This window comes from Tachyglossus aculeatus, chromosome 2 (genome assembly GCF_015852505.1).
Source record: "Tachyglossus aculeatus isolate mTacAcu1 chromosome 2, mTacAcu1.pri, whole genome shotgun sequence".
Classification (NCBI taxonomy): domain Eukaryota; kingdom Metazoa; phylum Chordata; class Mammalia; order Monotremata; family Tachyglossidae; genus Tachyglossus; species Tachyglossus aculeatus.
The window spans coordinates 138,550,355-138,612,975 of NC_052067.1; the positions used below are offsets into that span (position 1 = coordinate 138,550,355).

Sequence of the window (62,621 nt, forward strand, 5' to 3'; positions counted from 1 at the left end):
TCGTGCGGCTCCATGCCTTGTGAATCCGCGGCGGACACGTCGATGATGTTGCTGAGCAGCGGGGTGGGGGGGCGGGGAAGGGGGGACAGAGGTCAGTTCCGGAGCTGAAGGGTCCCTGGTTCAAGGTGGGGGCCAATTTGTGCTTCCCAAGTGCTTAGTACAGTGCTCTGCACATAGTAAGCGCTCAATAAATACAATTGATGATGATGATGATGATGAACAACCCCGTGCCGGCGGCATCAGCATCGGCACCCGGAGGATTACGGGAGACCCGGGCTCCAGCCTCTACCGCCTGTCTCCCCGCATCCTCTGGGTCGCCCGTAGCTCAGAAACGTGCCCCATGCCCATCTCCTCCCATATGCCCGGTGCAACTGGCATAAAGGCCAGGTCTTCAGCCAGTTGGGCAGAGCGCATACCCAGGGCCCCACCTCTGCCTCGCAGGTGGCTGAGCCTCTGGGGGCCAACCCCGGGACCCAAGGAGGGGAGCGACTGCTGGCAATCCACCGCCCGCTGGACCCGAAGCCGAGGGCGACGGGGGCCGGTGGGCGGACGCCGGGGGCCCGAGGGGGCACCTCACCTGGCGGTCTTGGCCAGGATGGAGGAGAGGAGGGCCTGCTCATCCGTGCGGGCGGAGGGCAGGCTGTGGTAGTTGGGCTCGGTGCCGTTCAGGGCCTTGGTCGGGGGGCTGCTGGGGTCCAGCAGTAACTTCCGCTCTTCACGCTCCTGGAGGGGGTGGGGAGGAAGGGTCAGCTGCACCCCGCTCACCCTGCGTGGAAACCTCCCCAGAGCCCTAGTAGACCCCACCGCACCGCCCCCCACTTCCTCCACAGCCGGGGACTCTCAGGCGCCTTGAGGCCACACTCGGCTCTCGTCTGAGTCCTGACTCTGAGACCAGTCGCTGCGCCTGGCCCGAGCCCTCCCCTCCGGTGGGAATGGACCACCGTGGGGGGCCAGGGGCTCGGGGCCTCCGTGAGCAGACAGGCCCAGCAGGCGGGTCCAGGTGGGACGGAAAGATCCAGTGCGGCCGGGAGGGAGACAGACCTGACAGTGGAGTGGAGTGAGGGTTTGGGATTATCTGGTAGGGGCGGGAGAGGGTCTTTAAGTGTAGCTGTATGTATGTGTGTGTTTGTGCGTTGGCGGAGGGGGGGCTGTGCGCTACGAGAACTCCAAAGTGGGATTCTCTGTGCCTCCGTTATCTCATCTGTAAAATGGGGATTAAGTCTGAGCCCTACGTGGGACAACCTGATCACCCTGTATCCTCCCCAGTGCTTAGAACAGCGCTTTCCACATGGTAAGCGCTTAACAAATGCCATCATTATTATTATTATTTGGAGGATGGGAACCTGGTCTGAAGGATTTTTCTTTGTCGCGGCCACTCAAGAGAGGTCCCCACGCTCCTGATACCTCGTGGCCACACGAGTCTGCACAGAGGGGTCTCGGTGGAGATGCCAGGGCTCCAGGTACCAATCCCGCCATTCTGGGGAACCCCCTGCCCCATCCTGGGGGAAAGGAATGCCAACAAAGATGCCCCGACAGCCACCCCCAAGACCGGCAGCAGTCTTAGTCGCCTCTCCCGCTGGAGCCAGGGGGAGGGGACTGGGACGCCAGAGCCAGGCTGGAGAGGGAGAGGTGGGAGGGAAAGGGAAGTGGGAAGCCCGAGTGGCTGCCGCTACTGCCCTCTCCTCCACCCAAGAAGCAGTGTGGCCTAGCGGACAGAGCACGGGCCCGGGAATCAGAAGGACTCTAATCCCGGCTCCACCAACGGTCAACTGTGTGACTTGGGGCCAGTCACTTCACCGGGCCTCATTTACCTCATCTGTAAAATGGGGGTTAAGACTGTGAGCCCCATAAGGGACAGGGATTTGCTTGTATTCATTCAATCGTATTTACTGAGTGCTTACTGCGTGCAGAGCACTGTACTAAGCGCTTGGGAAGTACAAGTTGGCAACAAGTTGGCTCAGTGGAACGAGCCTGGGCTTTGGAGTCAGAGGTCAGGGGTTCAAATCCCGGCTCCGCCACATGTCAGCTGTGTGACTTTGGGGAAGTCACTTAACTTCTCTGGGCCTCAGTTCCCTCATCTGGAAAATGGGGATTAAGACTGTGAGCCCCATGTGGGACAACCTGATTACCTTGTACCTACCCCAGCGCTTAGAACAGTGCTTGGCACATAGTAAGCGCTTAACAAATACCAACATTATTATTATTATTATTCTATAGAGACGGTCCCTACCCAACAAGTGGGCTCACGCCTGTATCCATCCCGGCGCTTAGCACAGTGCCTGGCGCATAGTAAGCGCTTAACAAATACCACTATTATTATTACTATTATTAAGAGCAGGGACGGGGGCTGGGTTTGGAGAGGGGAGAGATCTCACAAGGCTCCTCACCCCGCCCGGCCCCAGATCCCTGAAAATAGCCACGGCCCGTCAGCTGAGAGCTGCCGCCGCCCACCCCCTCCCCGCCGGATCCCCGGCCTCTGCCTGGTCATTTCTGTGGCTTCTTCCTCTTCCTCTTCTGCTGTCACCAGCTCCATCCCCCCTCCTTGCCCCATGTCCTGCTAGCCTTCAACAAGAACCCCCCGCCCCGCCCTCACCCCAGCTCCTGCCACCCCCAGTATATTTTTTATTAGTAGTAGTAATAATAATAATAATGATTTTTGTTAAGCCTTTACTATGTGCCAGGCGCCATATTAAGCACTGGGGTGGATACGAGCAAATCGGGTTGGACACAGTCCCTGTCCCACGTGGGGCTCACGGTTTCAATCCCCATTTTGCAGATGAGGGAGCTGAGGCACAGAGAAGTGACTTGGCCAGGGTCACACAGCAGACCAGAGGCAGAGCTGGGATGGGAAGCCTTGACCTTCAGATTCCCCGGCCTGCGCTCCATCCACTACGCCACGTTGGATCTCTAATCCAGAGGCCCGGGCAACTCTTCCCGGACTCAGTGGGATTCGGCCGTCAGGCTCCAGAGACGGGATGGTGTCCCAGGATGGCAGCCAAACCCTCTCCCCGCCTTTCTCTTAGTAGAGTTAGTCCTGTCCTCCAGGAGACTCGGCCACCTCAACTGCAGGAAGCCACTTTCCTACACCAAACCCTTCTCCCCATCTAGGCTATAAGCTCGTTTAAGGTTGGGTATCATGTCTATCAGCTCTGTTGTACTGTACTCTCCCGGGCGCTTAATACAATACTTAGAGCTTGAGCCCCCTCCTTCCTCTCCCCCTCATCCCCCTCTCCATCTCCCCATCTTACCTCCTTCCCTTCCCCACAGCACCTGTATGTATGTTTGCACATATTTATTACTCTATTTATCTTACTTGTACATATCTATTCTATTTATTTTGTCAATACGTTTGGTTTTGTTCTCTGTCTCCCCCTTCTAGACTGTGAGCCCACTGTTGGGTAGGGACTGTCTCTGTACGTTGCCAACTTGGGCTTCCCAAGCGCTCAGTACAGTGCTCTGCACGCAGTAAGCGCTCAATAAATACGATCGATTGATTGATTAGTACGGACTGGCCCAACCTCTCCGGCACCAACGCCAGAGTCCCCCCAGCCGGCTCCTCCAGGGTCAGGAAGCCAAGAGTTGGGTTCTTTCCCACGGAAGGAGCCATCAGAATGGCTCGGCCCCGCCCCACAGCCTCCCGCTTCCTTCTGGATTTTGTCCAGCGTCGCGTCCAGGTCCAGATGTCCAGCCCAGCCCCTGGGGCCCCTCCGAACTCTGGGCCCCGCCGAGGACCGCCTGCCCTCCGCAGCCCAGACGAAGGCCGAATCGAAGCTCCGTTGGCAACTTCAACAGTCGAAGAGCAAGAAATTCCCGCTCCCGGCACCGTCCCTGCCTCAGACCCACCGGTCGAAGCTCCCGGCCCGGGGATCTCGGAGCCGAGGGATGCGGCGAACGGTACTTTTGACCACCCAGGGCCTCCCGGACCTCCCCCTGGGTGTTTCACTAGCCCCAGCGTTTGCCAGGACCCGCTCCCCCTTTTACAGATGTACTACAGTCCTGTCCTCCTCCTCCTCCTCACCCCCAAGGAAGCCGCTTTCCTACACCAGGCCCTTCTATAATAATAATAATAATAATGGTATTTGTTAAGTGCTTACTACGTGCAAAGCACTGTTCTAAGCGCTGGGAGGGGATACAAGGCGATGAGGTTGTCCCATGTCGGGCTCACAGTCTTAATCCCCATTTTACAGATGGGGTAACTGAGGCTCAGAGAAGTTAAGTGACTCGCCCAAGGTCACACAGCGGACATGTGGCGGAGCCGGGATTCCAACCCATGACCTCTGACTCCAAAGCCCGGGCTCTTTCCACGGAGCCACGCTGCTTCCCTAAAGGTGATCAGGTTGTCCCACGTGGGGCTCACAACCTTAATCCCCATTTTACAGATGAGGTAACTGAGGCTCAGAGAAGTTAAGTGACTCGCCCAAGGTCACACAGCGGACATGTGGCGGAGCCGGGATTCCAACCCATGACCTCTGACTCCAAAGCCCGGGCTCTTTCCACCGAGCCACGCTGCTTCCCTAAAGGTCATCAGGTTGTCCCACGTGGGGCTCACAACCTTAACCCCCATTTTACAGATGAGGTAACAGGCACAGAGAAGTGAAGTGACTTGCCCAAAGTCACACAGCCGCCAAGTGGCAGAGCAGGGATTAGAACCCATGACCTCTGAATCCCAAGCCCACGCTCTTTCCACTGAGCCACGCTGCTTCTCTAAACACTCCTCTAAGCGCTGGGGGGGATACAAGGGGGTCAGGTTGCCCACTTGGGGCTCACCGTCTTAATCCCCATTTTACAGAGGAGGTAACTGAGGCACAGGGAAAAGAAGTGGCTTGCCCAAGGTCACACAGCTAAGTGGTGGGGCCAGGATTCGAACCCATGACCTCTGACTCCCAAGCCCACGCTCTTTCCCCTGAGCCACGCCGCTTCTCCCCCTCTACACTCTAAGCTCGTTTAAGGGCAGGGAGCGTGGAGAAGCGGCGTGGCTCAGGGGAAAGAGCCCGGGCTTCGGAGTCAGAGGCCGTGGGTTCGAATCCCGGCTCTGCCGCTTGTCAGCTGGGTGACTTTGGGTAAGTCGCTGCACCGGGCCTCAGTGACCTCATCTGCAATATGGGGATTACAACTGTGAGCCCCACGTGGGACAACCTGATTACCTCGTATCTCTCCCAGCACTTAGAACAGTGCTTGGCACATAATAAGCCCTTAACAAATACCATTATTATTATTACTGATTCTGCTGTACTGTCCTCTCCCAAGCGCTTAGTACAGAGCTCCGCACAGCTGTATTTACTAAGTAGTTACTGTGTGCAGAGCACTGTACTGAGCGCTTGGAAAGTACAATGCAGCAAATAAAGAGAGACCACCAATAATCTTTTAGACCGTGAGCCCACTGTTGGGCAGGGACTGTCTCTATGTGATGCCAATTTGTACTTCCCAAGCGCTTAGTACAGTGCTCTGCACACAGTAAGCGCTCAATAAATACGATTGATTGATTGATTGATTGCTCGGGGCCAAGGGTCGTCCCTGCTTTGCCCCTCACTTATCTAGAGAAGCAGCATGGCATAGTGGAAAGAGCCCGGGCATAGAGAGTCAAAGGACTTGGCTCTGCCGCTTGATTGCTGTGTGAACTTGGGCAAGCCACTTAACTTCTCTGGGCCTCAGTTCCCTCATCTGTCAAATGGGCATGAAGGCTACTATTATTATTATTATTATTATAACAAGGCTCCAATGAATGGCTCCCTGCATACAAACAGGCCCTGCCCTCCCCTCCCAGCACCCCTGCATATCCACGCTGAGAAGGAGCGTAGCTCAGTGGTAAGAGCCCGGGCTTGGCGGTCAGAGGTCATGGGTTCAAATCCCAGCTCTCCTGCTTGTCAGCTGGGTGACTCTGGGCAAGTCATTTCACTGCTCTGTGCCTCTGTTACCTCATCTGTCAAATGGGGATGAAGACCGTGAGCCCCCCGTGGGACCACCTGATCACCTTGTAACCTCCCCAGCGCCTAGAACAGTGCTTGGCACACGGTAAGCGCTTAACGAACACCATCATTATTAGTACTCTCTGGGCCTCAGTTCCCTCATCTGTCAAATGGGGATGAAGACCGGGAGCCCCCCGTGGGACCACTTGATCACCTTGTAACCTCCCCAGTGCTTAGAACAGTGCTTGGCACACGGTAAGCGCTTAACAAACACCATCATTATTATTACTCTCTGGGCCTCAGTTGCCCCATCCGTCAAATGGGGATGAAGACCGTGAGCCCCCCGTGGGACAACCTGATGACGTTGCAAACCCACCTCCCCCGCCCCCAGCGCTTGGAACAGTGTTTGAGAAGCAACGTGGCTCAGTGGAAAGAGCCCGGGCTTGGGAGTCAGAGGTCATGGGTTCGAATCCCGGCTCCGCCAATTGTCAGCTGGGTGACTTTGGGCGAGTCACTTCACTTCTCTGGGCCTCAGTTACTTCATCTGTAAATGGGGATTAAGATTGTGAGGCCCCCGCCATGGGACAACCTGATCACCCTGTAACCTCCCCAGCGCTTAGAGCAGTGCTTTGCACGTAGTAAGCGCTTCATAAATGCCATTATTATTATTATTATTATTATTATTATTATTATTATTATTATTTGGCACCCAGTAAGGCTCCCACAGCAGGCAGGCTGGCAGGCTCCCGCCCCGGCCCGGCCCGGCCCGTCCCGTCGCACCTGGTCGGAGTCCTCATTGTCGCTGCTGTAGCAGCAGCCCATGGCCGGGGCTGCTCCGGGAGCCCAGGGCGGCCGAGGGGGGCACGGGGGGCCACGGGGGCCACGGGCGAGGGGTGGGGGTGGGGGTGGGGGCACGGACACTTCCGCTCACGTGACCCGGGGAGGGGCGCGGGGGGGCCGGACCCACTTCCGGGGGCCGGGACCGCCTCCCGACACGTGACGGGGGCCGGGCCAATCGGAGGTCTGGGGCTCTGCGGAGGGCAGGGGCGGCCCGCAGCACGTGACCGGACCGGGCCAAGGGGAGGCCTGGAGCCGCGCGGGGCGGCCCGCCCCGCCACGTGACCCTCCCCCGACACGTGACTAGACCGGACCAATGGGAGGTCTGAGGGCTGCGCGGGGCGCGCCTGAGGGAGCAGGCGCACTGCGCACGTGACCCGGCCGTCCCGGCACGTGACCCTCCCCCCTCCAGACACGTGACCGGACAGGGCCAATGGGAGGCCTGGAGCTGCCTGGGGGCCCACCCTGGCTCGTGACCCTCCCCCGACACGTGACCGGACCGGACCAATGGGCGGTCCGAGGGATGCGGGGGGGGGGGGAGGAGGAGGAAGAGCGGCCCTCGCACGTGACCCAGGGCCGCCCCGCCACGTGGTCCCTCCCCTCGCCATGTGACCGGACCGGGCCAATGGGAGGCCTGGGGCTGCGCGGGGCGCGCGTGAGGCGGGGGCGGCCCTCGCACGTGACCAGGAGCCGCCCCGCCACGTGACCCCTGCCCTCCCACGTGACCGGACCGGGCCAATGGGGGGGCCCGCAGCTGCGCTGGGCGCGCGTGAGGTGGGCGGGGGGAGGGGCGGTGCCCCGCGCGCTCCCGAGACTCCCCTCCCCCCGGGGAGGGAACTGAGGCACAGAGAATAATAATAATAATAATGATAATAATAATGGCATTTATTAAGCGCTTACTATGTGCAAAGCACTGTTCTAAGCGATGGGGGGGTTACAAGGCGATCAGGTTGTCGCACGGGGGGCTCACAGTCTTCAGCCCCATTTGACAGATGAGGTAACTGAGGCCCAGAGAAGTGAAGTGACTTGCTCAAAGTCACACAGCTGACAATTGGCAGAGCCGGAATTTGAACCCACGACTTCTGACTCCAAAGCCCGGGCTCTTTCCACTGAGCCATGCTGCTTCCACAGTCTTTATCCCCATTTGACAGTTGAGGGATCTGAGGCCAAGAGAAGTGAAGTAACAATAATAATAACAATGGCATTTATTAAGCGCTTACTATGTGCAAAGCACTGTTCTAAGCGCTGGGGAGGTTACAAGGTGATCGGGTTGTCCCACGGGGGGGGGGGGCTCACAGTCTTCATCCCCATTTGACAGATGAGGGAACTGAGGCCCAGAGAAGTGAAGTGACTTGCCCCAAAGTCACCCAGCTGACAATTGGCAGAGCCGGAATTCGAACCCATGACCTCTGACTCCAAAGCCCTGGCTCTTTCCACTGAGCCACGCTAAATTGATTGGCCCAAGATCACACAGCAGACAAGTGGTGCAGCTGGGATTAGAACCCACAACCTCTGGCTCCCAAGCCCGGGCTCTTGCCACTGAGCGACGCTGCTTCTCTAATAATTGTAACAATAATAATAATTGTGGTATTTGTATCTGTCCTGCACTTAGAACGGTGCTGATTACATGGTAAGAGCTTAACAAGTACCATAATCATCATTGTCATCATTAGCCTCCAACAACACTAACTTCAGCGCTTAGAATAGTGCTTGGCACATAGTATACCTTCTAGACTGTGAGCCCACTGTTGGGTAGGGACAGTCTCTCTATGTTGCCAACTTGTACTTCCCAAGCGCTTAGTACAGTGCTCTGCACACAGTAAGCGCTCAATAAATACGATTGAATGAATGAATGAATGAACAAATACTATTATTATTTATTTATTTACATTGTACTGCTTTCAGGAGTTCATTCAATCGTATTTATTGAGCGCTTACTGTGTGCAGAGCAGTGTACTAAGCGCTTCGGAAGTACAAGTCGGCAACATATAGAGACGGTCCCTACCCAACAACGGGCTCACAGTCTGGAAGGGGGAGACGGACAACAAGACAAAACATGTAGACGGGTTTCAAAACCATCAGAACAAATAGAATTAAAGCTAGATGCACATCATTAACAAAATAAATAGAATAGTAAATATAATAATAATGGCATTCATGAAGAACTTACTCTGTGCAAAGCACTGTTCTAAGCGCTGGGGGGGATACAAGGTGATCAGGTTGTCCCACGGGGGGGCTCACAGTCTTAATCCCCATTTTCCAGATGAGGGAACTGAGGCCCAGAGAAGTGAAGTGACTTGCCCAAAGTCACACAGCTGACAGTTGGCAGGGCTGGGATTTGAACCCATGACCACTAACGGGGGCAGTGTAGCCCTTCTTTTTGTAATGGCATTTGTTAAGCGCCTACTTTGTGCCAGGCACTGAACTAAGCACTGGGGTAGATACAAATGAATCAGGCTATACACAGTCCATGTCATTCATTCACTCATTCACTCAATCGTATTTATTGAGCACTTACTGTGTGCAGAGCACTGTACTAAGCACTTGGGAAGTACAAGTTGGTAACATATAGAGACTATCCCTACCCAATAGCGGGCTCACAGTCTAGAAGGGATGTCCCACACGGAGACTTAACCTCCAGTCTTAATCTCCATTTTATGGATGAGGTAACTGAGGCCCAGAGAAGTGACTTGCCCAAGGTCACACAGCAGGCAAGGTGGTGGAGCAGGGATCCGAACCCAGGTTCGGCCTCCCAAGCCCCCTGCTCTATCCACTAGGCAACACTGCATCTATTCACCCAAGAAAGCCCCTTAGCCCTTCAAGGCCCTACTGAGAGCTCACCTCCTCCAGGAGGCCTTCCCAGACTGACCTGTATATATGTATATATGGTTGTACATATTTATTACTCTATTTATTTATTTATTTATTTATTTTACTTGTACATTTCTATCCTACTTATTTTATTTTGTTGGTATGTTTGGTTCTGTTCTCTGTCTCCCCCTTTTAGACTGTGAGCCCACTGTTGGGTAGGGACTGTCTCTATGTGATGCCAATTTGTACTTCCCAAGCGCTTAGTACAGTGCTCTGCACATAGTAAGCGCTCAATAAATACGATTGATTGATTGATTGATTCCCAGACTGAGCCCCTTCCTTCCTCTCCCCCTCGTCCCCCTCTCTATCCCCCCGTCTTACCTCCTTCCCTTCCCCACAGCACCCATATATATGTATATATGTTTGTACATATTTATCACTCTATTTATTTTACTTGTACATATCTATTCTATTTATTTTATTTTGTTAGTATGTTTGGTTTTGTTCTCTGTCTCCCCCTTCTAGCCTGTGAGCCCACTGTTGGGTAGGGACCGTCTCTATATGTTGCCAACTTGTACTTCCCAAGCGCTTAGTCCAGTGCTCTGCACACAGTAAGCGCTCAATAAATATGATTGATTGATTGATCCATATGTACAAGTAAAATAAATAGAGTAACATATCTGTACAAATACATACAAGCGCTGTGGGGAGGGGAAGGAGGTAGGGCGGCGGGGATGGGGAGGAGGAGAGGAAAAAGGGGGCTCAGTCTGGGAATTCAATAAAAACAGTCCATTGTGCTGTAAAACAGCAACTGTGTTCTTTCACTCATTCATTCAATCGTATTTATTGAGCGCTTACTGTGTGCAGAGCGCTGGACTAAGCGCTTGGGAAGTACAAGTTGGCAACACATAGAGACGGTCCCTACGCAACAGCGGGCTCACAGTCTAGAAGGGGGAGACAGACAACGAAACACCACATGTTAACAAAATAAAATAAATAGAATAAATATGTACAAGTAAAATAAATAGAATGATAAATCTGTACAAACATATATACAGGTGCTGTGGGGAGGGGAAGGACGAGGGGAGGGGGAGAGGAAGGAGGGGGCTCGGTCTGGGAAGGCCTCTTGAAAATCCGTGCCACTTGCCACCACAGTGAATCTGGACGAGCCCATTTCTTACCTCGAAAGCACGCAATACAAATCTCATAAAGAAATTCTGAGCACCGATTGCACTACTGATTGCATGAATCAATCAATCGTATTTATTGAGCGCTTATTGTGTGCGGAGCACTGTACTGAGCGCTTGGGAAGTACAAGCTGGCAACGTATAGAGACGGTCCCTACCCAACAGTGGGCTCACAGTCTAGAAGGGGGAGGCAGAGAACAGAAGCAAACATACTAACAAAATAAAATAGAATAGATAGGTACAAGTAAAATAAATAGAGTAATAAATATGTACAAACATATATACGTATATACAGGTGCTGTGGGGAGGGGAAGGAGGTAAGATGCGGGGGATGGAGAGGGGGGCGAGGGGGAGAGGAAGGAAGGAAGGAAGGAACAAACGAACCGGTCGCTGGAAGAGGAACCGCCAGAAGCCAGGATTCCCTGCTCCTGAAGATGTGAAAAACTGAGAGGGAGACACACTCCGTGGCCCACCTCTGCCTAATAATAATAATAATAATAATATTAATGTTCCTATTTGTTAAGCGTTTACTATGTGCAAAGCACTGTTCTAAGCCTAACATCTGTCTGGATTTCCCTTCCTCTGCCCTTCTCCCTCTTGGGCTATACAGCACTCAATCAATCCCACGGATCAATTCCTTGATTGTAAGTTCGATGTGTGCGGGAAATGTGCCTACTGACGCTTCATTCATTCGTTCAATCGTATTTATTGAGCGCTTGCTGTGTGCGGAGCACTGGACTAAGCCAAGTTGGCAACATCTAGAGACGGTCCCTACCCAACAACGGGCTCCCAGTCGAGAAGGGGGAGACAGACAACAGAACAAAACACGTGGACCGGTGTCAAGTCGTCGGAACAAATAGAATTAAAGCTAAATGGACATCGTTAACAAAATAAATAGAATAGTAAATATGGACAAGTAAAATAGAGGGATAAATCTGTACAAACATCTATACGGGTGCTGTGGGGAGGGGAAGGAGGGATGGGGAGGAGGAGAGGAAAAAGGGGGCTCAGTCTGGGAAGGCCTTTTCATTCAATCGTATTTATTGAGCGCTTACTGTGTGCAGAGCACTGTACTGAGCGCTTGGGAAGTACAAGTTGGCAACATATAGAGACAGTCCCTACCCAACAGTGGGCTCTCTGTTGTACTTTCCCAAGCACTTAGTACAGTGGTAAGCGCTCTGTAGACACCACTGATTGTTTAGGCCTCCCTCTATCCTCCCTGCTGCTGTTGAGTGGGCTTTGTGCTTGGCTCCTCTGAGCCCCAGGGCCCAGGGGTAATAATAATTAGTAATAATTGTGGTACTGGTTAAGCTCTCTGTGTCAGACATTGTTCTAAGCACTGGGGTGGATACAAGCAAATAATAATAATAATGGCATTTATTAAGTGCTTACTATGTGCAAAGCACTGTTCTAAGCACTGGGGAGGTTACAAGGTGATCAGGTTGTCCCACGGGGGGGCTCACAGTCTCAATCCCCATTTTACAGATGAGGTAACTGAGGCCCAGAGAAGTTAATAATAATAATGGCATTTATTAAGCGCTTACTATGTGCAAAGTACTGTTCTAAGCGCTGGGGAGGTTACAAGGTGATCAGGTTGTCCCTCGGGGGGCTCACAGTCTTCATCCCCATTTTACAGATGAGGTAACTGAGGCACAGAGAAGTGAAGTGACTTGCCCAAAGTCACACAGCTGACAATTGGCGGAGCCAGGGTTTGAACCCATGACCTTTGACTCCAAAGCCCGGGTTTTTTCCACTGAGCCAAGCTGCTTCAAAGTGAAGTGACTTGCCCATAGTCACACAGCTGACAATTGGCGGAGACGGGATTTGAACCCCTGACCTCTGACTCCAAAGCCCGGGCTCTTTCCACTGAGCCATGCTGCTTCTCTGCATATCAGGTTGGACACAGTCCCTGCCCCACATGGGGCTCACAATCTTCATCCCCGTTTTACAGATGCAGTAACTGATGGTATTTGTTAAGCACTTACCATGTGCAAAGCACTGTTCTAAGCGCTGGGGGGGTGTACAAAGTGATCAGGTTGTTCCACGGGGGGCTCACAGTCTTAATCCCCATTTTACAGATGAGGGAACTGAGGCCCAGAGAAGTGACTTGCCCGAGGTCACACAGCAGACACGTGGGAGAGCCGGGATTAGAACCCAGATCCTTCTGACTGCCAAGCCCGTGATCTATCCACTAGGCCACACTGGGCTGATCTCCCACCACAGTAGTCCCCATTTCTGGGATTACACCCAGCCCGTCTGCCCAGGGTGTCGGTTAGTCCATCAGTCAATCATATTTTTTGAATTCTTACTGTGTACAGAGTACTGTGCTACCATTTGGGAGAGTACAATATTACAATAAATAAGACATATTCCCCGCCTGCAAACAAGCTTACGGTCTGCGGGGAGACCAACATTAATATAAATCAATTACAGATACGTACAGAATTGCTGGGAGGCTGGATTCATTCATTCAATCGTATTTATTGAGCGCTTACTGTGTGCAGAGCACTGTACTAAGCGCTTGGGAAGTCCAAGTTGGCAACATATAGAGACGGTCCCTACCCTACAGTGGGCTCACAGTCTAACAGACTGTGGGGGATGAATAAAAGGAGCAAGTCCGAGTGACACAGAAGAGAGCGGGAGAAGTGGAAAGGAAGGTTTTGCCAGGGAAGGCTTCGTGGAGGAGATGGGCCTTCAACAAGGCTTTGAAGGGGAGGAGAGTGGAGGATACGGGGAGGGTGGGACATGGGCAAAGGGTGGGCAGCGAGACAGAGGAGATGGAGGTACACGGAGAAGGTTGGCATTAGAAGAGCAAAATGTCTGAGCTGGTTTGTAGTAGGAGTAATTAGGTGAAGTATTTTACAGATGAGGAAACTGAGGCCCAGAGAAACCAAGTTCTATTACTATTTGCAACCTGATTTGCTTGTATCCACCCCAGCGCTTAGAACAATGTCTGACAGAGAGTGCTTAACCGATACCACAGTTATTAGTAATTATTATTACCCCTGGACCCTGTGGCTCAGAGGAGCCAAGCACAAATTACTATTCTATTTTATTAATATGTTTTGTTGTCTGTCTCCCCCTTCTAGACTGTGAGCCCGCTGTTGGGCAGGGACCGTCTCTATATGTTTGCCAACTTGTACTTCCCAAGCGCTTAGTACAGTGTTCTGCACGCAGTAAGCGCTCAATAAATACAATTGAATGAATGAATGAATGAAGTAGGAGGGGGCAAGGCTGGTGGTGAGGGGTTTCTGTTTCTGTGCCCCCTCAGCTGCTCTCGAGTCCCCACCCTGGGGGCACCCGGCCCATGTTTGGACACTGGGGACCCTAGGGGAGGGAGGAAGTTTCAAGGTGGCGGGAGCACTCGGGGGGCCTCCCGGCCGCCCGCCTTCCTGGAGTAACTGGAGCTCTGGTCTCAGATGAAGCCATCAATAATTGAGGAGAGGGCAGGTACAACTCCGCTCTTCACCCTCCATTGTCTCCTCTCTGCCTCCCCAGCTCCCCTCTCCCTCTTCTGACCCACGCGGAGCCCCCAGACCAGACACTCAGGGGTGGCAGAGACAGCTGCAAGGGGCTCTGGAGTAGGTAAGTCTGCCCTGGGGGAGGTGTGACTGTGTCCACGTCCGGACCGTTAGCCCTGAACAGTAATAACGATGGCATTTATTAAGCGCTTACTAGGTGCAAAGCACTGTTCTAAGCGCTGGGGAGGTTACAAGGTGATCAGTTTGTCCCCCAGTCTTAATCCCCATTTTGCAGATGAGGTAACTGAGGGACAGAGAAGTGAAGTGACTTGCCCACACTAGACACCCGGAAGGGTGTCTCCTCCTCCCTCCGCGAATGCCCGGCACACCTGATACAGAGGGGCGAGAGGAAACAGAGACATCGTCTCTTCTCCGCCCCCGGCCTCCAGGGATGTCTCCCGCCATCGCCTTGGCCTTCCTGCCTTTCCTGGTGACGCTGCTGGTGCGCTACCGCCACTATTTCCGGCTGCTGGTGCGGGCGGTGGTGGTGAGGGGGCTCCGGGATCGGCTGTCGGGGCTGCGGGCCGAGGAGCGGGCCTTCCAGTATCTGCTGACCCACGCCCTGCCCGGGGACCCCCGCCACATCCTGGCCACCTTCGACCACTGGTGCCGGCACCGGGAATACCTGGCCCACCTGGGGCCCCTCAAAGGTCAGACCGGTCCGGGACAGGGTGGGGAGCACGGGAGCCGCCGCTTTGGGGAGGGGGATGTGGGCGGCCGGAGAAGGCCCCAGAGGGCCGTCGGTTACAGAGGGGGAGGACGTCGGCTCGGCTGAGCGTCCGGGTCCCCCCCGCACCCCACCAGGTCAGATCCTGTCCCGCCTGGTGCGGGAGCGGGCCCCGGCCTGCGTGCTGGAGTTGGGCACCCGCTGCGGCTACGCCACGCTGCTCATCGCCCAGGCCCTGCCCCCGGACGCCCGGCTCCTCACCGTGGAGCAGGACCCCCGCGTGGCCACCGTGGCCGAGAAGGTCATCCGCTTCGCGGGCTTCGATGAACGCACGGTCGGTGACCCCCGCCGGCCCCCGGTCCCAACTGGGCCCCCCCCACCACCGCCCCACCGCGCCAACTCCCCTCCGTCCTCCCCCCCCCGCAGGTGGAGCTGGTGGTGGGCCCCCCGGAGGAGGTGATCCCCCGGCTGCGGGCGCGCCACGGGCTGCGGCGGGCGGAGCTGGTCCTCCTGGCCCACGAGCCGCGCGGCTACCTGCGGGCCCTGCAGCTGCTGGAGGCGCAGGCCCTGCTGCCCGCGGGGGCCACCGTCCTGGCGGACCGCGTGCTGTTCCCGGGGGCGCCCCGCTTCCTGCAGTACGCCAAGGCCTGCGGGCGCTACCGCTGCCGCCTGCACCGCACGGGGCTCCAGTACTTCCCGGCCATCCGCGACGGCGTGGCTCAGCTCACCTTCTCCGGCCCCGGCTGAGGGCCACCCCCTCCGCCGCCGGGGTCCGTCCCGGCTCGGGGGCCCCGGGCCCTCTCGGATCCCATTCCCGGGGAGGGGAGCCGGGATCACCGCGGGGGAATAAAACCTCCAGATGGCACGGGCGTCCCCGGCTGCCTCTCCTTCCCTTGCCCTTCCCTGCTCTGCCTTGGGCCTGGCCCGCACGCACTGGCTCAGCCGTCCAACCTAGGCGACCCGACCTGGAACGTGCCGCACGGGAACCGTCTTGGGAAGAGATGGAGGAACACACACACACAGGACTGGGAAGGACACTCACCGTGCACACATGCAAATACAGGGCTGGGAAGGGGACACACACACACGTGCGCGCATGCAGGGGCACCCACGGGATCACGGCAACCAGAGGGAAAATGGTCAGGGCTTGGCTGGGACCCATTCCTCACTGGGACTGATCGATCGATCAATCCAACCCATCGACGGACTGCCAGATCGGCCCGGACTTCAGCGAGGAATGGATCCGGGGCCCCTGGGGCGGGGACGGTCCTGTGGTCCTTTGGGCTCGATGCCCTGGGAAGGTCTCGCCCCACCTCACGCTGTTGGGTGCCCAGGCAGCTCACCATTCCCTGCTGTCTGCCCACTCCATTCGGGCAATCCACGGTATTTAGTGAACGCTTACTCTGTGCAGAGCACCGTACTAACAGACGCTCGGGAGAGAACAATACAACAGAATTAACAGACAGGGTTCCCAGCCCACAACAAGCTCGCCCTGTTCCTCACCTCAAGGCCGACAGGGACAGACCGGGGGTTGGCTGGGCACCGGGTGTGTCCAGGGCTCGGGCCAGGCCCCTCGTGGCCATATTCCCCGTGTCTGTAGCCACTGAGCAGAGGAGCGGTGAGGTGCAGCCCCGGATCAGCTCCCCCTTACCTGGGGTGTCCTGGCGGCTTCCCGTCCTTTCCCTTCCCGCCTCCGGGACGCTTGGTCGCAGTGTCCCCCGAGGCGGACAGGCCAGGGAGAAGAGGGGAAGGCGGGGCTGAGTTCCCCACGCTCGGTTCCATCGGTAACGTGAGCCACGGCGGGAGGAGGACGGCCGGTCCCGCCGCCCTCCTGGTCGCTGACCTCGCCTCCCATCCCCAGCCTGGGCGCGAGCCGGAATCGCCTCGTCTTCCCGAGGTCACGGGGGCCAGCGGGGGCCGGCCTCCGAGCCCCGGAGGGAGCGGGACAGTCACACCGGACCGACACAGACCCACCACGTGTCTTTATTCGCGAGACCACCCCGGCGGGGGGCACCGTCCGGTGTCCGTTCCTGGTCAGGCTGCCGGGCATCCTCTGTCCAGGCCCGGCAGCCTTGGCACGACCCCAGAGCCGGGCCGGTTGGAGGTGCCAGCCGTGCCAGGGTGGTGGGGACCCATGGTGCCACCCCACCCCTCCTCGCCGGCCTCGTCTGCAACCTGCCCCCGCACCTTTTATATCATCCACTGGTCCTGGTCCTGTTCGGCTCCTTCCATATCCACCTGCAGGGAGCGGGGAGTCGTGCCCTCAGGCCTGCCCCCAATGTCCCCCTCGCTAGGGACCAGCCACCCCCACCCTCTCCCCAGACAAGAACCCATTCCCCAGCCCCCTCTCGCCACCCGCCTTCCCACCCGCCGGACCCAGGGGTGCCGGGGCAAGGGGGGGCCGCCAGGCGCCCCGCCCGCCCACCTCATTGATCTCCCCGTCGTCGGGCGACTCGTTGTAGTCGTTCATCTCGTCCATGTCCTGCATGTCCTCGTCATCCTCCGAGTCCTCCTCGCTGTCCTCGTCGTCCTCGTCGTCCTCCTCCTCCTCCTCGTCGTAGTGCTGCCGGGGACACGCCGAGATGGCAGGGGGGCTTGGAGGCTATCCCGAGCGGGCTCTGCTCTGACCGGCTCGGGGCCGGGGGCCGGGTGGGTCAGCGGTAGCCTCTGCGGGGTGGGTATCAAGCCCCGAGGGTGCCTGCCTGCGAGGGTCGTCCCATCGGGGCGCTCAGCTTTCCGCCCCAGCCCGAGGGGACTGCCCCACGGCTCCCTCAACACCCGGGCCTGGATCCTGGGGCACCACCACCCCCCGACCCGACCCGGATCGGATGGCCCCACTCACCTCGGAAGCCGGCTTGCCGATGGGCACTAGATTGTTGTCTTTCTCGGCGATACTCTGGAGCTGCGGGGCGAGCGTGAGCCGAGGGTGGGAAGGACGGCGGCGCTGGGCAGCCCCTTCCCCGCCGGCCTTCGCTCGCCACCGAAGACCCCAGAGCCCCAGGCCCGGGGGTCCTCCCCTCCGGACGGCTGCCCCTCCGGACCCCTCCCTCCACACCTGGGGACCCCGAAGGGCGGGAGAAGCTGGACCTCAGCTCCACTACCGTTGACCCACCCCACCAAGATAACGGGAATGGAGAGAACCAGTCGAAAGAGAAAGCTGGCTCAGGGCCGCCTGCGCCAGGAAGCCGTCCCTGATTAGTCCAAACTAATCGATCATATTTTTTGAGCGCCGTATGCCCCGTGCTGTACTAAGTCCTTGGGAGAATACAGTATAACAGAGTTGGTAGACAGGTTCCCTGACCACAACAAGCTTATAGTCTGGGGGGGAGGCAGATATATAAACCCACTGTTGGGTAGGGACTTAGTAAGCGCTTAGTACAGTGCTCCGCACATAGTAAGCGCTCAATAAATACGATTGATGATGATGACTGTCTCTATATGTTGCCAATTTGTACTTCCCAAGCGCTTAGTACAGTGCTCTGCGCATAGTAAGCGCTCAATAAATACGATTGATGAGGATGATGATAAACACAAAATCCCTTCCGCGTCCCCTCGACTCACTCCCTTTGCTCTTCGCCCCCCGCCCCACAGCACTTGTGTATATATATCTATAATTCTACTTATTTATATTGATGCCTGTTTAGTTGCTTTAATGTCTGTCTCCCCCCACCCCTAGGCTGTAAGCCTGTTGCGAGCTGGGACTGATTCTATTGCTGTATTATGCTTTTCAAGCACTTTGTACAGTGCTCTGCACACGGTAAGCGCTCAATAAATACGACTGAATAAGTGCCGTGGGGGTGAGGGAAGGGTGAAAAAAGGGAGCAAACCCAATTGCAAGGGCATCGCAGGAAGAAGTGGGAAGAAGAGGAAATGAGGGTTTAGTCAGGGATCATCCCCTTAACCGTCAGTTCCCAGAGGGCCGGTTCCACAGCTTTCACGTTAATTATGGGATTGTGCCCACCATCCCACTGGGTTGCCCACTTCCCTTGGCATCCCTAGGAGCTCTTGGCAGAGGCCCTCCCAGCTCTTTCCACAGCCCCTCGCACCCATGGCTAGATTTTGGCTCAACTGAGTCAGCCAGGGGAAAATCTGGAGGCAGCTGGGTGGATGGAGCCACTTAAGTTCTTCCCAAACAGAGGAAAGAACTGAAAGCCCAATGACCCCGAGGGCCACAACAGGCTTCTCCGTCTCTGCGCCTCGGTCAGCACGGCTGCCCACTCCCGTCCACCCTACTTCCGTCCCCGCCTGCCCATTTCTAGCCTGTGAGCCCGTTGTTGGGTAGGGACCGTCTCTATATGTTGCCAACTTGTACTTCCCAAGCGCTTAGTACAGTGCTCTGCACGCAGTAAGCGCTCCATAAATACGATTGAATGAATGAATCTCAGGATAGAGTCACTTCCTCCCGATTCAGATCACCCATTTCTCCACACTTTCCTCCCGCCCCCGGCTCACTCCTGCCACCATCATGGATAATAATAATAATAATGACGATGGCATTTGTTAAGCGCTTACTATGTGCAAAGCACTGTTCTAAGCCCTGGGGGGGATACAAGGTGATCAGGCTGTCCCACGAGGGGCTCAGTGTTTTAATCTCCATTTTCCAGATGAGGGAACTGAGGCCCAGAGAAGTGAAGTGACTTGCCCAGAGTCACCCAGCTGACAGGTGGCGGAGGCGGCATTAATCAATCAATCAATCAATCGTATTTATTGAGCGCTTACTGTGTGCAGAGCACTGTACTAAGCGCTTGGGAAGTCCAAGTTGGCAACACATAGAGACGGTCCCTACCCAACAGCGGGCTCACGGTCTAGAAGGGGGAGACAGACAACACAACTAAACATATTAACAAAATAAAATCAATAGAATAAATATGTACATATAAAATAGAGTAATATATACATACCAACATATGTACATATATACAGGTGCTGTGGGGAAGGGAAGGAGGTAAGGCGGGGGGGAAGGAGAGGGGGAGGAAGGAGGGGGCTCAGTCTGGAAAGGGCTCCTAAAATCAAAATTCAAACACACGGGCAGCAGCCGGAGTGGTAAGAGAAGGGGGAATAATAATAATGATAACAATAATAATAATAATAATAATGGAAGCAGGGGAACCAGCAAGGTAGGCCTGCAGCAGGGGACCCCCACCCGGCCTCTCACTCCAGGGGGGTCTGGATATTGGTGGGGGCCCAGGCCAGGCTGGGGAAGGGGCCCGGGGAGTGTCCTCAGACAAAGATATTAGAACCCATTAGAACCCATGACCACTGAATCCCAATCTCTTTCCACTGAGCCATGCTGCTTCTGGATGGTGAGAAGCAGTAAGACCTGGTGGATTGATGTTGATGATGGTACTTGTTAAGCACTTACTATGTGCCCAGACTGAGCCCCTTCTTTCCCAGACTGAGCCCCTTCCTTCCTCGCCCCCTCATCCCCCTCTCCATCCCCCCGTCTTACCTCCTTCCCTTCCCCACAACACCTGTATATATGTATATATGGTTGTACATATTTATTACTCTATTTATTTATTTATTTATTTATTTTACTTGTACATTTCTATCCTACTTATTTTATTTTGTTGGTATGTTTGGTTCTGTTCTCTGTCTCCCCCTTTTAGACTGTGAGCCCACTGTTGGGTAGGGACTGTCTCTATGTGATGCCAATTTGTACTTCCCAAGCGCTTAGTACAGTGCTCTGCACATAGTAAGCGCTCAATAAATACGATTGATTGATTGATTGATTGATGTGCCAAGCACTGGTCTAAGCGCTGGGATAGAAACAAGGTCATCGGGTTGTCCCACGTGGGGCTCGCAGTCTCCATCCCCGTAGAGCACAGGGCTGGGACCCAGCGGGACCTGGGATCTAATCCCAGCTCCACCACTTGTCTGCTGCGTGACCTTGGGCAAATTCATTTAACTTCTCTGTGCCTCAGTTACCTCATCTGTAAAATAAGGATTAAGGCTGAAAGGCCCATTTGGGACTGGATCTGTGTTCAACCTGATTTGCTCTGTTTGTACCCCAGGGCCTAGTAAAGTGCCTGCCACATAGTAAGTGCCTAACAAATAACACCATCCACTAAACCTCCCTCCTCCCCATCACCCCGCCTTACCTCCTTCCCATCCCCACAGCACCTGCATATATATATATATATATATATATATATATATATTTGTACATATTTATTACTGTATTTATTTTACTTGTACATATTTATTCTATTTATTTTATTTTGTTAATATGTTTAGTTTTGTTGTCTGTCTCCCCCTTCTAGCCTGTGAGCCCGCTGTTGGGTAGGGACCATCTCTATAAGTTGCCAACTTCTACTACCCAAGCGCTTAGTACAGTGCTCTGCACATGGTAAGCGCTCAATATATACGATTGAGTGAATGAATGAATAAACCACACTGCTTACTATTAATGTCGGTCTCCCCCTCTAGACTATGAGCTTGTTCATCAATCGTATTTATTGAGCGCTTACTGTGTGCAGAGCACTGTACTAAGCGCTTGGGAAGTAGAAGTTGTGGGCTTGTTGTGGGCAGGGATTGTCTCTATTGCTGTATTAGGCATTTCAAGCACTTAGTACAGTGCTCTGCACACAGCAAGCGCTCCATAAATACGACTGAATGAATGAATCATCCCCCTCTCCGATGGACCAGGGGCTCTTTAAGGATGGGAACCATGTCTGTCAATCGACCTATCAGCCAATCAATCAATCGTATTTATTGAGCGCTTACTGTGTGCAGAGCACTGTACTAAGCGCTTGGGAAGTTCAATCAATTTATTGAGCCCTCTGTGTGTGCTGAGTACTGTCCTAAACTGCAACAGAGCGGGCCTCTCCATCAAGAGGCCTTCCCAGAGCGAGTCCCTCATTTCCTCTTCCCTGTCACCTTCGCACTTGGATTTGCCCGCTCTATTCCCCCCTCTCTCAGCCCCACAGCACTTATGTCCATATCGGTAATTTATTTCTATTTATTTATATTAACGTCTGCCTCCCCCTCTAGACTGCAAGCTCACTGGGGGCAGGGAACGTGAGTAATAATAATAATAATGATGGCATTTGTTAAGCGATTACTGTGTGCAAAGCACTGTTCTAAGCGCTGAAGCCTGTTCTAAGCGCTGAATGCCAACTCTGTTACATTGCAGAGGGCATTATATAGCGTGGCTCAGTGGAAAAAGCATGGGCTTTGGAGTCAGAGGTCATCATCATCATCATCATCATCATCAATCATATTTATTGAGCGCTTACTATGTGCAGAGCACTGTACTAAGCGCTTGGGAAGTACAAATTGGCAACATACAGAGACAGTCCCTACCCAACAGTGGGCTCACAGTCTAAAAGGGGGGAGACAGAGAACAAAACCAAACATACTAACAAAATAAAATAAATAGAATAGATATGTACAAGTAAAATAAATAAATCGAGTAATAAATCTGTACAAACATATATACATATATACAGGTGCTGTGGGGAAGGGAAGGAGGTAAGATGGGGGGATGGAGAGGGGGACGAGGGGGAGAGGAAGGAAGGGGCTCAGTATGGGAAGGCCTCCTGGAGGAGGTGAGCTCTCAGTAGGTCATGGGTTCAAATCCCAGCTCTGCCACATGTCTGCTGTGTGACCCTGGGCAAGTCACTGAACTTCTCTGAGCCTTAGTTACCTCATCTGTAAAATGGGGGTGAAGACTGTGAGCCCCCTGTGGACAACTTGATCACCTTGTACCCCCCCAGCGCTTAGAACAGTGCTTTGCACATAGTAAGCGCTTAACAAATGCCATCATTATTATTATTATTATATATGTACTTCCCAAGCGCTTAGTACAGGGCTCTGCACACAGTAAGCGCTCAATAAATATGAATGAATGAATATATCGTATTGGGAAGGGAAAGTGTCTGTTTGTTATGTTGTATTCTTCCAGGCGTTTAGTCCAGTATTCTACACACGGTAATCTGTACTTCCCAAGTGCTTAGTACAGTGCTCTGCACATAGTAAGCGCTCAATAAATACGATTGATGATGATGATGATGATGATGCTCAATAAACATGATTGAGTGAATGTCCTCCCAAGCACTCCCCCTCCCCATCCCCCCCGCCTTACCTCCTTCCCCTCCCCACAGCACCTGTATATACGTTTGTACAGATTTATTACTCAATTTTATTTGTACATATTTATTCTATTTAGTTATTCTAAAATATTTACATATTTATTCTATTTGTTAGTATGTTTGTTAGTATGTTTGGTTTTGTTCTCTGTCTCCCCCTTCTAGACTGGGAGCCCACTGTTGGGTAGGGACCGTCTCTATACGTTGCCAACTTGTACTTCCCAGGCACTTAGTACAGTGCTCTGCACACAGTAAGCGCTCAATAAATACGACTGAATGAATGAAGCACTTAGTTCAGTGCTCTGTGCACAGTAGCGCTCAATAAATCGCCACCTTGTTTTGTTTTGTTGTCCGTCTCCCCCTTCTAGACTGTGAGCCCGTTGTTGGGTAGGGACCGTCTCTGTATGTTGCCGATTTGTACTTCCCAAGCGCTTAGTACAGCGCTCTGCACACAGTAAGCGCTCAATAAATACGATTGAATGAATGAATGAAGCACTTAGTTCAGTGCTCTGCGCACAATAAGCGCTCAATAAATTGACACCTTGTCTTGTTGTCTGCCTCCCCCTTCTAGACTGTGAGCCCGTTGTTGGATAGGGACCGTCTCTATTTGTTGCCGATTTGTACTTCCCAAGCGCTTAGTACAGTGGTCTGCACACAGTAAGCGCTCAATAAATACGATTGAATGAATGAATATAACTGGATCTTCCAGGATCTTCCAGTCGAGAGGGATCTCTCCAGCGTCCCCAATCCCGGCCTGGTGCCCCGCTTCCCGGGGACGGTCTGGGCCAGATGTGGTCCCGAGTCCAGCCCGGCCCTGGGAGTCAGAAAGAAGGTCATGGGTTCCAATCCCGCCTCTGCACTTGTCAGCTGTGTGACCCTGGGCAAGTCACTTCAATCAATCAATCGTATTTATTGAGCGCTTACTATGTGCAGAGCACTGTACTAAGCGCTTGGGAAGTACAAATTGGCAACATACAGAGACAGTCCCTACCCAGCAGTGGGCTCACAGTCTAAAAGGGGGAGACAGACAACAAAACCAAACATACTAACAAAATAAAATAAATAGGATAGATATGGACAAGTAAAATAAATAGAGTAATAAATCTGTACAAACATATATACATATATACAGGTGCTGTGGGGAAGGGAAGGAGGTAAGATGGGGGGGATGGAGAGGAGATGGGGACGAGGGGGAGAGGAAGGAAGGGGCTCAGGCTGGGAAGGCCTTCACTTCTCCGGGCCTCAGTTACCCCACCTGGAAAATGGGGATTGGGACTGTGAGCCCCAGGTGGGATAGAGAAGTAGCGTGGCTCAGTGGAAAGAAGTCACTTCACTTCTCCGGGCCTCAGTTCCCTCATCTGTAAAATGGGGATGAAGACTGTGAGCCCCACATGGGACAACCTGATCACCTTGTAACCTCCCCAGTGCTTAGAACAGTGCTCTGCACATAGTAGGCACTTAATAAATGCCATCATTAGTATTATTATTGTCATTCATTCATTCAATCGTATTTATTGAGCGCTTACTGTGTGCAGAGCGCTGTACTAAGCGCTTGGGAAGTACAAGTCGGCAACATAGAGAGACGGTCGCTACCGAACAACGGGCTCACAGTCTAGAAGGGGGAGGCAGACAACAAAACATGTAGACAGGTGTCAAAATCGTCAGAACAAACACAATTATGAATGAATGAAAAATGGGGATGAAGACTGTAAGCCCCACGTGGGACAACCTGATCATCTTATATTCTCCCCAGCGCTTAGGACAGTGCTCTGCACACAATAAGCGCTCAGTACATAGGAATGAACAGTGCTTTGCACATAGTAAGCGCTCAATAAACACGGCTGAAGGAATGAATGAACAGTGCTTCGCACATAGTAAGCCCTTAACAAATACCATCATAATTATTAACTCACTTTGCTTGTATCCACCCCAGCGCTTAGTACAGTGCTTGGCACATAGTAAGCGTTTAACAGACACCATCATTATTATTATCGTTAGAGTGCCTGCCACATAGTAAGCGTTTAACAGTGTGGCTCAGTGGCAAGAGCCCGGGCTTGGGATTCAGGGGTCATGGGTTCTAATCCCAACTCTGCCACTTGTCAGCTGGGTGACTTTGGGCAAGTCACTTCACTTCTCTGGGCCTCAGTTCCCTCATCTGGAAAATGGGGATTAAGACTGTGAGCCCCACGGGGGACAACCGGATTACCTTGTATCTCCCCCAGTGCTTAGAACAGTGCTTGGCACAAAGTAAGCACTTAATAAATGCCATTATTATTATTATTATTATAGTAAGCAAGTGCTTAACAAGTGCCATCATTATTATTACTCACAAATACCACTATTATCATTATTATTACCCATTCAGTCACTCAGTGGTGTTTATCGCATGCTTATGGTGTGCAGAACACCATAGTAGCAGCGTGGCTCAATTCATTCATTCAATTGTATTTATTGAGCGCTTACTGACCATGGAAAGAGCCCGGGTTGTGGAGTCGGAGGTCACGGGTTCAAATCCCGGCTCCGCCAACTGTCAGCTGTGTGACTTTGGGCAAGTCACTCTCTGGACCTCAGTTCCCTCATCTGTAAAATGGGGATGAAGACTGTGAGCCCCCCGAGGGACCACCTGATCACCTTGTAACCTCCCCAGCGCTTAGAACGGTGCTTGGCACATAGTAAGCGCTTAATAATAATAATGATGATGGCATTTCTTAAGCGCTTACTATGTGCCCAGCACTGTTCTAACCAGTGGGGTGGATACAAGGTGATCAGGTTGTCCCACGTGGGGCTCAGTTTTAATCCCCTAATCTTCTAGACTGTGAGCCCGCTGTTGGGTGGGGAACGTCTCTATATGTTGCCAACTTGTCCTTCCCAAGCGCTTAGTACAGGGCTCTGCACATAGTAAGCGCTCAATAAATACAATTGAATGAATCCCCATTTGACTGAGGTAACTGAGGCCCAGAGACGTGAATGACTTGCCCAAAGTCACACAGCTAAGTGGCAGAGCAGGGATTAGAACCCATGACCTCTGACTCCACAGCCCGGGCTCTTCTCAGAACCACACTGTAATAAATGCCATCATCATTATTATTACTATTATTATAGCAAGTGCTTAACAAATGCCATTATTATTATTATTATTATTAAGCACTTACTATGTGCCAAGCACTGTTCTAAGTGCTGGGGAGGTTACAAGGTGATCAGATTATCATTATTAAATACGATTGAATGAATTATTATCATTATTATTACTATTGTTATTGACAAATGCCACTATTATTATTATTCTCCATTCATTCACTCAGCGGTGTTCAGCGCTTAGAACAGTGCTTTGCACATGGTAAGTGTTGCCAACTTGTCATTCCCAAGCACTTAGTCCAGTGCTTTGGCACACAGTAAGCGCTCAATAAATACGATTGAATGAATGAACAAATGCTATTAGACAAGCAGCGTGGCTCAGTGGAAAGAGCCCGGGCTTTGGAGTTAGAGGTCATGGGTTCGAATCCCGGCTCCGCCACATGTCTGCTGTCTGACCTTGGGCAAGTCACTTAACTTCTCTGTGCCTCAGTTCCCTCTCATCGGAGAAGCAGCGTGGCTCAGTGGAAAGAGCCCGGGCTTTGGAGTCAGAGATCATGGGTTCAAATCTCGGCTCTGCCAACTGTCGGCTGTGTGACTTTGGGCAAGTCACTTCACTTCTCTGGGCCTCAGTTCCCTCATCTGTGAAATGGGGATTAAAACTGTGAGCCCCCTGTGGGACCACTTGATCACCTTGTAACCTCCCCCAGCGCTTAGAACAGTGGTTTGCACATAGTAAGCGCTTAACAATTGCCATCATCATCATCATCATCATCTGGAAAATGGGGATTAAGAGTGTGAGCCCCATGTGGGACCACTTGATCACCTTGTATTCCCCCCAAGCGCTTAGAACAGTGCTCTGCACAGAGTAAGCGCTTAACAAATGCCATTATTATTATTATTATGGCGCGCTCACTTATTTATTCTATTCATTTTATTTTGTTAATCTGTTTTGTTTTGTTCTCAGTCTCCCCCCTTCTAGACTGTGAGCCCGCTGCTGGGTAGGGACCGTCTCTATCTGTTGCCGACTTGGACTTCCCAAGCGCTTAGTGCATCATCATCAATCGTATTTATTGAGCGCTTACAGTGTGCAGAGCACTGTACTAAGCGCTTGGGAAGTACAAGTTGGCAATATATAGAGCCAGTCCCTACCCAACAGTGGGCTCACAGTCTCAAAGGGGGAGACAGAGAACAAAGCCAAACATACTAACAAAATAAAATAAATAGAATAGATAGGTACAAGTAAGATAGAGTAACACATGTGTCCAAACATATATACAGGTGCAGTGGGGAAGGGAAGGAGGTAAGATGGGGGGGTGGAGAGGGGGACAAGCGCTCAGTAAATAGGCCTGAATGAATGGCTGTAGTAAGCGGTCGGTCGGGGGAGGCGAGCAGGGCCGGCGGGTCTCACCCAGGCCTGATGCTGCTGCTCCTGCTGCTGCAGCTCGTTCTCGTCCACGCAGGGCCGGTCCAGGTTAAACCACAGGGACTCGGTGACCCGGGGGAGCAGCGACGGGAACAGCGTGCCCATGGCGACCGCGGCGGCGGCTACGGCTGCGGCGGCTACTGCTGCGACGCCCCCGGCGCCCCCGCCGCCGGGGACCGCGAGGGGGCGGTGCTAACCGAAGCGGCCCGATGGGCGGGGCCCCGCGCCGGGAGGGAGCCAATGAGCGCCGGCGTCGGGGCCGGGAGGGGGGGAAGGGGCGGGGCTAAGCGGAGCGGGCCAATGGGAGAGTCCGCGGGAAAGGGGCGGGAGCCAATGAGTGCCGGCGTCTGGGCCGGGAGGGGAAAGGGGCGTGGCCACTGCCGGATGGGCGGGGCTAAACGAAGCCGACCAATGGGCGAGTCCTCGGGAAAGGGGCGGGAGCCAATGAGCGCCGAAGCCGGGGCAGGGAGTGGGTGGGGAAAGGGGCGTGGCCACGGCCAGATGGACCAACCGAAGCGGGCCAATGGCAGAGCCCGCGGAAAAGGGCCGTGGCCTCGCGCGGGGCGGGGCCAATGAGCGCCTGGGCCGGGAGGGGGGAAAGGGGCGTGGCCACGACGAGACGAGCGGGGCTAACCGAAGCGGGCCAATGGGCGAGCCCGCGGGAAAGGGGCGTGGCCCCTGCGAGGGGCGGGAGCGATTGAGCGCCTGCGCCGGGGGAAAGGGGCGTGGCCACGGCCAGATGGGCGGGGCTAACCGAAGCGGGCCAATGGGCGAGTCCTCGGGAAAGGGGCGGGAGCCAATGAGCGCCGCGGCCGGGGCCGGGAGAAGGGGGAGGGGCGTGGCCACGGCCAGATAGGCGGGGCCAACCGAAGCGGGCCAATGGCAGAGTCCGCGGGAAAGGGGCGGGGCCCCGCGCGGGGCGGGGGCCAATGAGCGCCTGCGCCTGGGCCGGGAGGGGGGGAAAGGGGCGTGACCACGACCAGATGGGCCGGGCTGACCGAAGCGGGCCAATGGGCGAGTCCGCGGGTAAGGGGCGTGGCCCTGCGAGGGGCGGGAGCGATTGAGCGCCTGCGCCGGGGGAAAGGGGCGTGGCCACGGCCAGATGGGCGGGGCTAACCGAAGCGGGCCAATGGGCGAGTCCTCGGGAAAGGGGCGGGAGCCAATGAGCGCCGGAGCCGGGGCCGGGAGGGGGGGAAAGGGTCGTGGCCACGGCCAGATAGGCGGGGCCCACCGAAGCGGGCCAATGGTAGAGTCCGCGGGAAAGGGGCGGGGCCCCGCGCGGGGCGGGGGCCAATGAGCGACTGCGCCTGGGCCGGGAGGGGGGGAAAGGGGCGTGACCACCTCCTCAGCCCTCCCATGCTAGTTGACTGTTCGCTCCCCTCCCCAGGTATCTCTGCTCCCTGACCCCCCTTAACTGGCCCACCCTACTCCAGCTCTTAATAGTTTGTATCTGCTCTCTGTGGCATCATTGTTTGCCAATTCTATTATTGCCATAGCATATTGATTGCTCAACTACACCCTGTGATGCCATCGCCTACTTTTATCATTGCTACTGTTTTATTGCTTCTGCATCTCAATTGTTAACCCCCCACTGTACTGTCACTCGCCCTGCTGACCTCACCATGAACTTTCAGTTCCCTTGCTCCCAACTGCCATTCCCATTCCTCACCTTCCCCTTCCCCCCTCCCACCCAGCTGTTTCCCTCCCTCTCACCCACCAAGACCGCTCCCCCTCAACCCCTACCAAGGATTCCTCTGTACCAGCGCAGGTCCTCTGCTTCTCCCTCCCGACCCCCCTCCTCCCCTTCTCCCCGCCCCCACCCCATCCCAGTTCTCCTTTCCCATCGCCACCCCCCTTCCCACTCTCCCCGCCCAGGCCCCCGCCAACTCATCCCAATCCAAACCCTCCCCACCCCTCGCACCCATACCCCCCCCACCCCCCCCCACCCTCGACAGCTGATGCCAAGTGTGGCCTCTGGAACCCCCGCTCCGTTTTAAGTAAGATTCCTTTCATCCTGGACCTTTTCCTTTCCAGTTCTCTACTCCTCCTCGCCCTAACTGAAACATGGCTGTCGTCGGACGACACGGTCTCTTCTGCTGCTCTCTGCAGTGCAGGCCTCTTCTTCTCCCACTCCCCCAGACTCACTGGAAAAGGAGGAGGTGTCGGTTTCCTTCTCGCCCCCCAATGTCGCTTTCGCACTATCCCTCCTCCCCCTTCCCTTTCCCTCCCCTCCTTTGAAGCCCACATTATTCGCCTCTACCACCCCCTCCAGATTCTTGTAGCCGTCATCTACCGCCCTCCGGGCCCCACTTCCAACTTCTTTAACGACTTTGACCCCTTCCTCACATTCCTTCTCTCCTTCTCCATGCCCACTCTGATCCTTGGAGACTTCAATATCCACATGGATATCCCTAACGACTCCTCTGCCGCCCGCCTTCTATCTCTCCTTGACGCTGCCAACCTCTTCCTCCACCCCACCTCACCCACTCACCAACTTGGTCATACCCTCGACCTCATCATCTCCTACCGCTGCACTGTGTCCACCCTCACCAACTCTGTGATCCCTCTCTCTGATCATAATCTTCTCACCTGCCTCCTCACTCACACTCCTTTCCCCTGTAAATCCGTATTACTCCCTCACAGAGATCTCCGCTCTCTGGACCCCACCCATCTTTCGGAACGCCTCACACCCCACCTCGCCGCCCTCTCCTCTCTACCCAGTCTTGATGATCAGATTACTGCTCTCAACTCTACCCTTTCTACTCAGCTAGACTCGCTCGCTCCCCTTTCCCTTCGCCGCTCTCGCACCACTAACCCACAGCCCTGGATCACTGCCACTGTCCGCCTCCTTCGCTCTTATGCTCGAGCTGCCGAACGCTGCTGGCGAAAGTCTAAACACCATGCCAACCTCGTTCACTTCAAGTTTATCCTTTCCTGCCTTAACTCAGCCCTCTCTTCTGCCAGACAAAACTATTTCTCCTCCCTTATTGACACCCATGCCCATCACCCCCGCCAGCTCTTCCGTACATTCAACTCCCTTCTCAGGCCCCCGGTTCCTCCCCCTCCTCCTTCCCTCACCCCCAACGATCTGGCCTCCTACTTCATTAACAAAATTAAATCCATCAGGTCCGACCTCCCCAAAGTCTCTTCCCCCCTTTCTCCAACCCCCCGGCTCTCAACATTCTCTGCTACTCTCCCATCCTTCCCAGTGGTATCCTCAGAGGAACTCTCCTCCCTCCTCTCAAGTGCTACTCCGGCCACCTGTGCTTCTGACCCCATTCCCTCTCATCTTATGAAATCTCTCGCTCCATCCCTTCTCCCCTCCTTAACTTCCATCTTCAACCGCTCACTCTCCACTGGTTCCTTCCCCTCTGCCTTCAAACATGCCCATGTCTCTCCCATCCTAAAAAAACCCTCTCTTGACCCCACCTCACCTTCTAGTTATCGTCCCATATCCCTCCTACCATTCCTTTCCAAACTCCTTGAACGAGTTGTCTACACGCGCTGCCTAGAATTCCTCAACAACAACTCTCTCCTCGACCCCCTCCAGTCTGGCTTCCGTCCCCTTCATTCCACGGAAACTGCGCTCTCAAAGGTCACCAATGACCTCCTGCTTGCCAAATCCAACGGCTCATACTCTGTCCTAATCCTCCTCGACCTCTCAGCTGCCTTTGACACTGTGGACCACCCCCTTCTCCTCAACACGTTATCTGACCTTGGCTTCACAGACTCCGTCCTCTCCTGGTTCTCCTCTTATCTCTCCGGTCGTTCTTTCTCAGTCTCTTTTGCAGGCTCCTCCTCCCCCTCCCATCCTCTTACTGTGGGAGTTCCCCAAGGTTCAGTGCTTGGTCCCCTTCTGTTCTCAATCTACACTCACTCCCTTGGTGACCTCATTCGCTCCCACGGCTTCAACTATCACCTCTACGCTGATGACACCCAGATCTACATCTCTGCCCCTGCTCTCTCCCCCTCCCTCCAGGCTCGCATCTCCTCCTGCCTTCAGGACATCTCCATCTGGATGTCCGCCCGCCACCTAAAGCTCAACATGTCGAAGACTGAGCTCCTTGTCTTCCCTCCCAAACCTTGTCCTCTCCCTGACTTTCCCATCTCTGTTGACGGCACTACCATCCTTCCCGTCTCACAAGCCCGTAACCTTGGTGTCATCCTCGACTCCGCTCTCTCATTCACCCCTCACATCCAAGCCGTCACCAAAACCTGCCGGTCTCAGCTCCGCAACATTGCCAAGATCCGCCCTTTCCTCTCCATCCAAACCGCTACCCTGCTAATTCAAGCTCTCATCCTATCCCGTCTGGACTACTGCACTAGCCTTCTCTCTGATCTCCCATCCTCGTGTCTCTCTCCACTTCAATCCATACTTCATGCTGCTGCCCGGATTATCTTTGTCCAGAAACGCTCTGGACATATCACTCCCCTCCTCAAAAACCTCCAATGGCTACCGATCAATCTGCGCATCAGGCAGAAACTCCTCACCCTGGGCTTCAAGGCTCTCCATCACCTCGCCCCCTCCTACCTCACCTCCCTTCTCTCCTTCTACTGCCCAGCCCGCACCCTCCGCTCCTCCACCACTAATCTCCTCACTGTACCTCGCTCTCGCCTGTCCCGCCATCGACCCCCGGCCCACGTCATCCCCCGGGCCTGGAATGCCCTCCCTCTGCCCATCCGCCAAGCTAGCTCTCTTCCTCCCTTCAAGGCCCTCCTGAGAGCTCACCTCCTCCAGGAGGCCTTCCCAGATTGAGCCCCTTCTTTCCTCTCCCCCTCGTCCCCCTCTCCATCCCCCCGCCTTACCGCCTTCCCCTCCCCACAGCACCTGTATATATGTATATATGGTTGTACATATTTATTACTCTGTTTATTTATTTATTTATTTATTTTACTTGTACATTTCTATCCTACTTATTTTATTTTGTTGGTATGTTTGGTTCTGTTCTCTGTCTCCCCCTTTTAGACTGTGAGCCCACTATCGGGTAGGGACTGTCTCTATGTGATGCCAATTTGTACTTCCCAAGCGCTTAGTACAGTGCTCTGCACATAGTAAGCGCTCAATAAATACGATTGATTGATTGATTGATTGATTGACCACGACCAGATGGGCGGGGCTAACCGAAGCGGGCCAATGGGCGAGTCCGCGGGAAAGGGGCGTGGCCCTGCGCGGGGCGGGAGCGAATGAGCGCCTGCGCCGGGAGGGGGAAGGGGCGTGGCCACGGCCAGATGGGCGGGGCTAACCGAAGCGGGCCAATGGGCGAGTCCTCGGGACGGAGGCGGGAGCCAATGAGCGCCGGCGCCGGGCCCGGGAGAAGGGGGGGAAAGGGGCGTGGCCACGGCCAGATAGGCGGGGCCAACCGAAGCGGGCCAATGGCAGAGTCCGCGGGAAAGGGGCGGGGCCCCTCGCGGGGAGGGAGCCAATGAGCGCCTGCGCCGGGAGGGGAAAGGGGGCGTGGCCACGGCCAGATGGGCGGGGCTAATCGAAGCGGGCCAATGGGCGAGTCCTCGGGAAAGGGGCGGGAGCCAATGAGCGCCGGGAGGAGGGGGGGTGAAAGGGGCGTGGCCACGGCCAGATAGGCGGGGCCAACTGAAGTGGGCCAATGGCAGAGTCCGCGGGAAAGGGGCGGAGCCCCGCGCGGGGCGGGGACCAATGAGCGCCTGAGCCTGGGCCGGCAGAGGAAGGGGAAAGGGGGCGTGGTCTCGTCCCGATGGGCGGGGCTAACCGAAGCTGGCCAATGGCAGAGCCCGCGGGAAAGGGGCGGGAGACAATGAGCGCCCTCGCCGGGGCCGGGGGAATGGGCGTGGCCACGACCAGATGGGCAGTGCCAACCGAAGCGGGCCAATGGGAGAGTCCGCGGGAAAGGGGCGGGAGCCTGGGCCGGGAGAGGGGGGAGAAAGGGGCGTGGCCTCGGCCCGATAATAATAATAATGATAATGGCATTTATTAAGCGCTTACTATGTGCAAAGCACCGTTCTAAGCGCTGGGGAGGTTACAAGGTGATCAGGTTGCCCCACGGGGTCTCACAGTCTCAATCCCCGTTTTACAGATGAGGTAACTGAGGCCCAGAGAAGTGAAGTGACTTGCCCAAAGTCACACAGCCGACAGTTGGCGGAGTAGGCATTTGAACCCATGACCTCTGACTCCAAAGCCCGGGCTCTTTCCACTGACCCACGCTGCTTCTCCAACGGGCGGGACTAAGTGAAGCGGGCCAATCATCTGGATTGGCCAATGGGCGACTCTGCGGGAAAGGGGCGGGAGCCAATGAGCCCCGGCGCGTGGGACGGGGAAGGGGGCGTGGCCACGCTCAAGATGGGCGGGGCTAGCGGAAAGGGATCAGTGGGCGTGTCCCGGGAGGGGGCGGGGCTGAGCGCTGGGCGGATGCCAAAGAGCGCGGGCTTCCGGGCCGGGAGGGGGAAACGGCGTGGCCACGTGACCGGTGGGCGGGGCTAACCGAAGAGAGCCAATGGGCGGGTCCCCGGGAGAGGGGCGGGAGCCAATCAGCGCGGGTGCCCGGGGCGGGAGGGAGGGAGAAAAGGGGCGTGGCCAACCGAAGCAGACCAGTGGGCGTGTCCCCGGGGGGCGGTGGGCGGGGCTAACCGAAGCGGGCCAATGGGCGGCCCCGATGCAAAGGGCAGGGCTTTGCGCGGGGCGGGAGCCAATGAGCTCCGGCGCCTGGGTCAGGAGGGAAGGGGTGTGGCCACGGGCCCCCCCGATGGGCGGGGCCACCGGAAGCGAGCCAATCGGCGGGGCCCCGGGAGGGGGGGATCGGCTTTCTTTCATTCAATCGTATTTATTGAGCGCTTACTGTGTGCAGAGCCCTGGACTAAGCACTTGGGAAGTGTACGTGGGGCTTTACGCTCCCCCCAATTATGACCCCGGAGGGCTTTCCCTTCAAAGCCCTACTGAGAGCTCACCTCCTCCAGTAAGCCTTCCCAGACTGAGCCCCCTCCTTCCTCTCCCCCTCCCCATAATAATAATAATGATGGCATTTATTAAGCGCTTACTATGTGCATAGCACTGTTCTAAGCGCTGGGGAGGTTACAAGGCGATCAGGTTGTCCCACGGGGGGCTCACAATCTTAATCCCCATTTTACAGATGAGGTAACTGAGGCCCAGAGAAGTGAAGTGACTTGCCCAAAGTCACACAGCTGACAAGTGGCGGAGCCGGTATTTGAACCCATGACCTCTGACTCCAAAGCCCGGGCTCTTTCCACTGAGCCACGCTGCTTCTCCCCTCACCCCCCCACCTTACCTCCTTCCCCTCCCCACAGCACCTGTATATATGTTTGTACGCATTTATTACTCTATTTGTACATATTCATTCTATTTATTTTATTTTGTTTATATGTCTTGTTTTATTGTCTGTCTCCCCCTTCTAGACTGTGAGCCCGCTGTTGGGTAGGGAACGTCTCTATATATTGCCAACTTGTACTTCCCAAGCGCTTAGTAATAATAATAATAATAATGATGATGATGATGATGGTATTTATTAAGTGCTTACTATGTGCAAAGCAGTGTTCTAAGCACTGGGGAGTTTACAAGGTGATCAAGTTGTCCCACCTGGGGCTCACAGTCTTAATCCCCATTTTCCAGATGAGGTAACTGAGGCCCAGAGAAATGAAGTGACCTGCCCAAAGTCACAGAGCTGACAAGTGGCAGAGCCAGGATTTGAATAATAATAATAATGATGGTATTTGTTAAGCGCTTACTATGTGCAAAGCACTGTTCTAAGCACTGGGGAGGATACAAGGTGTTCAGGTTGTTCCACGGGGGGCTCACAGTTTTAATCTTCTACACTGCGAGCCCCTTCTAGACTGTGTGAGCCCATTGTTGGGTAGGGACCGCCTCTATATGTTGCCAACTTGCACTTCCCAAGCGCTTAGTACCGTGCTCTGCACACAGTAAGCGCTCAATAAATACGACTGAATGAATGAATTCCCCATTTTTCCCGATGAGGGAACTGAGGCCCAGAGAAGTGAAGCGACTTGCCTAAGCTTTTAGTACAGTGCTCTGCACACAGTAAGCGCTCAATAAATACGATTGATTGATTGACTTGCCCAGAGTCAGCCAGCCGACAAGTGGCAGAGCCGGGATTTGAACCCGTGACCTCTGACTCCAAAGCCCGGGCTCTTTCCACTGAGCCACGCCGCTTCAATCGCTCAATAAATACGATTGAATGAATGAATCCCCATTTTCCCGATGAGGTAACTGAGGCCCAGAGAAGTGAAGCCACTTGCCCAAAGTCACCCAGCTGACAAGTGGCAGAGCCGGGATTTGAATAATAATAATAATGGTATTTGTTAAGCGTTTACTATGTGCAAAACACTGTTCTAAGCGCTGGGGAGGTTACAAGGTGATCAGGTTGTCCCACGGGGGGCTCACAATTTTAATCTCTAGACTGTGACCCCACTGTTGGGTAGGGACCGTCTCTAGGTGTTGCCAACTTGTACTTCCCAAGCGCTTAGTACAGTGCTCTGCACACAGTAAGCACTCAATAAATATTGAATTTATTGATTTATCGATTGAATAAATGAATCCCCATTTTCCAGATGAGGGAACTGAGGCCCAGAGAAGTGAAGCGACTTGCCCAAAGTCACCCAGCCGACAAATGTCAGAGCCGGGATTTGAACCCGTGACCTCTGACTCCAAAGCCCGGGCTCTTTCCACTGAACCACGCTGCTTCAATCCCTTCCAATGCTCAATAAATACGATTGAATGAATGAATCCATCCCCATTTTCCAGATGAGGTAAGTGAGGCCCAGAGAAGTGAAGCGACTTGCCCAAAGCCACCCAGCCGACAAGCGGCAGAGCCGGGATTTGAACCCGTGACCTCTGACTCCAAAGCCCGGGCTCTTTCCACTGAGCCACGCCGCTTCAATCGCTCGATAAATACGACTGAATGAATGAATCCCCATTTTCCCGATGAGGGAACTGAGGCCCAGAGAAGTGAAGCGACTTGCCCAAAGCCACCCAGCCGACAAGTGGCAGAGCCGGGATTTGAACCCGTGACCTCTGACTCCAAAGCCCGGGCTCTTTCCACTGAGCCACGCCGCTTCAATCGCTCAATAAATACGACTGAATGAATGAATCCCCATTTTCCAGATGAGGCAACTGAGGCCCAGAGAAGTGGAGCCGGGATTTGAACCCACGACCTCTGACCCCAAAGCCCGGGCTCTTTCCACTGAGCCACGCCGCTTCAATCGCTCAATACATACGACTGAATGAATGAATCCCCATTTTCCAGATGAGGCAACTGAGGCCCAGAGAAGTGGAGTCGGGATTTGAACCCACGACCTCTGACTCCAAAGCCCGGGCTCTTTCCACTGAGCCACGCTGAATCAATCCCTTCAGGCGCTCAATAAATACGATTGGATCGAACGGGGGGGGGGGAAACGGTTGCCCGGCGTTGACCCGGAAGCAGTTCCCCCTGCCCGCCGGAAGTCGCCGCGAGGGGGTCCCCCGCTGACGTGAGTGCGCAGGCGCGGGCGCAGAGGATTGTGGGGCGGCGGCGGGCGACGCTCTTTCCGCCCGGGGCCGGCGAGCAGGCAGCATGGGTGAGCGGGGCCGGGGGACGGACACACACACACACACACACACACACTCATATTTGTTACTCTATTTATTTATTTATTTTACTTGTACCTATCTATTCTATTTATTTTATTTTGTTAGTATGTTTGGTTTTGTTCTCTGTCTCCCCCTTTTAGACTGTGAGCCTGTTGTTGGGTAGGGACCGTCTCTATATGTTGCCAATTTGTACTTCCCAAGCGCTTAGTACAGTGCTCTGCCCGCAGTAAGCGCTCAATAAATACGATTGATGATGATGACACACACACACACACACACACTCTCTCTCCCTCCCTCCCTCCCCTAAGCGCTCAGCACAGTGCTCCGCACACAGTAAGCGCTCCAGAAAGAGGATTGAATGAATGAGCGAGCCCCCGGAACGATTGGAGGGTGGGCCCCGAGCTGTGCACAGCGCTGTCCTGAATACGACTTATATTAATAAATAAATACGATTGAATGAATCAATCAATCAATCGTATTTACTGAGCGCTTACCGTGTGCGGAGCACTGGACTAAGCGCTTGGGAAGTACAAGTTGGCAACATAGAGAGAAGCAGCGTGGCTCAGCTCACCTCCTCCAGGAGGCCTTCCCAGACTGAGCCCCTTCCTTCCTCTCCATCCCCCCATATTACCTCCTTCCCTTCCCCACAGCACCTGTATATATGTAGATATGTTTGTACATATTTATTACTCTACTTGTACATATCTATTCTATTTATTTTATTTTGTTAGTATGTTTGGTTTTGTTGCCTATCTCCCCCTTCTAGACTGTGAGCCCACTGTTGGGTAGGGACCGTCTCTATATGTTGCCAATTTGTACTTCCCAAGCGCTTAGTACAGTGCTCGGCACATAGTAAGCGCTCAATAAATACGATTGATGATGATGATGGGGGTTTCCCCTCCGGGGGCCCTTCTGAGTAGGAAAGAGCCCCTCCCCACATAACCATTATGACAATTATAATTATGTTAATGGTAATAATCATTATGATGATGGTCTTTGTTAAGCGCTTACTACGTGCCAGGTACTTTTGGTTGACATCCGGTGATGATGATGGTCTTTGTTAAGCGCTCACTATGTGCCGAGTACTTGTGGTTGACGTACAGTGAAGATGATGGTCTTTGTTAAGCGCTTACTATGTGCCAGGTATTTTTGCTTGACATACGGTGATGAGGTTGGCCCCCGTGGGGCTCACAGCCTCCATCCCCGTTTTACAGATGGGAGAACTGAGACCGAGAGAATAATAATAATGATGGCATTTGCTAAGCGCTTACCATGTGCCAAGCACTGTTCTGAGCACTGGGGGAGATGCACAGTGATCAGGTTGTCCCACGTGGGGCTCACAGTCTCCATCCCCATTTTACAGATGGGGGAACTGAGGCCCAGAGAATAATGCTTTCTTCCTCCCTTCAAGGCCCTACTGAGAGCTCACCTCCTCCAGGAGGCCTTCCCAGACTGAGCCCCCTCCTTCCTCTCCCCCTCTTTCCCCTCTCCACCCCCCCCACCTTACCTCCCCCCCTCCCCACAGCACCTGTATATATGTATATATGTTTGTACGTATTTATTACTCTATTTATTTTACTTGTACATATTTATTCTCCTTATTTTATTTTGTTAATATGTTTTGTTTTGTTTTCCGTCTCCCCCTTCTAGACTGTGAGCCCACTGTTGGGCAGGGACCGTCTCTATATGTTGCCAACTTGTACTTCCCAAGCGCTTAGTACAGTGCTCAGCACACAGTAAGCACTCAATAAATATGATTGAATGAATTGAATGATGGTGGTATTTGCTAAGCCCCTACTATGTGCCAAGCACTGTTCTAAGCACTGGGGGAGACACACGGTGATCAGGTTGTCACACATGGGTCTCACAGCCTAATAAAAATGGTATTTGCTAAGCGCCTACTATTGCCAAGCACTGTTCTAAGCGCTGGGGAAGACACACGGTGATCAGGTTGTCCCACGTGGGACTCACAGCCTAATAATAATGGTATTTGCTAAGCGCCTACTGTGTGCCAAGCACTGTTCTAAGCACTGGGGGGGATACAAGGTGATCAGGTTGTCCCACGTGGGGCTTACAGTCTTCATCCCCATTTAACAGATGAGGGAACTGAGGCCCAGAGCAGTGAAGTGACTTGCCTAAAGTCACACAGCTGACAAGCGGCAGAGCCGGGATTAGAACCCACCACCTCTGACGCCCAAGCCCGGGCTCTTTCCACTAAGCCATGCTACCCCTATAGATATAAGGTAATCAGGTTGTCCCACATGGGGCTCACAGCACTTCCTGTATGCAGAGCACTGTACTAAGCGCTTGGAAAGCATAATTCAGCATCAAATAAATCAGTCCTTGCCCACAACGGACTCACGGTCTAGAACTATAAATTCACAGTCTAGAAATGCTTGCTGTGTAACCTGGAATAAGTCACTTCTCTGTTGCCTCAGTTTCCTCAGCTGTAAAATGGGGATTAAGTACTTGTTTTCCCACCTACTTAGACTGTGAGTCCCATGCAGGACAGGGACTGTGTCCGATCTAATTAACTTGTACCTACCCCAGTCCTTAGACCAGTGTTTGACACATAATAAACGTTTAACAGGTACTATAAAAAAAATTCCCCACGGCTAGAGAGGGTAATGAGACACCTATATTCCAGGGACCTTTATGAATTTGGCTGTTTGACTTCAGTCAATAAGTGGTATGTATTGAGCACCAGTGGGGTGCAAAGCACTGCGCTAAGTGCTTGGGAGAGTAGGACTAGCAAGGTTCCCTCGTCCTGAAGGAGTTTAAAGTATCTAATGGGAAGAGATGAAAACTTTAGTGGGAGCAAGAGGAAGGAGGGTCCAATAGGAAGTAGTACAAATACATCGCGTTGAAATGGAGGAAGAGATAATTTAATTCACTGATGATTATCCGTGAGTAATTAAGCAAGTGGGATAGGGATTGAGGGTAGGCGTTGGGTTGACATGATGTGTTGGGAATGAATCGGACCAGGGTTCTAATCCCAATTCCTGCTCTGTGATCTTGGGCAAGTCACAATAATAATAATAATAATGATGGCATTTGTTAAGCGCTTCCTATGTGCAAAGCACTGTTCTCCAAGGTGAACAGGTTGTCCCACGTGGGGTTCACAGTCTTAATCCCCGTTTTACAGATGAGGGAACTGGGGCCCAGAGAAGTTAACTGACTTATGTTGCCAACTTGTACTTCTCAAGCGCTTAGTACAGTGCTCTGCACACAGTAAGCACTCAATAAATACGGTTGATGATGATGACGACTTGCCCAAAGTCACACAGCTGACAATTGGTGGAGCCGGAATTTGAACCCATGTTCAAAGCCGGGATTTAACCTCTCTGTGCCTCAGTTACCTCATCTGTAAAAATGGGGATTAAGATAGAGTCCCGTGAGGGACAAGGGCTGTGTCTAACCTGATCATCTGGTATCTATCCCAGTGCTTAGTACATGCAGTGCCTGGGACACGGTAAACATTTAACAGATGCCATTGGAAAAGGAGGGACTTGCTGGAGTTGGGATTTGAGGAAGGTTTCGAAGGTGGGGAGAGCCGTGGTCTGGTGGATTTGGGGAGGGAGTTCTAGATAGGGGGGAAGAAGTGTGGGCAAGGGAGTGGGGGAAAGGAGATTTTGTTTGATGCGAGGGGTGATGGGTAGTCATTGGAGGGATGGGCGCAGGCTGACATTTCAAGAAGGTGGTCATAGCACGTGCAGAAGGTAGAAGGTGTAGACTGAAGGGAGCCGATTCGGTGGTCCACCGGTCCTTCTTCGGAGGCGGGACGCCCAAGTGGATGGGGTTGTCGGGTCCCAAGTTGGAAGTCGGTTGTTCTTGAGGGTGGCTCGTGTTTCCTGCTTGGGGTCAGGCTGTAGAGGTTGGGAAACGCTGAACTGCGCAATCCTCATCTTTGATTTCGCCTCCCAGGGAAGTGCAGAGGGCTCCGCACGGCCAGGAAGCTCCGCAGCCACCGGCGGGACCAGAAGTGGCACGACAAACAGTACAAGAAAGCCCACCTGGGCACCGCTCTCAAGGCCAACCCTTTTGGGGGAGCGTCTCATGCCAAGGGCATTGTCCTGGAGAAAGTGTGAGTGAAGCCGAGTGAGAGGGGGGTACCGCCCCCGTCCCTCGTGCCTGCCCTGGCAACGCGGGACTGCCAGAGCCGGACGTCCCAGCTCGGGGTCCCTTGGGCTGAAGATGGCTGCTAGGGCCCAAACGGAGCCAGAGTAGGACTAGCCGTGGTAGTGGACTTTCCGTTCCATTTCCTGTGAGAAGCAGTGTGGCTCAGTGGAAAGAGCCTGGGCTTGGGAGTCCGAGGTCATGGGTTTTAATGCCGGCTCCGCCACGTCTGCTGTGTGGCCTTGGGCAAGTCACTTAACTTCTCTGAGCCTCAGTTACCTCGTCTGTAGAATGGGGATGAAGACTGTGAGCCCCTTGTGGGACAATCTGATCACCTAGTAAGCACTTAACAGATGCCATCATTATTATTATTTCCATCCCGCCCTTGGAGAGGAGAGGCCCGGGGCCGGTGGTGGGAGGAGGCAGGTCTGGTGGCCATCTAATCCAGCCCAGGTGGGGATCCTGCCTCCGCGGGAAGGAACATCCCCAACTCAAGTGTCTTTCTCTCCCTTTGGGCTTTTCAGAGGGGTGGAGGCTAAGCAGCCCAACTCAGCCATCAGGAAGTGTGTCAGAGTCCAGCTGATCAAGAACGGCAAGAAAATCACGGCCTTTGTCCCCAATGATGGCTGCTTGAACTTCATCGAGGTGAGGTGGCGGGTGGGTTAATTTTTAGCCTTTTGGACCGACCTCCTGCTGCACTGAGAGCGTGGGACTGCGCGCGGGAGACCCGGGTTCTAGTCCTCGCTCTACTCCCACAGTGCGTGGCACATCGGGAGCGTTTTGTAGCCGCCACGTATGGTATCGCTGGGTGCCCGAGGGGCTACTAGGGAACGGGCCGGGCGGGAGGGCGAAGGGCTCAGCCGGGAACCCCCTGCAATTCCGTTCCAGGAAAACGACGAAGTCCTGGTGGCCGGCTTTGGGCGGAAGGGCCACGCCGTGGGCGACATCCCCGGAGTCCGTTTCAAGGTGGTCAAGGTGGCCAACGTTTCCCTGCTGGCTCTGTATAAGGGCAAGAAGGAGAGACCCAGATCGTGAAAACCCACGCGGCGGGCAATAAAGGTTTTTGGAGACACTTCGGCCTCGTCTTTGCTTGTGAGCCGTTTTCTGAACGTGAGGAGAGCCTCCCGTCTCCCGCTCGGGTGACCTGGGGTCAGTTAGGGGTGCTGGGGAGCGGGGCTGGTTCCAGCGGGATGAAGGGACATGGGGGGAGGCGGGGCGGGAGGGAGGGAAGTGGCTTTCCCACTCGGCCCTGGAATGGAGTCTGCCCTGGCTTCAGGAGGCACATGCTCACGGGCTTGTGGTCCCTACAGCCCCAAGACAGTGTGGCCACGCATTCCTAAATGTGGCCACCTGACCCCTCACTGCTAGGCATCTCCGGACTCATCTTAGCCTCGGCCAGCCTGCCGTCTCCTTGCCTTCTCTGGAAGAGGATGGATAATAACGATGGCATTTATTTATTAAGTGCTTACTATGTTCTAAGCACTGGGGGGGTTACAAGGTGATCAGGTTGTCCCACGGAGGGCTCACAGTCTTCATCCCCATTTTACAGATGAGGGAACTGGGGCCCGGAGAAGTTAACTGACTTACGTTGCCAACTTGTACTTCCCAACTGCTTAGTACAGTGCTCTGCACACAGTAAGCGCTCAATAAATACGATTGATGATGATGACTTGCCCAAAGTCACACAGCTGACAATTGGTGGAGCTGGAATTTGAAACCATGTTCAAAGCCGGGATTTAACCTCTCTGTGCCTCAGTCACAGAGGGAACTGAGGCCCAGAGAAGTGATGTGACTTGTCCAAAGTCACACAGCTGACAGTTGGCGGAGCTGGGATTTGAACCCATGACCTCGGACTCCAAAGCCCGGGCTCTTTCTACTGAACCACACTGGACCGATCAGTATTTGCTGAGCATGTAAATGTGTGCAGAGCACTGCACTGAGCTCCTAGGAAAGTACAATAGAGGCTGTAGTCGTTCCTTCATCACACGCTGAGTCAAGTACTTAATTTTCCACTTCCTTGCTTACTTTCATTCATTTAATTCAGTCGTATTTATTGAGCGCTTACTGTGTGCAGAGCACTGTCCTAAGCACTTGGGAAGTACAAATCGGTTACTCCTGTCTCTCCCCTCTCCAGTCCATGCTTATCTCCGTTGCCCTGATCATTTTCCTAAAGAAAGTTCAAAGTTCTGTCCGTATCTCCCCACTCTTCAAACGCCTGCAGCGGCTACCCATCCAGCTCTGCATCAAACAGAAACTCCTTCTCAGCTCCCAACCTGGCTGATCCACTTAGAGAAGCAGCGAGGCTCAGTGGAAAGAGCCCGGGCTTTGGAGTCGGAGGTCATGGGTTCAAGTCCCAGCTCCACCGATTGTCAGCTGTGTGACTTTGGGCCAGTCGCTTCACTTCTCTGGGCCTCTGTGACCTCATCTGTTAAATGGGGATTAAGACTGTGAGCCCCCCGTGGGACACCCTGATTACGTTGCATCCTCCCCAGCGCTTAGAATAGTGCTTTGCACATAGTAAGTGCTTAATAAATGCCATCATTATTATTATTATAACCCAACCTACTCTCCGAACCTCGTTTGTCGCTGACAACCCCTTGCCCACGACTTCCCGCTAGCCTGGAACCTCCTTCCTCCATATCCAGCAGTCCACCTCTAAAGCAATTAGTAATATCATTGCTCAATTGATCTATGTGAATGCAAATTACCTTGTTAGGGGATCGTGGATAGAGCCCGGGTCTAGGAATCGGAAGGTTATGGATTCTAATCCCAGCTCTGCCACCTATCTGCTGTGTGACTTCGGACAAGTCACTTCACTTCTCTGGGCCTGAGTTCCCTCTTATGTAAAATGGGGATTGAAACTGTGAACCCCATGTGGGATAGGGACTGTGTCCAACCCCATCTGCTTATATCTACCCCGGTGCTTAGTACGGTGCCTGCCACATAATAAGCACTTCAGCATGCTGAAAAGTGGAAAGAGCATGGGCTTGGGAGTCAGAGGCCGTGGGTTCGAATCCCGCCTTTGCCACTTATCAGCTGTGTGACTTTGGGCAAGTCACTTCACTTCTCTGTGCCTGTTACCTCATCTGTAAAATGGGGATTAAGACTGAGCCCTACATGGGACTACCTAATTACCTTGTATCTACCCCAGCGCTTAGAACAGTGCTTGGCACATCGTAAGCGCTTAATACCATAATTATTATTATTATTACTAACAAATGCCACAGTTATTATTATGCCCTGTTGGGCAAATAGAGGCCAGGTACTGCTCTGGGGCCCTGAGGTTGCAGCATGCTTTGCTACCGTCTGAGATCTTGGGAATTGAGGATCCTCTGAAGGGACAGAACTTCAAGAGCCTATCTCCCCTGCCTCCCTGCCTCCCTGCCTCCAGGCAGCTTGGATAAAAGCTCATTTCCAAAGCTGTTGCTTTGTCCCTTGGGCACAAAGCCTCCTTTCAAAACACCCCAGAGTCTGGAGTGCGATCACATGAACCCATGTAAACAAGGAGACCCCTGCCCTCAGCTCTGTGCTGCTCTTCTGAAGGGGGTTTTCTATTAATGATCATTTCCCCGGCTAGACTAATAAACTGGGTAGGCAGGGAACATGTCTACTGACTCCTATGTTGTGGGTAGAGCATGAGCCTAGGAGCCAGAAGGACCTGGATTCTAAGTCTGGATTTGCCCCTTGTCTGCTGTGTGACCTTGACCTCATTTTCCTAAAGAAAGTTCGGTCCACGTCTCCCCACTCTTCAGAAGCCTGCAGCCGTTACCCATCCATCTCTGCATCAAACAGAAACTCCTTATCAATCAATCAATCAATCAATCAATTGTATTTATTGAGCGCTTACTGTGTACAGAGCACTGTACTAAGTGCTTGGGAAGTACAAGTTGGCAACATACAGAGACAGTCCCTACCCAACAGTGGGCTCACAGTCTAGAAACAGTGCTTTGCACATAGCAGTTACCTCATCTGGAAAATGGGGATGGAGACTATCCAACCTGACTAGCTTGTATCAAGAACAGTGCTTGACACCGCTAAAATCTGCCCTTTCCATCCACACTTCGACGTTAATCCAGTCAACTTATCCTATCCCATCTTGATTACTGCATCAGCTTCTTTGCTGACCTCCTTGCCTCCTGTCTCTCCCCACTCCAGTCCGTACTTCGCTCTGCTGCCCGGATCATTTTCCTGCAAAAAGCTTCAGGCCCTGTTTCCCAACCCCTCAAGAAACTCCAGTGGTTGCCCGTCCACCTCTCCATTAAACAGAAACTCCTCATCATTGGCTTTAAAGCAGTCAATCCCCTTACCCCCTCTTATCTCACCTCGCTACTCTCCTACTATAACCCAGCTTTCACACTTCGCTTCTCACCATATCTTGAGCCCGTCTGTCTCGCCTACGTCCCATCTCTGGTCAGGAACTCTCTCCCTCCTCATATCCGACAGACAATGACTGTCCCCCCCTTCTTAGCCTTACTGAAGGCAAATCTCCTCCAAGAGGCCTTTCCTGACTTAAGCCCTCCTTTTCTCCCACTATCTTCTGTGTTGCCCTGAATTGCTCCTTTTAGAAAAATAATTGAAGTATTTGTTAAGTGCTTACTATGTGCCAGACACTGTTTATTCCCCCTTTAAACCCCCACGGCACTTAATGTATACATGGAGCTCATAGTCTGGCGTAGTGGATAGAACACAGGAGTCAGGTGGTCATGGGCTCTAATCCCATCTCTGTCACTCGTCTGCTGTGTGACCTTGGGCAAGTTCACTTCACATCTGTGCCTCAGTTCCCTCATCTGTAAAATGGGGATTGAGCTCCCCAGCACTTAATACAGTTCCTAGCACGTAGTAAGTGCTTAACAAAAGCCACAATTATATCTCTAATTGATATTAATGTCGGTCTCCCCCTCTAGACTGTAAGCTCACTGTGGGCAGGGGATGTGTCTGCTCTGTTGTTGCATTGTACTTTCCCAAGTGCTTAGCGCTCTGCTCACAGTAAGTGCTCAATAAAAATGAAGCACGGGCTTGGAAGTCAAAGGTCCTGGGTTCCAATCCCGGGTCTGCCACTTATCAGCTGTGTGACTTTGGGCTTGGCACATAGTAAGTGCTTAACAAATACCATCAGTATTATTAACTTCTCTGGGCCTGTTACCTCATCTGTAAAATGAGGATTAAGACTGTGAGCCCCACACGGGACAACCTGATTACCTTGTATCTACCCCAGTGCTCAGAACAGTGCTTGGCACATAGTAAGCGCTTATAATAATAATGAGATTTCGTTATTATTACTTATAATAATAATGATATTTCATTATTATTACTTATAATAATAATGATATCTCATTATTATTATTAACTGACAGACTGACTTAATGCAGGCCCTTCCTGATGGTGACCAGAGTAGAACAGAGAGGGGCATTCATTCATTCATTCATTTATTCAATCGTATTTATTGAGCACTTACTGTGTGCAGAACACTGTACTAAGCGCTTGGGAAGTACAAGTTGGCAACACATAGAGACGGTCCCTACCCAACAGTGGGCTCACAGTCTAGAAGGGAACAGACCCATGGGCAGACCCATGTACTCTCACTGTTGCCTCCTATCAATCAATCAATCAATCAGCTACATGTATTGAGTGTTTACCATGTGCAGCGCTCTATGGTAAGCACGTGGGAGAGTGTGCTATAACAGTTGGTAATAATAATAATAATGATGATGGCACTTGTTAAGCGCTTACTATGTGCAAAGCACTGCTCTAAGCACTGGGGGGGATACAAGGTGATCAGGTTGTCCCATGTGGGGCTCACAGTCGTCATGAGGATTGACTGTGGGACAGCAGCGTGGCTAAATGGAAAGAGCATGGGCTCTGGAGTCAGAGGGCATGGGTTCGAATCCAGACTACACCACAAGTCTGCTGTGTGAGCTTGGGCAAGTCACTTAACTTCTCTGAGCCTCAGTCACCTCATCTGTAAAAATGGGGATTAAGACTGTGAGCCCCACGTGGGACAACTTGATCACATTGTATCCCACCAGCGCTTAGAACAGTGCTTTGCACATAGTAAGCGCTTAACAAATGCCATCATTACTATTATTATCTCCATTTTACAGATGAGGCAACTGAAGCTAGCTAGCTCTCTTCCTCCCTTCAAGGCCCTGCTGAGAGCTCACCTCCTCCAGGAGGCCTTCCCAAACTGAGCCCCTTCTTTCCTCTCCCCCTCGTCCCCCTCTCCATCCCCCCATCTTACCTCCTTCCCTTCCCCACAGCACCTGTATATATGTATATATGGTTGTACATATTTATTACTCTATTTATTTATTTATTTTTTTATTTATTTATTTTACTTGTACATTTCTATCCTATTTATTTTATTGGTATGTTTGGTTCTGTTCTCTGTCTCCCCCTTTTAGACTGTGAGCCCACTGTTGGGTAGGGACTGTCTCTATATGTTGCCAATTTGTACTTCCCAAGCGCTTAGTACAGTGCTCTGCACATAGTAAGCGCTCAATAAATACGATTGATTGATTGATTGATTGATTGAAGCTCCAAGAAGTTAAGTGACTTGCCCAAGGTCACATGTGGCGGAGCCGGGACTCGAACCCATGACCTCCGACTCCCAAGCCCGGGCTCTTTCCACTGAGCCACGCTGCTTCTCGACAAGTTCCCTTCTGAAACACCCTTGCCCTTGGATCTGTTCCTTCTCCCTCACACAGGAGACAAACTACACACTTCCCCCCCCTTCAAATCCCTACTGAGAGCTCACCTCCTCCAGGAAGCCTTCCCAGACCGAACCCCCCCCCTTTTTCCTCTGCTCCTCCCCCCACCATCACCCCAACTCCCTCCCTCTGCTCTACCCCTCTCCCCGCCCCACAGCACTCGTGTATAATGTACATATTTATTTATAATGATGCGAATATCTAAAATTCCATTTATTTATATTGATGCTATTGATGCCTGTCTACTTGCTTCGTTTTGTTGTCTGTCTCCCCCCTTCTAGACTGCGAGCCCGTCGTTAGGTAAGGATTGTCTCTAGTGCTGAATGGTACTTTCCAAGTGCTTAGTCCAGCACTGTGCACATAGTAAGCGCTCAATAAATACGACTGAATGAAGTTCCCTCAAAGCACTTGAAAATCAGCCCACCCTCAGCCCCACAGCCATAACTGATTTTAATGTCTGCCTCCCCCTCTGGGTGGGGAACTCCTTGAGGGGTCGGGATTGTGCCTACCAACTCTGTTGTATTGTACTCTCCTAAGCGTTCAGTACAGTACCTTCTCTGCCGGGGGAGAGCTAACTTCTTGGGGAGGGTCCCAGCCACGGAGGACTCTCTCAGTGCTGCCATTACCACTACTCTACACACAGCAGTCACCTAGTATTCATTCATTCATTCATTTAATTGTATTTGTTGAGCACCTACTGTGTGCAGAGCACTGAACTAAGCATTTGGGAGAGTACAACATAACAAGAAGTAGACACATTCCCTGCCCGCGGGGAGTTTGCAGTCTGGAGGGGGGGACAGACATCAAAATAAATAAATAAAATGACAGCTCTGTACATAATAATAATGATGGCATTTATTAAGCGCTTACTATGTGCAAAGCACTGAGTGCTGTGGGGCTGGGAGGGGGGAAGAGCAAAGGGGGTAACAATAATAATAATGGCATTTGTTAAGCGCTTACTATGTGCAAAGCACTGTTCTAAGCGCTGGGGGGATACAAGGTAATCAGGTTGTCCCACACGGGGCTTACAGTCTTAATCCCCATTTTACAGATGAGTTAACTGAGTCTCAGAGAAGTGAAAAGACTTGCCGAAGGTCACACAGCAGGCACGTGGCAGAGCCGGGATTCGAACCCACGACCTCTGACTCCAAAGCCCGGGCTCTTTCCACTGAGCCACGCTGGACGCAGAGCTACTTGTCTGTGGCGTGACCTTGGGTTAGTCACTTCACTTCTCTGTGCCTCAGTTACCTCATTGGTAAAAAACTGGGAGCCACATGTGGGACAGGAACTGCGTCCAACCTGATTTACCTGTGTCCACTCCAGCGCTTAGTACAGTGCCTGGCACATTCATTCAATTGTATTTATTGAGCGCTTACGGTGTGCAGAGCACTGTACTAAGCACTTAGTGATGGTATTTGTTAAGCGCTTATTATGTGCAAAGCACTTTTCTAAGCGCTGGGGGGGTACAAGGTGATCAAGTTGTCCCACATGGGGCTCACAGTCTTAATCCCCATTTTACAGATGAGGGAACTGAGGCCCAGAGAAGTGAAGTGACTTGCCCAAAGTCACACAGCTGACAAGTGGCGGAGCTGGGATTCGAACCCATGATCTCTGACTCCCAAGCCTGGGCTCTTTCCACTGAGCCACGCTTACACATAGTAAGCACTTAACAAATACCATAGTTGGAGTTATAAATTCCCTTAGGAGCTGACAGAGAAACAGATATTTATAGACCTAAATAAATTACAGATATGTACATAAGTGCCGTGAGGCTGAGCAGGGGTGATGGAGAAGCAGCATTGGCTCAGTGGAAAGAGCCTGGGCTTTGGAGTCAGAGGTCATGGGTTCAAATCCCGGCTCTGCCAACTATCAGCTGTGTGACTTTGGGCAACTCACTTCACTTCTCTGGGCCTCAGTTACTTCATCTGTAAAATGGGGATGAAGACTGTGAGCCCCACGTGGGGCAACCTGATCAACCTTGTAACCTCCCCAGCGCTTAGAACAGTGCTCTGCACACAGTAAGCGCTTAATAAATGCCATTATTATTATTATTCTTATAATAAAGTTTGCAAATCCAAGTGCAAGGGTGATGCAGAAGGAAGTTGGAGAAGAGGAAATGAGTGTCTATCAAGGGAAAACCTCTTGGAGGAGATGTGCCTACGATAAATAAAGCTTCGGAGCGGGGCAATCAATCAATCGTATTTATTGAGCGCTTACTGTGTGCAGAGCACTGTACTAAGCGCTTGGGAAGTACAAGTTGGCAACATATAGAGACGGTCCCTACCCAACCAGTGGGGCAGAGCATTCGTCTGTCGGATGGGAAGAGGGAGGACGTTCCAGGCCAGAAGCAGGAAAATGGGCGAGAGGTCGGAGGCGAGGCAGATGAGATGGAGGTACATTGAGTCAGTTGACATTAGAGGAACCGAGTGTGCGGGCCGGGTTGTAGGAGGAGAGAAGCGAGGGGAGGGAGGAGGGGGCGAGGGGATTGACCGCTTTAAAGCCGTTGGTGAGAAGTTTCTGTTCGATGCGGAGGCGGATGGGCAACCCCTGGAAGTTCTTGTGCTTCCTTGTGCTCCAGGAGGCCTTCCCAGACTGAGCCCCTGCCTTCCTCTCCCCCTCGTCCCCGTCTCCATCCCCTGCATCTTACCTCCTTCCCTTCCCCACAGCACCTGCATATATGTATATATGTTTGTACGTATTTATTACTCTATTTATTTATTTATTTTACTTGTACCTATCTATTCTATTTATTTTATTTTGTTAGTATGCCTGGTTTTGTTCTCTGTCTCCCCTTCTAGACTGTGAGCCCACTGTTGGGTAGGGACCGTCTCTATATGTTGCCAGCTTGTACTTCCCAAGCGCTTAGTACAGTGCTCCGCACACAGTAAGCGCTCAATAAATACAACTGATTGATTGATTTTTACAGAGTAGAATTCCAAACACTTGGAAGGTGCAGTAAAGCGAGCGGATACAATCCCAGCCCCGGAGGAGCTTTCGATGCAGCATTAATTAAAGCTGTGACCGTCTTCCAGCGGGCAGGAAATGGAGGTTCCTGCTGCGCTGCACTGCCAGTTCTCCTCCCTGTCAGGGCGGCTATGTCCCGTCTCCCCACCACCGCAGGGCATCGGGGGGGATGGGACGGTGCCCAGATGCCTGCCCAGCCCGGGCCGTGCGGCCATTTAGGCATCTATTCCACCCTTAGCGTGAGTCAGTGACGGCCCCTTCCCCTCCCCGCCTCCTCTGGGGAGGCTGGTGACCAACTCAATCAATCTCAACCAGTTGAGAAGCATCGTGGCTCCCACTGATGGGTAGTGACTGTCTCTATATGTTGCCAACTTGGACTTCCCAAGCGCTTAGTACAGTGCTCTGCACACAGTAGGCTTGATTGATGATTGATTGGAAGGAGCCCAGGCTTTGGAGTCAGAGGTCATGGGTCCAAATCCCGGCTCCCCCAATTGTCAGCTGGGTGACTTTGGGCAAGTCACTTCACTTCTCTGGGCCTCAGTTACCTCACCCGTAAAATGGGGATTAAGACTGTGAGCCCCCCCGTGGGACAACCCGATCACCTTGTAACCTCCCCAGCGCTTAGAACAGTGCTGGGCACACAGTAAGTGCTTAATAAATGCCAACAAAAAAATCAATCAGTCGTATTTATTGAGCGCTTACTGTGTGCAGATCACTGTATTAAGCGCTTGGGAGAGTACACTATAAAAGAGATTTATTCGTTCATTCATTCATTCATTCAATCGTACTTATTGAGCGCTTGCTGTGTGCAGATCACTGTATTAAGCGCTTGGGAGAGTACACTATAAAAGAGATTCATTCGTTCATTCATTCATTCAATCGTACTTATTGAGCGCTTACTGTGTGCAGAGCACTGCACTAAGCGCTTGGGAAGTACAATTCGGCAACAAATAGAGGCAAACAACAAAACAAAACAAGGAGACAGGCATCAATACCATCAAAATAGATAAACATTCATTCAATCGTATTCATTGAGTGCTTACTGTGTGCAGAGCACTGTACTAAGCACTTGGGAAGTACAATTCGGCAACAAATAGAGACAAACAACAAAACAAAACAAGGAGACAGGCATCAATACCATCAAAATAGATAAACATTCATTCAATCGTATTCATTGAGCGCTTACCGTGTGCAGAGCACTGTACTAAGCACTTGGGAAGTACAATTTGGCAACAAATAGAGACAAACAACAAAACAAAACAAGGAGACAGGCATCAATACCATCAAAATAGATAACCATTCATTCAATCGTATTCATTGAGCGCTTACTGCATGCAGAGCACTGTACTAAGCACTTGGGAAGTACAAATTGGCAACATATAGAGACTGTCCTTACCCATCGATGGGCTCACAGTCTAGAATGTCTAGAGATGGTAGATACATTCCCCTGCTCCCTGCCCACAACGAGCTTACAATCTAGGGAGTTATCAGGGGTCCGATCGGGCACGGGCTGCCCGCCACCCGCTCCTGGTCGAGGTGGGAGAGTGGAGAAGAAAAAAAGGGAGGGGATCTTTAGAGGTACAGTGTGCTCTGCACAATGTGGTGCTCATTAAATTGTGGGAAGCAGCATGGCCTGGTGGAATAATAATAATAATAGCATTTATTAAGTGCTTACTATGTGCAAAGCACTGTTCTAAGCGCTGGGGAGGTCACAAAGTGATTAGGTTGCCCATGGGAAAGAGCTCCGGCTTGAGAGTCAGAGGACTTGGGTTCTCATCCGGGCTCTGCCACTTGTCCACTTGTCTGCTGTGTGATCTTGGGGGACTCACTTGACTTCTCTGCGCCTCAGTTACCTCATCTGTCAAATGGGGATTAAGACCGACTGCGAGCCCCATGTGGGACATGGACTGGGTCCAACTTGATTAGCTTGTAGCTGCTCCAGAGCATAGTACAGTGCCTGGCATATAGTAAGTGCTTAACAAATGCCATAAGAAAAAACTGCCAGCCGTGCCATTCCAAGCTCTAAAGCGGTCGATAAATACAACTGATTGATAGGTTAATAAATACCACTGACTGACTTTGAGGGAATAAGGGAGTTGGGTCTAAATAGTAACCATCAGGATTCAGGCAATCAATGTATTTATATATTTCTTCTTAAGCACTTATTATGTGCCAGGCACTGTACTAAGCTCTGGGGTAGATACCAGGGTGGGACACAATCCATGTCTCACTTGGGGCTTACAATCGTAATCCCCATTTTACAGATGAGGTAACTGAGGCCCAGGGAAGTTAAGTGAATTGCCCAAGGTCCCGCAGTTGGGATTAGAACCCAAGTCTGTCTAATACAAATAATTATGGTACTTGTTAAGTGCTATTGTGTGACAAGTACCATTCTAAGCACTAGGGTAGATACAAGTTGATCAGATTGGACACAGTCCCTGTCCCCCATGTGGCTCACACTCTTCATCCCCATTTTACAGATGAGGTAACTGAGGTGCAGAGAAGTGAAGTGACTTGCCTAAGGTCCTACAGCAGACACGTGGCAGAATCGGGATTAGAACCCAGGTCCTTCTGATTCCCAGGCCGGTACTCGATCCTCTTGGCCAGGCCACTCACCTAGCAGCACTTATCGTGTGCTTATCAGAGCACTGTGCTATAAATTTGATTTAAAAAAAAGCAGGCCAAGGAGAATATTTTTGCCTCTTCCCATCCCCACGGGGCAGCTCTGATCCACAGGCCCCTGGTGAGATGGTGGGGGGCCACTGTTGGGTAGGGACTGTCTCTATATGTTGCCAGCTTGTCCTTCCCAAGTGCTTAGTACAGTGCTCTGCACACAGTAAGCGCTCAATAAATACGATTGATTGATTGGCGGGTGGGGGGGTTAATCCAAACCTCTGTGAGAGAGGTTTCAAGACTGTGAGCCCGTTGTTGGGTAGGGACCGTCTCTCTACAGGCTGCCGATTTGTACTTCCCAAGTGCTCAGTACAATGCTCGGCACACAGTAAGCGCTCAATAAATACGATTGAACGAATGAAAGAAATGGTGGCTCTGCCCTCCCCACATCCGGAAACCCAGGCCGACCCACCCAGGTGGAGCGGTAGCCCCGCTGCTGCCAGGATCTCTGCTTTCACACTTCCAACCCCACTCTGGCCGAGCCCGAAAAGTAGAGCGTGTAGGTTGGCGGGCCGGTCGGAGGACTGACTGGCTGAGAGGTCTGGGGGAGCGCGATTAAATCTGAGAACCAACTTAGAAGGAAAAATGGGCTTTCCATTGCAGCGAGATTGAGTGGGGTGAGGCTTCATCATCATCATCATCAATCGTATTTATTGAGCACTTACTGTGTGCAGAGCACTGTACTAAGCGCTTGGGAAGTACAAGTTGGCAACATATAGAGACAGTCCCTACCCAACAGTGGGCTCACAGTCTAAAAGAGATGGGAAAGGAGGAGGAAAGGAGATGGGAAAGGAGGAGGGAAGGAGATGGGAAAGGAGGAGGGAAGGAGATGGGAAAGGAGGAGGGAAGGAGATGGGAAAGGAGGAGGGAAGGAGATGGGAAAGGAGGAAGGAAGGAGATGGGAAAGGAGGAGGGAAGGAGATGGGAAAGGAGATGGGGAAGGAGGAGGAAAGGAGATGGGAAAGGAGATGGGGAAGGAGGAGGAAAGGAGAAGGGAAGGAGAAGGGAAAGGAGGAAGGAAGGAGAAAGGCTTCAGAAGGAAATCCCCAGCTGTCAGAGAAGGAGGCATGGAGTCAAGCAGGGAGTTGGCCCAAGGGGCCCTGGCAGTTCATTAATTCATTCACTCAGTCCAATTTATTGAGCACTTAGTTCAACCCGGGTGCAGGGGGCTGGATCAGAAGACCTTCTGAGACCTCTCCTAGCTCTTGGAGTCTATCAGCTTTAAGGGTCAGCTGTGTGACGTTGGGCAAGTCACTTCACTTCTCTGGGCCTCGGTTACCTCATCTGTAAAATGGGGATTAAAACTGTGAGCCCCCCGTCGGACAACCTGAGCCCCTTGTAACCTCCGCAGCACTTAGAACAGTGCTTTGCACATAGTAAGTGCTTGACAAATACCATTATTATTATTATTAAAAAAGTTAATTTTCAGAATGGCTCCCTAGAGCAGGGTCTTTTCTGGCCGTCCCTCTGCAGATCAGAGGGCTCACCGGAGGCAGGGATTGGCACATTTGTCCTGTGGCTTACTTGTCATTTTCATTCCCCACCTGCCCTCTCCCCTCCCCTTCCCGCCCTCTGAAGAGACCCAGCTGAACCCCTCCAGGACCAACTTTAATAATAATAATAATAATAATAATAATGGTATTTGTTAAGCACTTACTATGTTCCAGGCACTGTACTAAGCACTGGAGTGGATATAAGCAAACTGTCCCACTGTCCCACAGGGGGCTTCCAGTCTGAAACCCCATTTTACAGCTGAGGGAACTGAGGCACAAAGAAGCGAAGTGACTTGTCCAAGGCCGCACGGCAAGACAAGCGGCAGAGTGAGATTAGAACCCATGACCTTCTGACTCCCAGAGGGTCATGGGTTCTGAAACCGCCAAAAAGTGTTTGCCTCCTTCTCCTGGCGCTCCGGTCCTTCTTTCTCCTCCCCGGTCCTCCCTCGTTTTTTCTCTCTCTCCAACGATCACCGTGAACACCGTCCCGTCCCCCCCGCTGCCCAGCCGGGCTCCTCCGCTTTGGTGGTTACGGGAGGGCCTTTCCTTGACCTCTGAGTCTGGAATCCTTATTTAATCTTGGTTTCACCCACATAATTCTCTCCTGGTTCTCCTGCTTCCTTCTTCCTCGCCCCTCACCCGCTAACCGTGGGAGGTCCCACAAGACTGTTAATAATAATAATAATAATGTTGGTATTTGTTAAGCGCTTACTATGTGCCAAGTACTGTTGTGGGGCCCCTATTCTTGGCGTTTTAAACCCACCCCTCTCGGGCAGCTCATCGGCTCCCAAGGCAGCGGCAGTCACCCCTTGTGGGTGGATGACTCAAATCTCTCTGGGTAGAGCCAACCCCACTCCCCGTCTGCAATTTCATACTTCCTCTTGCCTGGAGGACATCTCCCCGGGGATGGGCCTAGTGAAAAACAGTGTGGCCCAGTGGCTAGAACACAGGCCTGGGAGTCGGAAGGACCTGGGTTCTAATCCCGGCTCTCCACTTCTCTTTCGTGTGACCATGGGAAAATCACTTGGCTTCTCTGTGCCTCAGTTACCTCATCTGTAAAACGAAGATTGGGAGTGCATCCATCCCGATTTGCCCCAGTGCCTGACACATAGTAAGAGCTCAACAAACACCACAATTATTATGTTCTGTCCACAGGTCGGGCTCCATTTGCCTAAAACAGAACTTTCTTTAAGTGGGATTTATTAATCACTTACTACGTGCCAGGCACTGGATTAAGCACTGGGAAAGATGCAGGTTGGACACAGTCCATGTCCCACAAATGAGGTAACGGAGGCACAGAAAAGTCAAGTGACTTGCCCGAGGTCATGCAGCAGCTGAGCAGCCAGGCCAGGATTAGAACCCAAGTCCTCTGACTCCTAGGCCCAAGTTCTTAGGATAGCAGAGAAGCAGCGTAGCTCAGTGGAAGGAGCACGGGCTTGGGAGTCAGAGGTCATGGGTTCTAATTCCGGCTCCTCCACTTGTCTGTTGTGTGATTTTGGGCAAGGCACTTTTCATACATTCATTCTTTCAATCGTATTTATTGAGCGCTTAGCATTATTCTAAGCGCTGGGGAGGTTACAAGGAGATCAGGTTGTCCCACAGGGGGCTCACAGTCTTAATCCCCATTTTACAGATGAGGGAACTGAGGCACAGAGAAGTTAAGTGACTTACCCAAAGTCACACAGCTGACAATGGGCAGAATCAGGAATACCATCTCATTCATTCAATCATATTTATTGAGCGCTTACTGTGTGCAGAGCACTGTATTAAGTGCTTGGGAAGTCCAAGTCAGCAACGTATAGAGACGGTCCCTACCCAACAACGGGCTCACAGTCTAGAAGGGAGAGACAGACGACAAAACAAAGCATGTTTAACTTCTCTGTGCTTCAGTTTCCTCATCTGTAAAATGGGGATTAAGACTGTGAGCCCCACAAGGTACAACCTGATCACCTTGTATTCCCCCAGTGCTTAGAACAGTGCTTGGCACATAGTAAGCACTTAACAAATACCATTATTATTATTATTATTATTACAGCAGCATGGCCTTGTAGATAGAGCTCAGGGCTGGGAGTCAGAAGGACTTGGGTCCTAATCATGGCTCTGCCACTTGTCAGCTGTGTCTGTTTGAATGGACAGCCGGTCAGTCAATCGTATTTATTGAGCGATTCCGGTATCAGGAGCTTTGTACTGTAGGTGTAGGTCTCTGTAGGTCAGAGGGCTCCAAGCCCAAGCCCTCACCACTAGATCACCCTGCTTCTCCACCCTGCTTCACTTCACATCAACTTACTCCACCACCATTCCGCACCTCTCTCTTCTTCTTTAAATCAATCAATCAATCGTATTTATTGAGCGCTTACTGTGTGCAGGGCACTGTACTAAGCGCTTGGGAAGTACAAGTTGGCAACATATAGAGACGGTCCCTACCCAACAGTGGGCTCACAGTCTAAAAGGGGGAGACGGAGAACAAAACCAAACATACTAACAAAAAAAATAAATAGAATAGATATGTACAAGTAAAATAAATAAATAGAGTAATAAATATGTACAAACATATATACATATATACAGGTGCTGTGGGGAAGGGAAGGAAGTAAGATGGGGGGATGGAGAGGGGGACGAGAGGGAGAGGAAGGAAAGGGCTCAGTCTGGGAAGGCCTCCTGGAGGAGGTGAGCTCTCAGTAGGGCCTTTAAAACTCCCGGTGGCTACCCATTCATCTCTGCATCAGAGGGAAACTCCTGACCACCAGCTCTCTTCCTCTTATTTATCCGCTCTCTTCTCCCACTGTCAACCAGCTTGCAATTTCCATTCCTCTCAAGGACACTGTCTTATGGTCTCCTTCCTGATTCTGCCCCCTCTGACCTCTTGTTCACCCCCTCTTTCCTGCCCGATTCTCGTTCCTCCTTCAATCCATCGGACCAAGCAGTTTCTCCGCATCTTCGAAACACTTTTGAAATCTCACCTCCTCCAGGAGACGTTCCCCCGTTCATTTTTCTTCTCCCCGCCTCCCACCGTGGCTCGGTGGAAAGAGCCCGGGCTTTGGAGTAAGAGGTCACGGGTTCAAATCCCAGCTCCTCCAATTGTCAGCTGTGTGACTTTGGGCAGGTCACTTAACTTCTCTGGGCCTCAGTTACCTCATCTGTAAAATGGGGATTAAGACTGTGAGCCCCCCATGGGACAACCTGATCACCTTGTATCCCCCCAGTGCTTAGAACAGTGCTTTGCACATTAACAAATACCATCATTATTATTATTATCTCATAACTTCTGCACCCAAGACTACTTGTTGAAATATCTATTTACATTCTCAACTATCTGAAAACTTCTTCCTCCCCTTCGTAAACGATGTCACCCTTTGCCACACTTAGACCTTGAGGGCCTGGTGAGCAGAGATCGAGTCAGGATGAGAAGTCGCTTCACTTCTCTGTGCCCTCAGGTATTTCATTTGTAAAATGGGATTAGGATTGTGAGCCCCATGTGGGACCTGATTATCTTGTATCTACTCCAGCACTTAGTAGAGCAGAGAAGCAGCATGGCTTAGTGGAAAGAGCCCAGGCTTGGGAGTCAGAGGTCTTGGGTTCTAATTCCGGCTCTGCCACTTGTCAGCTGTGTGACTTTGGGCAAGTCACTCAACTTCTCTGTGCCTCAGTTACCTCATCTGGAAAATGGGGATTGGAACTGTGGACCCCATCTGGGACAACCTGATAACCTTGTATCTCCCCCAGAGCTTAGAACAGTGCTTGGCACATAGTTAGAGCTTATCAAATATCATCATTATTATTATAGTGCCTGGCACATAGTAAGTGTTTAACAAATACCATAAAATACAAAAAGTCTTCTACCTCTTCTGTCCTCTCGCAGGCGCTTACTACAGGGCTCTGCCCTCTTAGGTGCTCAGTAAATACTACTGATTGGTTGGCTGCTACTTTGGCTTCTCTTCGGCCTGAATCTACCTCTATAAGCACTCGATAAATACCATCGAACGATTGGTTCAGCATGCTATAGCAGTGTAGCCTAAAAAATAGAGCACAGGCCTGAGAGTCAGAAGGACCTGGGTTCTAATTCCTGCTCCTCCACTTGCCTGCTGAATGACCTTAGGTAAGTCACTTGGCTTTCCTCTGCCTCAGTTACCTCATCTGTAAAACGGGGATTGAAACCGTGAGCCTCACGTGGGATGGACTGTGCTTGCATCCACCCCAGTGTTTAGTACAGTGCCTGGCACATAGTAAGCACTTAGCAAATACCACGGTTATACTAATGCTTGTTTGTTAAGCACTTACTATGTGCCAAGCACTGTTCTAAGCACTGGGGTAAATACAAGGAAATCAGGTTGTCCCACGTGGGGTTCACAGATTATTATTATGATTGATTGATTGACTGACTCTAGTTGGGGGAGGGCAGGACACCAATTAGAGAGGGCACCCAGGAGGAGGCAACACACCCTTTTTTATGGCATTTATTAAGTGCTTGCTATGTGCAAAGCACTGTTCTAAGCACTGGGGAGATTACAAGATTATCAGGTTGTCCCACGTGGGGCTCACAGTCTTCATTCTCATTTTACAGATGAAGGAACTGAGGCTCAGAGAAGTTTAGTGACTTGCCCAAAGCCACACAGCTGACTAGTGGCAGAGCCGGGATTTGAACCCATGACCACTGACTCCAAAGCCCGAGCTGTTTCCACTGAGCCACGCTGCTTCACCCTTACAGTGCCCCCAGAAATGCCTGACCCTGCCAACCCTGCTGAGAGAAGCAGCATGGCTCAGTGGAAAGAGCCCGGGCTTTGGATCAGAGGCCATGGGTTCAAATCCTGCCTCCGCCAATTGCCAGCTGTGTGACTTTGGGCAAGTCACTTGAGGTAGTTACCTCATCTCTAAAATGGGGATGAAGACTGTGAGCCCCCCGTGGGACAACCTGATCACCTTATAACCTCCCTGGCGCTTAGAACAGTGCTTTGCACATAGTAAGAGCTTAATAAATGCTATCATAAAAAAAAACCAGGAAACATGGAAGGAGCGAGGGTGATCAGTTTGGTTACACAGAGCTAAGAAGCAGGGTGGCGGGAGAGGTGACAGGGCACAGTGGAAGGAAAGAAGGCGGCTGTGGTCCCTCAGGCCCGTGTGACCCAGGACTGTGGACAGAGAAAACACACCCTGCATCTCAGAAGCGTCATGGTGTGGTGGATACAGCCCAGTCTTGGAAGTCAGATGGTCTTGGGTTCTAATCCCGGCTCCACCACTTGTCTGCTGTGTGGACTTGGGCAAGTCAGTTTACTTCTCTAGGCCTCAGTTACCTCATCTGTAAGATAATAATTATGGGTATTTGTTAGGCGCTTACTATGTGCTAAACACTGTTCCTAAGCGCTGGGATAGATACAAGGTCATCAGGTTGTCCCACGTGGGGCTCGCAGTCTTAATCCCCATTTTACAGATGAGGTAACCGAGGCACAGAGAAGTTAAGCATCTTGCCCAAGGTCACGCAGCAGACAAGTGGTGGAGACGGGATTAGAACCCATGACCTCTGACTCCCAAGCCCGGGCTCTTGCCACTAAGCTACGCTGCTTCTCTATGGAGATTGAGATGTTGAGCTCCACATGGGACAGGGACTGTGTCGAAACCCGACTTGCTTGTAGCCACCCCAGGGCTTAGTACAGTGCCTGACTCATAGAAAGCGCTTAACAAATGCCATAATAATTATTATTATTATTACCTAGGACTAAGCTGGGCAGTCGCAGGATGGCACCTGGAGAGTTTCCAGTACTCTACCGCTTTCCGCTACAGGAGGGAGAGTCAAGCAGAGGCCTAGCCATTCCATTCCTAGCTTGGGCAGTGGCTAGCCAGTTGTTACAAGTCAAAACTCCCCTGTGCTGGACAGCAGCGGCACGGGAGAGAGTCGAGGGCGGAGACTCAAGTTGACTGCCCGGGAGAAGGCAACGGTAAACCGATTCCGGATTTTGACCAAGAAAACTCTACGGATCCACTGCCAGAACGATTGCAGACGGAGAATGAGGCAATCTGGGAGAGACGTGTCCATGGAGTTGACAGTATAAGGCAAGACAGGACAAGATGGGCAACAACAGATTGGCTGCGATGAGTGCCAAGCAAGGCTTCGCCCACATCAGCTTCTTCATCATCATCATCAATCGTATTTATTGAGCGCTTACTATGTGCAGAGCACTGTACTAGGCGCTTGGGAAGTACAAATTGGCAACATATAGAGACAGTCCCTACCCAACAGTGGGCTCACAGTCTAAAAGGCGGAGGCAGAGAACAAAACCAAACATACTAATAAAATAAATAGAATAGATATGTACAAATAAAATAAATAAATAAATAAATAGAGTAATAAATATGTACAACCATATATACATATATACAGGTGCTGTGGGGAAGGGAAGGAGGTAAGATGAGGGGGTTGGAGAGGGGGACGAGGGGGAGAGGAAGGAAGGGGCTCAGTCTGGGAAGGCCTCCTGGAGGAGGTGAGCTCTCAGCAGGGCCTTGAAGGGAGGAAGAGAGCTAGCTTGGCGGATGGGCAGAGGGAGGGCATTCCAGGCCCGGGGGATGACGTGGGCCGGGGGTCGATGGCAGGACAGGCGAGAACAAGGTACGGTGAGAGCGGAGGGTGCGGGCTGGGCTGGAGAAGGAGAGAAGGGAGGTGAGGTAGGAGGGGGCGAGGTGATGGACAGCCTTGAAGCCCAGGGTGAGGAGTTTCTGCCTGATGCGCAGATTGATTGGTAGCCACTGGAGATTTTTGAGAAGGGGAGTAATATGCCCAGAGCGTTTCTGGACAAAGATAATCCGGGCAGCAGCATGAAGTATGGATTGAAGTGGAGAGAGACACGAGGATGGGAGATCAGAGAGCTTCTTAACAACACAGGTCTCCTACTGCCCTCCAGGGGCTGACAGTCTCTTAAATAAATTATTTATTCACGTTAATGTCTGTCTCCTCCTCTGGACTGTAAACTCATTATGGGCACAGAACAAGTCTGTTAATTCTGTCGTAATGTACTCTCCCAAGAGCTTAGTAGAGTGCTCTGTACAGAGTGAGTGCTTGATAAATACCATTGATGGATTGATTGATTAGCGGAGAGATATACAAAAAGAGACAAAAGTGCCAGACAAGGAGGTTGGGACCAAATCTGATCCGCCCAAGGAGGACAAACATATCCCTAGTAACAATAATAATGGTGGCATTTATTAAGCACTTACTAGGTGCAAAGCACCGTTCTAAGCACTGGGGAGGTTACAAGGTGATCAGGTTGTCCCACGGGGGGCTCACAGTCTTAATCCCCATTTTCCAGATGAGGTAACTGAGGCCCAGAGAAGTGAAGTGACTTGCCCAAAGTCACACAGCTGACAGTTGGCAGAGTGGGGATTTGAACCCATGACCTCTGACTCCAAAGCCCGTGCTCTTTCCACTGAGCCACGCTATACAAGTGTGGACATCAATGCAAGGGCAGCTGGAGGAACTGGAGTGACCAGAGACTGTCAGATTCATCCAGGAAGGCTTTCGGGAGGAGGTGAGTTATCAGGCGTGTTTTGAAGGAGGGGAATAATAAATGTGGTACGTGGTAAGCGCTGGAGTA

At 52.3% G+C, this 62,621-nt stretch overlaps 4 protein-coding genes across 4 annotated transcripts in view; 1 reads left to right on the plus strand and 3 right to left on the minus strand.

Annotated features, from left to right (window-relative positions):
• LAMTOR1 (late endosomal/lysosomal adaptor, MAPK and MTOR activator 1) overlaps positions 1-6,773 on the minus strand; it is a 10,696-nt gene extending 3,923 nt beyond the window's left edge. The window contains exons 1-3 of the mRNA XM_038740847.1: positions 6,687-6,773; positions 578-723; positions 1-51 (exon numbers count right to left, since the gene is read on the minus strand). The exon at positions 1-51 is cut by the window's left edge and continues 27 nt beyond it. Of these exons, the coding sequence (XP_038596775.1) occupies positions 1-51; positions 578-723; positions 6,687-6,728 (239 nt within the window). The 5' untranslated portion in view covers positions 6,729-6,773. The remainder of the gene's footprint in view (positions 52-577; positions 724-6,686) is intronic.
• Positions 6,774-16,896: 10,123 nt separating this feature from the next.
• On the minus strand, positions 16,897-27,674 carry ANAPC15 (anaphase promoting complex subunit 15). Its single transcript, XM_038770567.1, has 4 exons — positions 27,503-27,674; positions 17,772-17,831; positions 17,355-17,492; positions 16,897-17,167 (listed from the first exon to the last, which is right to left on the minus strand). The coding sequence occupies exons 1-4, from the start codon at positions 27,620-27,622 to the stop codon at positions 17,120-17,122; spliced, it is 366 nt and encodes a 121-aa protein (XP_038626495.1). The 5' UTR covers positions 27,623-27,674; the 3' UTR covers positions 16,897-17,119.
• On the minus strand, positions 27,655-37,073 carry LOC119943852 (basic proline-rich protein-like). The gene is made up of 10 exons (XM_038765038.1): positions 36,922-37,073; positions 34,070-34,193; positions 33,759-33,967; positions 33,244-33,393; positions 32,762-32,996; positions 28,749-28,824; positions 28,516-28,657; positions 28,272-28,460; positions 28,029-28,146; positions 27,655-27,939 (listed from the first exon to the last, which is right to left on the minus strand). The coding sequence occupies exons 1-10, from the start codon at positions 37,071-37,073 to the stop codon at positions 27,655-27,657; spliced, it is 1,680 nt and encodes a 559-aa protein (XP_038620966.1).
• On the plus strand, positions 37,019-42,276 carry LOC119949659 (40S ribosomal protein S23). Its single transcript, XM_038771550.1, has 4 exons — positions 37,019-37,075; positions 41,013-41,172; positions 41,729-41,849; positions 42,093-42,276. Exons 1-4 carry the CDS (start codon positions 37,072-37,074, stop codon positions 42,237-42,239), a joined length of 432 nt encoding a protein of 143 aa, XP_038627478.1. The 5' UTR covers positions 37,019-37,071; the 3' UTR covers positions 42,240-42,276.
• Positions 42,277-62,621: the final 20,345 nt, after the last annotated feature.

What these genes read in the sequence shown, in the direction of transcription:
- ANAPC15 (XM_038770567.1), bottom strand. Translation starts at nt 27,622, where the DNA reads ATGGGCACGCTGTTCCCGTCGCTGCTCCCCCGGGTCACCGAGTCCCTG. An exon ending in AGCAGCAGCATCAGGCCTGG is followed by an intron (nt 17,832 to 27,502) that starts GTGAGACCCGCC and finishes CTCGCCCCGCAG; the next exon opens with CTCCAGAGTATCGCCGAGAA. An exon ending in ACGACGGGGAGATCAATGAG is followed by an intron (nt 17,168 to 17,354) that starts GTGGGCGGGCGG and finishes CGCTCCCTGCAG; the next exon opens with GTGGATATGGAAGGAGCCGA.
- LOC119949659 (XM_038771550.1), top strand. An exon ending in GGCATTGTCCTGGAGAAAGT is followed by an intron (nt 41,173 to 41,728) that starts GTGAGTGAAGCC and finishes TGGGCTTTTCAG; the next exon opens with AGGGGTGGAGGCTAAGCAGC. An exon ending in GCTGCTTGAACTTCATCGAG is followed by an intron (nt 41,850 to 42,092) that starts GTGAGGTGGCGG and finishes ATTCCGTTCCAG; the next exon opens with GAAAACGACGAAGTCCTGGT.
- LOC119943852 (XM_038765038.1), bottom strand. Translation starts at nt 37,073, where the DNA reads ATGCTGCCTGCTCGCCGGCCCCGGGCGGAAAGAGCGTCGCCCGCCGCC. An exon ending in ACGCCCACTGGTCTGCTTCG is followed by an intron (nt 33,968 to 34,069) that starts GTTGGCCACGCC and finishes CTCTTCGGTTAG; the next exon opens with CCCCGCCCACCGGTCACGTG. An exon ending in TCTGCCATTGGCCCGCTTCG is followed by an intron (nt 27,940 to 28,028) that starts GTTGGTCCATCT and finishes CCCTTTCCCGAG; the next exon opens with GACTCGCCCATTGGTCGGCT.